Raw genomic sequence first — 61,806 nt, forward strand, 5'->3', positions numbered from 1 at the left:
ACAGGGCAATGCCTCTGAAGAAAACCCACTCACTTCCAGACTGACCTATTTTTCTGTCCCAACTTGAAAAGCTTTAGAGCTGGTTAGTTTCCAAACCCTTCCATTAAGCTGACAAGCTTTAATGGAAACTTCAACCCAGCTCATCTCTCTGCCTAGTCCCACACATTGGTCCAGAGTACTTCCTAAAATGCCTCAAAATAAACCCTGTGAGATTAGCACCCAGTCATGCTGTGCTCAGCCCCACAGAGCAGAGCAAGCTGAGCCACAATCACCACTATCCTCAAGACAAAAATGCTGCCCTTGGACAGGAGTGTTCTTACTACTTACTTCTATAGCTGCTGGGGAAGCAGGTCGGCATTTTCGTCTTACAACTAAATAAACTCTTTCCTGGGACTCGGTTTTGTGCGGAAGCTTTCTAATGTTTGCAAGCTCTTGGGCAGGTTTCTGGGGTTCAAGTGTGAGGGAGGATTTCTGGGGTCCCCTCTTGCATACATAGCAGCCTTCACCACTGTAAGTAGGCAATGGATTCCTAAAATGGCTAAGGTAATAAATGAAAGCTCCAGCCCAGTACAAATAATTGCCAGGGTATAAAATTAACCCTCAAAAATCAATCGCTTTTCTATATGCAACCGATGAGAAAAGTGTGGCTTAAATCAAGAAAGCAACTCCATTCATAATAGCCCCACAAAAAAATGAAATACCTAGGAATAAACTTAACCCATTAAGTGAAGGAACTCTACGATGAAAATGCTAAAAACTTGAAAAGGAAATCAAAACAGAACTTAGATAGTGGCAAAAAACTCCCATGCTCCTGGATTGCAAAGATCAACGTCATGAAAATGGCAATACTTCCCAAGGCTATCTACACATTCAATGCAATACCTATCAATATTCCAACCTCATTCTTCAAGGAAATAGAGGAGTTATCCAAAACTTCATATGTAACAATAAAAGACCCCGGATAGCAAAAAGGATCCTTAACAGAAAGAACAGTGCTGGAGGAATATCAATACCAAATTTGAAACTCTACTACAAAGTCATAGTAATCAAAACACCTTGGTACTGGCACAAGAACAGACCCCAGGCTGAGCAACTCTTTAAGAGAAGCTAAGAACGAGAGATGGAGCTTCTTCTACTTCTACCTCAGCAGAGCACAGATGAAATTAAGTCAAGGAAAAGGATGGCTATTGAAGACAACATAAGAAAAAACAGGATCATCTCTCTTCCTAGTCCCATACCCTTTCACAGGCATTAGTCAAGAGCACTTCCTAAAAAGCCAAAAAATAAGCCCAATAACAATAACACCTCTGATTTCTCCACTTCCAAAGAAGGAAAATAAGCCATTTTATGAGTCAGGATTGGAATCAATGTGCAGTGGGCCATCTGAGGGCAGATCTTGGGCTGAAAGCCCTGGGCATTCAAAGGAAGAATGTGGTTCCTGGCATAAAGATGATATTGTAGGCTATTTATTCAGAGGGGAATGTGGATTTTGAACAAGAAAAAAACTTGGTTTATCATGTTTTAACTTGAGAGACCGACAGCGATGAATCACCAGTTAGGTAACCCTAACTGGAAGTAAGGGTCTCAAGGGAACACATCCCACTGAAGGAGCTGATGCTGTCCTTAGGTGATTCATCCCCACTCTCAGATGCCAGCCATCATGCCTCCATTGGAGTCTAGTCTTCTCCCTTCCTGCCCTGGAGTCAGGGAAGGAATTGGGGATAGTGGAAATGGTTAGTTTGCTGTGTTATTGGTTTGAGTTCCATTTATTTGGCTTCTAAAATAATCTTGAAAAATCAATGTGGGAATCAGGCATGGGAAGAAATCTCTGTCTTCGTTTATCAGGATACCATGGTATTTTGTACCATCTTAGCATTGTTTAGCGGACAGTTGAAGATTGTACAAATAAAAGTCATTAACCCTCCCCCAAAAGATTAGAACCTACCCATGGTGTCCTCAGCCCCACAGAGCAGATCAAGCCAAGCCACAGACACCAGTGGGGCAGCAGTGTTCTTACTCCCCAATCCTTCCCTCCCCTGAGCACCAGAAAGGCAAAGAATCCCTGGCGGTCAAGGCTCTTCTAAGAACCCCTTCATTTACTTCAAGTTTATTTTCTTCCAGGTTCAGCCCAATTCCACAGAGCTAAGACCCACCTTCCTAGGACACATGCTGTCCAAATCGGCCATTTGGTATTTGAGGTTTCATAGTGGTTGCATATGCCTGAAGCTCTGTAAGGGTTAAAATATGATAGTAGAGGGGCTGGGATGGTGGTTCAGTGGTAGAGTGCCTGCCTCTTAGGCATGAGGCCCTGGGTTTGATACCTCAGCACTACATATGCAGAAAAAAATCACAAGTAGAACTTGGCTCAAGTGGTAGAACATTAGTCTTGAACTAAAAAAGGTTAAGGGACGGTGTCCAGGCCCAGAGTTCAGGCCCCAGCAACAACAACACACACACACACACACACACACACACACACACACACACACACACACACACACACACACACACACACACACACACACACACACACACGCACACACAAATATATATGTACTAGAGTCTTTCTGATGAAATACCCAAATTCACCTAGCAATAACAATTAGAGATCCTTGAATCAAGAAGTCCAAACTAAATCCATGCAACAACTTGCATGGCCTTAGACCTAGTGATTAACGCACCTGCTTTTTAGATCCATGTTGTCTCAGTGACTGGAGCTTAACTCCCTTCACTTGGTGCCTCACCTAGTGCTCAGAGAGGCTGATGTAAGGGAAACCTCAGTCCCTGAAGAAATGAAGCCAGGGAAGACAATTCAGAACAGATTCTTCCTCTCCTTTACCTGAGAAGTCTAGAATCTACATCATAAATAAAAATTGAAAACCCATTCAAAGTTCCCTTTGAATGAAGAGGGCCAAGGCACTAAGAGCTAGCATGGTCCCAGAATTCTCAGCATCCCAGGATCAAGATAGAAGCTCTATTGTGAGGAGCTGGGTTCAGTTCCTCTTATTGGATTCTGCCTCAATAAGAGATGCTTAAGTGAATCCACATTCCTGAGAGGTCCTAGGTCAGTTTGGAGAGTTTAGCGTCTTCTTGCTATTGGAGGTATTTAGAGGATATTAATCCTTGTGCATGGAATTTGAAGCTACCAATTCCTTCCCTGCATACTGGTTAAAGGTGAACAACTATCTCTTAGACTTCTACTTAAGTGCTAGACAAAATGGTCACCTCAACATTGAGGAAAGTACAGAATCAGCCAAGAGAAGCTCAATTGCAGAACCTGCTAGAGCCACTAGCTTGAGAAAGAGTAAGCTGGCAATAATCATTAAATCTGAAAAGTAGCTAGAAAGCCAATGGCTGTACATTCTAGCGTTTACTCCTGTGAACACTGAGTATTGGAGGGAGCTTATCTCAGGCAATGTGGAGGAGAATGTCATCTTGAACTATGCTTAGCAGCCTCCCTAACAAGGGTCTGTCTTTGAAGATCTCATTGCTAGATCCCTTGTCCTGCATAAGAACAAATAGCTGGCTTCAACCTACTCTGGCCCTCTTGTCTTCAGTGATGGGACCAGAAAGGCTAAGATATGCTTCAGGCACTAAAAGCCTGAGATCCAATCATAAGGCTTCACAAGCTTTCTCAGAGAAAGTGGGAATAATAGACTGCTAAATAGAAGCTCCAGGATAATGGTACTGAGAGTTCTTAGGGAAACCCAGAGAAAGGCCATCAGAGCATCTGTCCCTTGCAGCTACCACTGCATGTAACACATTCCTAGCCAAAGGAGCATACATCTTTTAACAAAACTCCAACTCCACAATTCAAACAACATCCATTCTTACTCTAACTGGTGATGTCTAGCTTTCTCCAAAAATTGCTAGTGAATGCCAGAAGCAGGATCATTCCAAAGAGAATTACTAAGCATCATAATCAGATGTCAGATCCTCAGAGTCAGACAGAATATAAAAGAGAAGACATGCGTAAATCTCTAGGACTTAGATACCATGAGAACGAATGGTTGATATAAGGGAAAAGGTGGAGTTTTGAAAACAACTCCATGTCTTAATAACAGTGGACCAAAATAATTGAGCTTGAAACTGTGTTAATAGACTAGTCCCATAGGAGGACTGCACAGCTGTTCAGGACATCTGACTACAGGATTCGGCATCATAACACTCAGATATAATCATTCCCAGAGTGAAGAAGAGGTGCCTGGACCACCTTGAGGTAGGTTTTCCCTCCCAGAGGCATCCCCAAATTCTGAATGTGGCTAAAAGGCAGAGATCTAGAGCATTCCCATTTTCTACAAAGCCCTATTTTTGTGCTGCACTTGTGTTTTCCTGCTGAAACTTTGCCATTCAACTTGGGTCAGAGTTGTCTTTTCAACTGGCCTTTGTTTGATGTCTGGTAGGAAAATTAAGAGTTTGGATACCTGGCCAATGCACTGCGCAGAACAATATTTCTTGGCAGTACTGGTGTTTGAACTCAGGGCCTCTTGCTTGCTAGGTGCGTAGTCAGTCAGTTCAGCTATGTTTCTAGCCCCTTCAATAGTAATTTTGGTAGATAAGAAAGTAGTCTCCCAGAATCCTCGAGATACTTTCAGATTTCTAGCATGTCCTGGTACCCCCAAGTTCCTGACATCCTGGAGTATTAGCTCTTAGGCAGACATTAGCTATTAGGACATCAGAGCAATTAATATATATGTACATATAATATATTTAATATATTAGCATATTCCAAGAGAATGGCCCCTATACCATTCCCTAGGGAGGCTTCCTCTCTACAAGGGGAAATCGGAAATGCTCAGCTGCAAGGAAAAACAGGTTCTCAAGTAAACTGGGTATTCTGGGTGGTGGCTTCAGCCCAAGACACCACCTTCATAGTTTGTCAAAGCTCAGTAGGCCTAGGTGGTCAAGAGCCACCAAGAATTCAAGACCCCAGTGTTTGTTCATCCTCCATATGTTGATACACTTCAGTGCCATTAACTACCTCCAAGAAGTAAGCAGCCAGAAAACAGTAGAACATCATCGTCCCTGTGCAAGGAAAGGAAGTGAAGCCAGAGTTCTTCTGGATGATGATCTTTACATGTTAAGGTTGTAAAGCTGTGAGACACTAACAGACTCATAGCTACTGAGCTAGAAATGGCGGGTGGGGAGGAAGTGGGTAGGGGAGAGAGGGAAGAGATCAGGAAGGAAGGAATGAAATGATCAAAGCCAGGATACAATGGAGATGCAGAAAATTTGCTCAGGTCCATAAGCAATCCTAAGAGAAAACCTAGGTCAGACCAATCAAGGACTGCAGAAGGCTGAACAACTCCATCTTCCATGGCCAGTTACCTCAGTGTTACCCCAGTAACCCTGCTGTTCTTCTGCCAGAATGATCTCTAGCCTCACCTGCCCATGCTGGCCCTAGACAAACATTATACTACTTTCACTTCGCATAGTCCACACCTGTTATAGTCACTCAAGAAGCCCAAAAACCCATTGCCCAGAATCCTATCTGGTCGACTGCAAGTGGCTTCTATAACCAAGGAACCGTCATCTGTCCTAGTGAGGAGAGCAGAATCTTAGATTCACCTGACATCTGACTTTGTAAGATTTAGAGATTCTAGGTGGAAGACTCAAACAATTAAAAAAAACCTCTAGCTTTTCTTGTTTTGTAAGTGCTGAACTAAAATTTTTCCCGAAGACTACTCACTACTTTTTCTTCTCCACAAGAATGGAAACCAAAGGAAAGTGTGTGCATGCTGTCTGAGCAGGGCTTCCCCAGCATAACTGGAGTCCCAAAGGAAACTGGAGGAAAGTCATCTGTTATGCTTGGAATGGATTCCAAGACGGGGGCTCTCAGCACTTCCTTTTTCTTAATAATGGTAAGCTGTGGGCTGATCTAAGATGTTCATTTCCAATCTTTGGATGTCTCCTTCCCACAAACCCTTAGGAAATATGCAATCCTGAAGATCTGGTTCCATCTGGACTGGATCCTTTTCTCCTCATTAACATGCTATGTCACCAGACACACATTTCTATGCTGTTCTCCTGATTATGCAAAAAGCATAAGGACAGGCAGACACAGAACCCATGCTGTGTGGTCGCCAAAGCAATGAGAGCCTGGATTTAAACCTTGTGTCCTTTATCTTCAGGACCTCCAAGTATCATATGCGAACTGTCTGTGGCCCCCTTCAGGTGCCTGGCAGCTCCCTGAGCTCAAGGCTGAGCTTCCCTGCTGCCCCTACATCCAGCCATGAACTTTAGCAAGAGGCAAATGGCCTCATCCTCAGAGTGACAGGGGGAAGAGTCAAGGTCAGGAGCAGGCTCCAAAGAGCTTCGTCTAGAATTGAGCAAGGTCTTTTAGGATTACCAACAGCATAGCTCAGCTGAGAGTCCCAGGAAGGAAACAAAACCAAAGTTTAGAAACTTTGATCCTGCCACCAAGGCAAAGGAAACTTTCTTGGGAACACAGCTAGAAGTCAGTACAGAGCAGCTGCAGAGGTTTGTGCACTCCTCAACAGGACTTTTAGTCCACATTACTAAGTATTTGATTTACTTCTATTTACTGGGACTCAACAAAGCAGGGCAAAGTCATTGCTCAGCTAGTCAGTACTTTCCTCACTAAATTCTTCAGTCCAAGATTAGACCTGGTTCCAGCCCTGAAGATTTTTGGCACAGTTGTCAAGCTCCCCCTCCCAGAGTTACAACCAAAGAAACTGGAGGGAAAAAGTTCCTCTAGGTAAGGCACTACTTTGACCTGGTACAAGAGGGTGGCTGTCTCTAGGCCAAGCTGGAGGTAGCTTTGTACAGCAGAGGAGAAAGGACCTAGACGAATTCACCTCCTGTTCCTCCCCAAATAGATTAGGCCCTAGCTTGCTTCATACTGGCAGAAACCACTACCTCCGGTGACTTTTTTTCTGTAAGACAATGAAGTCAGAAAGCTCTGTGCCAAGGAAAAACAGGTGAGAAATTCCCACATCTTTGCCTGACAAGGAAGCTCCTTTACCCCCTTCACCATCTCAGTTAACACCCACTCCTAAGGTCAGTAAGTTGGAGTCTTTCGGACGACAATCTCCTCAGAAAGCCTTGAGCTAAAGTCAAAGACAAGTGAAAAATCCCCACATGAATCCTTAACAAGGAAGCTGCTTTACCCACTTCACCATCCCTGTTCCCACCACTTCCACAACCACTGAATTCTTATCAACGTCATGCTGGCCTCCTGTGGCCCTCTGCCTGCTAACAATGGGAGATTCTGCACAAGAAGTCATTTGACCTGTTCTCAGGATGCTCTGTCCCAAGACTCATCATTCTCTATTTCTGTTCCGTGGGGATGGAGATTGAATGCTTCAAGGGCTGAGGTCTGGCCCTCCTCATAGATGTGGTTGGACCAGACAAAAGCTCTCCATGAGAAATGAACTCAATCCAAAGTGGAACATTCTTCTTCAGGATAGCTACTAGATCACCTGCCGGAGGTTAAGCATTTATAATAGCCAAGGGGCTCAAGGCTATAAGCCAATACTAAATGAGGCCTGAAAAACCATTCAAATATAGTATGTAAAGGCTCTGGAAGCTGAATTGATTCAACTGAAAAACTAGAGAGCTTCATTGAAATCAGGATTGACCAAAAATAAAATCATCTCTCAATAGTTGAAATGAGAAGAGGGGAAGAGATGGAGGTATGTCTGAAGGGAATATTCTAAGGTTGAGAGAGATTGTAGAGAGCACAAGGGTGCACAGCTCAGACCCAGCTAGTTGGCTATGGTATTTGCTTCACTGAAAAGGAAGATCAGAGCTGGGAAAGCAGGTGACTGACATCAGCAGTTGCTTGGAGAGTGAGATACCAGGCTCTTTGGAGACGGCACCTTTGCAGAGAACTACCAGTTCCTTGCTGTCAGCAACATACAGGAAGTTGCCCCAGCCTGGAGATGCTACTTCCTGAGACCATAGAGAAAAGAGTGGACTAGGACAAGTCCCCTATTTTCCTGGAGCAGCGCAGCCTAGCCCACAATCCCCAGGGCAGCCCACCTGGACCCTCCACCCCCCACCAAGAGCAGGCACTTTGCAAACACCCGATTTCATTTACCCAGCTGCCTACACTTAGCTTGCTGCTAGCCTTACTCAGCCCTCTTGGGAACGGGTACTCACACATTCTCCCTGCCCTTGGTTTCTTGAGAGAATCCTCAACTTTGTCACCAAATTCAGTCATCTCCACACCACAGCCTGATTGAAGAGGGAGGCATCAATATCTTCCACCTGAGCTAGGGTTAGGCCCTTCTGGTTCTTCCCCCTCCTTGCTCCAACATCTGAAGCCATTTGTGCCTTCCTTCCCTGAGAACACAGCCATTATTAGGTTTCCCCTCTTCATAAGAGCTAGAAACCTGTCATGCTACAGTAGAGACCTCAAGGCCAAAGTGGGGCCCTGCCCATGCTTGTATCAAGAGACCTGTCATTGGCTCCAGTTAGCCCACTTCTGAGGTCCAGCTTCGGTGCATTTCCCCCCTCTTACTCCCTATCCAGGGAACCCTTCAAGTTCTGGGTTCTGGCCTTCTTCCTGTCATTGCTGGGCAGTGGCTCACACATGGCAGATAAGATAGGAGTCACAGACAGCTCCGGTTGTCCACACTCAAGCCTTGTGCTCAGAGTACCTCCCTGAGCTACCAAGCAAGTCAGACTCCAGCACCAGAGCTGGATGGCCACAAGGCTTTAGAAGCAAACTAGGTTATTTCCTGGCATCTAACAGCCAGCTTCCTGATGAGTCAAGCACCTTGGTTTTGAGCCAGGCCTTTTAGAAAACAAAACAAAAAAAACCCTGTTGGTTCCAGGCCCAAAGTACCCCAGCATGGGCTAGGAGAGGCCTTTCCCGGGGTCCTGCCTATGACATTGCCTCCGTAACTGGGGTTGCATTCAGCCCTTCTGGGAGCTAGACAGGGTTAAAGGACCACTCTTCAGTAACTGAGGCCAACACTGTTTCTCCCATCCAAACTCCAAACCCCCAAAGTTCACCAGGCTGACCAGGAAGCCTCAGAAAGCCCCTTGTCCCATTGCCCGGTGTCAGATCTGAACAGAACCAGTGGTAGCAGCACCTCCCTGGCTCCCTTTCCAGCCAACCCAGTAGCCAACATTACTTTTCCATCAGACCAGAAGCTGCTAGAATTCCAACCTCCTTCTCCCTCCTCTTCTTTCAGCTTTTACCAGTGAGAGCCTACACTCCACCTAACACTCTGGAAATTTCTTGACCCCCACCCACAGTTCTTTCTTCTCAAGCGGCTGCTTAGCTGAGGACTGGCAGGATCAACCCCACCACCACCCGTACCGCCCCACTCTCCCCACCCCCGCTTCAGGCCTATGCCCAGAACTCCATGCTGAAGCCAGGCTAAGCATTCCCAGTGCAAAAGTGCTCATCTAGCCACTTGTCTTCTCCCTGCATAGACAAAGTCCATCTTCTGGAGAAGCAGGCCCAGACCCTGTGGAAGAGAAAGTCCCTATTTATCCTCAGCATGCACTTGTTCCTGGTTTCCCTAAAAGCCAGGAATCCCCTCCAGACTCAGCCAGGTCGGTCTACTTCCCAGTCCAATCACTCCTTCTAGTCCATGGACAGAAGCCCAAGAGACCCTCTGCTCTGCAGACAAAGAGAACTTTAGCTTCCACTAGAGACCTGTTTTGGCCTACAGCATGGCTGGCTAGAGTGACCGGTACAAAGCGGAGCTGAGGGCTTGCTGGGAAGGAGGTTTTTATAGACCCGCTTGGGCTCATTCTTCTAGATCAGCTGTTCTCAACTCTGCAGCCTGCATTAGAATCACTTGGAGAGCTTATTAAAACACACCCTCTGGGCCCCATCCCCAGAGTCCTGGATTCAGTAGGCCTGGGCTAGAATTGGAGAAATTGCCTCCCAACATGCTTGGTTCCCAGGTGGCACTAATATTACTATTCTACTGCCTCCATTTTGAGACCTACTGTTCCCAAGTCTCCAGAGTCGATGGCCAGTGGAGGGCCATCAGCCAGGATTTGGGGAATGGCTAAGAATGGTCCACTTGATTTTCTGGGTGTCCTAATGTTTCCTTAGTTGTAGTGGTGGTGGTTGGTGGTGATAGTGTGTGTGTGTGTGTGTGTGTGTATGTGTGTGTGTGTGTGTGTGTGTGTGTGTGTGTGTGTGTGTGTGTGTGTGTGTGTGTGTGTGTGTGTGTGTGTGTGTGTGTGTGTGTGTGCTGTTCTGGTCTTGTGTTTGAACTCAGGGCTTGGAAATTTCCCTGATTTGGGGTTTGATTGACAACAATGATACCTATTTCTTGGATACAGAAAGCTGATAGATTATACAGATTGCAGACATAGATTTTATTATATATACATTTCATATTCTGATGCTATATATGTATACTAACAAACAAATTTGAGTATTTAGCTTACCTGTTACTTAAGAGAAACCAATGCCTGTTACTTAAGGGAACCAAGGCCTGCACTCAGTTCATGCTGCTTTTCCTTTTTCAAGCTTGATTTGCAAACCAGTGTCTCCCACTCAAATATAATCGCATCAATGTCACCACGCAGTCCCTTCATTTTAACAAATGCTAACCAAGCCCTAGGGAGATGGAGTGGTGATGGGGAAGTCAGTGGTGTTTTCCTCTTTTTCACGCATGTGCTCTTTGAGTGTAGAGGTGCCAGGCATGCTACACAGCCATGAGCAAAGCAGGAGCACCACACTGGGAGTGACTTCCCTAGGGCCACAATGCTGCAGAGCCAGGGACCCCACATCATCAAGGCCCAGCTATGCTTAGGCCCCCAAATCTCCTTTTGCTCTGTTCTAACCTCATGGCTTGGTGGTGAGCTCAGGAGGGAATTCTAAGAATCTCACCAGATTTCTTCTGATTCCATCCCAGCATTACAGATGAGACAGATGTCCCCCATAACATGGGGACAAGTCCCACAGCCTGTAGAGTGCCACATGCCAGGGCTTTCTTCAACCCACTTTGCGGGCACAGCAGTTCACTGAAGCATTTGGGATCTGAGGTGTCACATTCTTAGGTTTGAATCATGATTCCCACATGATCAGCTGTGTGACTTTAGGCAAGTTGTTTAACCTTTCTGAGTCTTTGTGGCTTTTTTCCTTCTGTTTTTGGTGGTGGTGGTGGTTGTTGTTGGTCATGGGGCTTGAACTCGGCCTGAGCACTGCTGTCCGTCAGCTCTTCAGCTCAAGGCTAGCACTCTACCACTTGACCCACAGAGCCAAATCCGGTTTTCTGGTGGTTTATTGGAGATAAGAATTTCCTGATTTTCTTGCCCAGGCTGGCTTTGAACCACAATCCGCAGATCTCAGCCTCCTCAGTAGCTAGGATTACAGGTGTGAGCCACTGGCACCTGGCTTCCTTCTGTTTTTCTCAACTGAAACTACTAACCTGGAGTTGTTGAGAGGCTTCAAGATGATGCTAAAATCACCAACTCCCCATGTTGGAATCCTGTTGCCACGGCCTTTGCTGTGCATGGAATTCAGCTGTGGAAGTCTGGCTTAGGCCTACCCAGAGGGACTGCTCAAGGCCAGGGAGACTCTTGGCTCTAAGGGTCTCACTGTGAGAAGGTTTCATAGAATGACCACAGGGCTGTGGTCTTAGATCTGGTGTGGCCCCATCTTTTAGTTCTTGGGGTGGCCTGACTTAGGCTGCCTATTTCTCTTATGTCTCAAGCTGCTGGCCTGTGACCTAGGCTGAGAGCCCACCCCCCGATTTGGGAGTGTTCCCCCACCCTCAACAGGAGCTGACAGGATGTTCACTGTCCACCTCATCCAGTATTGCGGCTGCCAGGAGGCAGCCTCACTCCCCAGCTGGAGTACATGGGTCAGGACCACACCCTCCAGGGGTGACTCCAGCCCTGTTCTCCAGGCCAAACTACCTGCTGGCTGAAATGTCATCTCTTAGAAAACCACTGAAAAAGCCACCTGATTGTCAGTCAAACTGATAGCTGGGGTCAGGTGACCCCAAGGAGACATACTTGAACTATTTCAATTTCTTTTCTGTTTCTTCTTTCTTTCCTCCCCCTCTCTCTTGCCCTCTCTCTTCCCTTCTCTCTCCCCCTCTCTCTTGCTCCCCTCCTCTCGTCTTCTCTCCCCCTTTCTCCTTCCCCCCCTCTCTTTTAAGCCTGCCCTGGGGCTTGAACCCAGAGGCCTGGCACTGCACCTGAGCTTCTTTCCGTCAAGGATAGAATTCCACCAATGGAGCCACAACACTACTTCTGGCCTTTTCTGTGTATGTGGTATTGAGGAATGAAACCCAGGGCTTCATGCATGCTAGGCTAGCACTCTACCACTAAGACATATTCCCAGTCCCTATTTCATTTTTAACCGATGTTTAAATATCAGCATCTTACTGGGCTCTGTTGGCTCATACTGTAATCCTAGGTACTCAGGAGGCTGAGATCCAAGGATCCCAGTTTGAAGCTAGCCTGAGCAGGAAAGGCCCTGAGACTCTTATCTCCAGTTCACTACCATAAAAAGCACACCTGTAATGCTAGCTACTCTGGAGGCTGAGATCTGAGGATTGTGGTTCAAATCCAGCCATTTTTGTTTGTTTGTTTGTTTGTTTGTTGGACGTGTGGCTTGATCTCTGGGCCTGGGCACTGTCCCTGAGCTCTTCAGTTCAAGGAGAGCCCTCCACCTCTTGATCCACAGTGCCACTTCCAGTCTTTGGGTGTTTAATTGGAGATAGAAGGCGAGGGCTCCTTGACCACCGGGAAGATGCAGGGACAGAGTGGCGCATACCAGGGACTTGCAGGGCTTCTAGAGCACCCCTGAGCTCCCTTGGTTTTGGTAGCTCACCTTCAGATCCTGGGCTAGTGGGTCCAGGGAATGCTTTTGCCAGGAGGCTGCAGCACCTTGGGGAGTGCCAAGAGGGGGCGCATTGGAGCCTGCTTCCTGAGAGATGCAGAGCCGCCCTCAACCAGTTGGCACAGGCAGAGTTAGAGGCTGGGGCCAGGGAGAGAGCTCAGGGGAGAGGCTCCTGAGTCTGTCCACAGGAGCACATGGACCTGGATCTCAGCACTGGACATGCTGCTGCTGGAGCTGGGCGAGCTGCTGTTCTGCTGGGGCCCAGGCTGAACTAAGCAGGTGGGAAGCAGCCAGGGACCAGATTGGGCAGGGGTGGTGGTGGAGGGGACCCTGTTTACCCCCCCCCTTGACCTTCCCTGAGCCCATCCCGAAGTAGAGGTGGTTCTTCCCTGAGTTTGCACCCACTGGCAAAGCAGGGAGGGGCGCCCCACGATACCAGGCACAATCCCTGTACCACCAAAGTGGGAGATGGATTGGGCCTGGGGTGATGACCCACCCAGGGGTGGGCACCCAGGAGGGAGAACCAGGCTTACACCTGCAGGGAGAGCTAGTTGTGTAAGATAAATCTACAGGAAGACACCTATGAGGGTGGAAAGCTGCGTCCTAGAAGAGAAGGTCAGATATTCTAGCTCTCATGACCCTTCCAGACATGACCACAAAACTGGACACTGAATAGTATAGGCAAGCATATTTTATCTCACACCTAGAATGCAAAGGAGATAGATAATAGAGAGTTGAAGGGTATCAAGAGATTTAGGACACACCTGTAGGACTAAAGATCTTAGAAAGATTCAAACCTGACCTCAAGAAAGCCAAATATGCCATTCCTACCACATAGGAGCTATATGTGCTGCCAGTGATGGAGGTAGTAGGCACGAGAGAGATATCAGGTTTTACACCAGCCAAGAACCTTGAAGATCAACTTTCCAGAAGCCCAAGTAATGGGGTATACATACCATAGCAGGTAAAACAGCAACTTGAAAGGCAAGATTATAGTTGAGTTGTCTAGGGAAAGAAAAAAATATTTCATTCCATACTCAATGCACCTTCCCCATGGCCTTTACCCTGGCTAGCAAGGTCTCAGCATGACACATCCCTGCATAGTGGGCTGCTGTGACCACAGAGACCCTGGAATGCGCCCTAGTCTCAAGCTATCAGCTTCAGACTCATCTCCAGTCTCTTCCACACCAAACCACAAAACAAGATCCCTGCCTCAAACTTCACCAAGTTTCAGGACACATGGGAGACCTGCGGACAGCTTCCAGGCACTCCATCTAGTCAAAGACACTATTGGGAACACTAAAGGATGGGCTTTACTTAGAACTGGATTAGAAAACAGGTGATAGGTGATGAAAAGAGGTGTTTCTTTTGTCTCTGAAACAGACCATGAGCACTCTTGTGGAGATCAACCACCCTGGCTAGTCAACAGACAGGATCAGATCCAAGTAGGGATCTGATCTGATAAGCAAGGCATGCATATCTCTGCTTTGAGCCTTGTTTGAAAGGATTCTCAATGTGAAATGGATGCTCTGGAGGAAGGAAGAGGCCATCCTTTATCTCCTATGGTCTTGTCCAAAACAAGGACAGTTACTGCAATCCTGGAAGTCTAAAGTTCAGAAACAGAATCAAGTATGTTTCCATTTTTGGCATATGAAGGTAACACTCACAGGATAATGCTAATTCTTTAGACTTTATTGTGAACTTCTCAACACTGAGGAAACTGGGAAAACAGGCTAATGTTAAATCACAGTTGACACTACCAACACAGGAAGTCTTGCTTTGGGAGATGTCAAGCTACTTTAATGGATATCTGGTGTCTTGTTTCCCAGTTAGGCTAGGTCACAGGAAAGGACTCGGAAGGTTTTTTACCTTTCCAATATGTGGTTTTGTGTTAGACTTGGGCATGTACCTCAGAGAGGAAAAAGAATAACATCAAACACAGGGAAGAAATTAGATCCAGGAAGATCTCTTGCTTGAGGCAAAGCCAGATGGTGGCTGCCATCTGTAGAGGACAGAGGTCAGACATCCAGGAAACTAGCCTGTCTCCCAGCCAGAAGTCTTTGATCCCAAGTCTTACTTAGATGGTAGACACCCATAGGGAGTATGACATCTTTGTTGTAGGTTTTTCTTTGTTTCTGCCTTTCTGAAGAGGTTAAAAGGTTGGAAGTTATTTGTCCCAGAGACATTAGGATCTCAAGCCTAGAGAGTTGGAAGGACCTGCCAGAGTCAGTATCTTGCATATCAATGTCTTATACTTCACTTCCTGGCCAACTGCTAAGAGTCTGGACAGATTCCTGGAGTCCCGTTCTTTCCAGCACATATACTTATGGCCTCAAAAACCAAAGTAGCCACTGTCACTGTAGCATACATGAAGGTAGTTCAGACCTATTGGCTCAACAGGTCTGAGGTCTACAATTGTTGTTGTTCCCATAGACCTTACAAAGACCTTGTGGTCAGGGGACTGTCTGTAGCTGAACGAGGCAAAGTAAAGTAAAGACAAGGTCACAAAGTAGGAAGCACAATCTGGAATGGAAAGCTCAGGCCAAGACATAGAGAAGACAGCAATGACTTACTCATAGCCTTATCCAGAGCTACTTCAATCTAGCTCCAAGAAAGAAGCTATTATTAATGTGGGAAAAGAACAGAAGCGTATACTGCTGAAATGTGGCACAGATGGAGAACTCAGTGAGATGAGCCCAGGATGAGAAGAAGGACGATCGTAACCCATGTGATAGGTTCCCGAGTTGTAACATTAGACTCAATGAGACTCATACAGGATGCGTCATCCTTCTCCAAAAGGCTTGGTCAGAAATGTTTTGGATGTCACATAATGGGGTGTATTGGAAATGACCCAGATCTGAAGAGGGAAAAGTGAAATTCCTAAGTGGTGTGTGTTCCTTACACACACCTGAAGCTCATCTTATACAGTTTGGCATGCCTGTATTTTCCCTAGAACCTGTCATGTATGGTCAAGTCGAATTTTCCATTTCTGGCATGGTGTGAACACTCAAGAATTGGAAGTTTAGAAGCATGTTGGGTTTTTTGGATTAGACTTCAGGTAATTTTCCATATCATTGGCCTGAGCAAGGATTTTTAAAGATAAGATCTCCAAAGCAAAAACAGATGAATAGGGTTATATGGAATGGAAATATTCTGCATGGCAAAAGAAACAGAATAAAAAATGTAGAGAATGGAAGAAAACATTTACAAACTCGCTGATGAGAGATTAACATCTGTAATGTGTGAACTCTATATCAAGAGAATACACAATTGAAAGTGGACCAAAAACTTGAATAGACCTTTCAAGAGACATGCAAATTACTTAACAGGCCTACAAAAATGTTGCTAATTAGGATAATGTAACTTAAAAGCCACAATTAATTGTCACTTTACCACATTTAGAAGAGTGTTTTTAAGTTTACAGGTTTTTAAAATGTTCATAGAGAGGAAAACATTATATACATCCTGATAGAAAACTATATGGATGTTTCCTTAAAATTTAAAGATACAACTACCATGGGATCTACTACTGGGTACATGGGATTGGCTACTGGGTATATAGCCAGAGAACAAATCCTGTCTGTATTCCTGTGTCTACTGCAGGATTACTCACAAAAATGTTCATAATTCACATGCTATGGAGTCTTAGACATCAGTTGACAAGTGGATAAACAAAATGTAGTTTGTATACACAATGGAATAACATTTAGCCATAGGGAAATCCTGTCATTTATTGGAACTTGCATGGACCTGGAAGAATTAAGTGCTGAGGCACAGAATGATAATCTATGGTCTTCATGTTGAAGAAGCTCCCCTTGGAATATTGGTAGTCACAAGCTGGGAAGCATAGAAAGAGAGGATAGCGAAAGATGGGCCAAAACGCACCAAGTACAATAGAACAGATAAATTCTAGTATTTGTTGCCCAGGAGAGAGACGATTATATTATTTCAAAAATCTAGGAGGAGATTTCTAGTATTTGAGATGATACCATGCATATATGACACAAACCATACCCCGTAAGTATTCAGTTAAGTCAATGAAAAGTTTTGAAGAACGTTTTACAATTTAAGATCAGAGTAGTAATTCCAGGAAACATTTTTAACAGAAAATAACATCTAACTAGCCTTCAACATTTTACCTCAGTATGCCCTTAAGCTCATTTCCAGGTGTGCTTTAAATCCATTCTATTTTAAGCCTCTCCTCTGGGAGGCCTCCATGATAGTATCTGACTTCAGGGATTGCCCCATGAATCTTACTTTCCCCCCCAAGTAAGGAGTTATCTCCAAATCTGCCCACCTAATCCTGTATAACCATCAAAGTACAAGGAGAAAGAATAGGAATCTAAGGGATTCTAAATTACTCATAGGGTGGTAAGGGGAACCCACCTATAATATGGGACCAGAGACCCTCAACGAACTTCATATTGGATTTTCAGCTTCCAGAGAACCCCAGTTACAACCAGATGCTGCTCACACTTAATCTCAGGGCATTTCAATTCCTTCACTACCTGCCAATGAGGGAGACAGATTTCAGTATTTCTCCTGTCCCCTTGTCAATTACTCCTTGCAAAAACTGGTACCATGGTGTCAGGCAGCAAAGCCTTTATCAAAATCTCAGGAATCAAACCTAAGATTAGCACTCACAAAACCCAGATATACTTGCCCAGTTTGTAGGTTTGGGAACACAGCTGTTACTAAAAGCTCATTTCCAGAGGTCCAAGGGGCATCAGCTTAAAGGCAGAGGAGATTTGACTGAACAGGTATTGGGCCCTACTTATAGCAAGGAGCTTAAAAACTACATGACTCCACTTCTATTATGGTAGCTGCCACCACAGTTGTTCAGGGAAATAGCTGGCCAAGGTGGAAGATACCAGTAACAGGCCACACAGCAGGAAAGACTCTTGCAGATAAGCTTCACAGGGAACCTACTCGAGGCCCCAGATCAGTGATACTTACCATGATCTGTTATAGCCCCTGTGTATAACAATACTTAAGAAAAAGAGGTAAGTGGGAAAAGAGGCTCCACTAGGCCTCAAGAAGCCCTACTAAGAAAGCCTGGCAAGTCATCAAATCCAGCTTGATTGGGACCACAGTGAGACTCTATCCAATATCCCTAGGTAACCAGAATGGAGGTCTTAGCTTTGAGCACGGGCCCTACAGGCTCATCCTGTGTTTCCCAGATGACCACCAGCCTCAGAGGGGACACTTCCAGAGCCAAGTTCAAACACCACCTAGCATGACTGGGGGCACAGACAGCTAGCTTTCCAGAGCACCTTTCTAATCATGAATAGTAATAAGAGACACCAGAAAATTCTTTCAATTCCATAGCACCAAGACTCTGATGTAACTAGGAGTATAAACTGGAGTTTTTGAGAGATATGGACATAACCCATCTAACAACCAGATCCAGGATTAAGCCTGAATAAAGCAAGATGTGAGCAAGATGTGAGCAGATGTTTACAATCTCTTCTCTAAGTACTCTGGACCCAGACTGTGGAGACCAAATTAACTAATGAAGCCAACAGCTAGATGGAGGGACCCACATTATCTGTAATATCTGAAGGTGACTCATAGAACCCTAAGGGATATAATTGTATTATTCAGTTCCAAGTAGTTACTCCAAATCTAGCAGGGATTTGGCATACAAGCTAGACTGAAAGAATGGGGACAGAAACCAATAAACATAACCCCAAATAAAAGGTAAGAAGAACACCTCCCTTTCAATCAGGGGCCATGAAGGTTTTCACCCCTTGAAACACAGGCTGAGGAGAGTATCTGCTCTTTTGGGTTAGTTGAAGGTGGAGAGTTGCAAGGAAAACCATTTTGAACTGTTAAAAAATTTTCTGAAGAAAATGGCACTCAACAGCTTTCTACCTGCACCTATTCAGCTATCTCAGGACTTTTGAAGCTGAAAAGAAGCAGGATTTAAACGTCAAAGCACACCTCCTTGGTATCTTCCCACAGAGAACCTCCTCCTACGGGGAACAGAAAGGATAGATACCGCAATTGTTAGGGGATTTTGGAGATGAAGTTGCTTTTCCAGAAATCCATGTGGTCCAGTATCTCCTAGATATGGGAATGACATAAAATTTAGGTCAAATATATTGCATAATCAGTTCGATCCTAAAAGAAGAATTCAATATGATGCAATTGCTGGACAAGGACAGCCAAAAGGTAACGTCATTTATAGCAAATATACTGACCAGGTTCTAAATGAGGTTATGAAAGTGGATGGTGCAAACCTGCAGAGACCAGAAGAAGAAGAGGCTAACGACCCTTCCACATTACCAAAGTAGCCTACATTGACCAAGTCACAGAAGGTGGAAAATGACCCAGGCCGCAGCAGCTCCAACGGCAGTCTATGTTACAGCCAGATGGGCAAGTAGACCTAAAACAGACTGGCTTCCACCTCAACATCACAAACCTGATAGTCCCAGTATTGGGCACGGAATTAAGCATCAACCGATAACATTCTAGACACACAGCCCCATGCAAACCTGGCTCCTCCATCCAGAGCCGCCGTTAGCCAGGACACCGGATATGGAAAACTTCTTTTTTACCTTTCCACATTTTCCTTTTTTGTGTGTTTATTTGTGAATTTGCAGAATAAAATTCCTTCCTTGTGGAAGGAACAAAATAAAATACAATATAATAAATTCTTTCCTGCCTGAACCATGTGGCAGTCTCATTTTGGCAAACCCTACACAAGGGAGCCCAACAACCTGGCCCAGAGGGTTTGGCTTTTCTACAGATACCGAGGACACTTTAAGGAGGAGGTCAGGAGACTGGTGATTATCCACCTTCCCACATAAAAGCAGGATCATTTTGTAGAATTTAATCAGCCCTCGCCCCTTCTGGGTTGCCACCACGGGAAACCCTCATGACATCCAGTTACCCATTTATAGTGGAATGGAAGTTCTCAATCCATACTAAACTTTCAACTTTCTTCTTATCCAGCCTCTACCTCCTAAGACTACTTTCCATAGAAGCCGATGTGCATTCTCAGCCAAGGAAGTGTTACTGCTGCCTTGTCCCAGACCCTGATGACATCTCAGGCTTATACCCCGAAAAATAACACCCTGTGTATCCATGGAGAATCAGAAACCCTTCACCACTAGAAACAGAGTAGAATGTAAGGTCTACCTGGGAGAATAGCCCCCTCCCCTCATTCCCTCCTCCTCCCCTACAAGGACAGCACGGTAGCCTTAGCACAAATGGCCTACTGGACACCAGTAATCAGCTCTGAGGGTTCATCCTCTGACTGCCAGCCACTGCCTAATGCTCTGAGGTCCAGGCCTCCTCCACCCAGTCACACCCTCATCCACCAGGTCACACCCAGATCCAACCTGCCAGGCCCTGTTGTGCCTGGCCACGCCTGCTTTCCCCAGTCAGAGGCTCCCTAGGCTCTGAGGTCCTTTCTGAATCCCCTGTGGCCACACCTCCTCCTGGCCCTCCCCTATTTAATCCCTCTCCCCTGCCCTAAACTTTCACTCTCTGCACTGTGGTTTCCAGCTCAGGCGGGCTGGCAGTGTGCTCTCCTTCTTGCTCTTGCTTTTGGGTAAATCAACCCTTGCCAAAGAAGATGGCGCTCACCAGCTTTTTACCCGCACCTACTCAGCTATCCCAGGACCAACATGAAGCTGAAGAGAAGGCAAGATCTCACAGTTCCTGGCAGACCTGCCTGGCCTCCTCACGCAGAGGACCTCCCCCCTATGGGTGCCGAAAAGGTTGGAATCCTCGCTCGCTAGAAGATTTTGGAGATGGAGGTGCTTTTCCAGAGATCCATGTGGCCCAGTATCCACTGGATATGGGACGACAACAAACCAGGTCCAATGCGCTGGCCATTCAGGTCGATCCTGAAGGAAGAATTCGGTACGATGCAGTTGCTCGACAAGGTCAGTCAAAAGACAAGGTCATTTACAGCAAATATACTGACCTGCTGCCACAGGAGGGCATGCATGCCGGTGACCCAGACCCACAGAGACCCGGCGAAGAAGCTATTCAAGAGATCACAGCAAAGACAAGGGTAGCCTTAGAGAAGTGTGTGCAGCAGAAGGTTGCCTCAGCCATGCCAGTTCGGGCAGCTGATCAACCGGCTCCTGCTCAGTATCTGCGATACACACCATCTCAGCAAGGAGTGGCATTGAACTCTGGAGCTACACAGAGGCTCATTCGCATGGTAGAGATGCAGACAGATCCAATGGAGCCTCCGAGGTTCCGGATCAACCAGAAGATTCCCCGGGGACCACCTTCTCCTCCTGCACCTGTCATGCACTCTCCAAGCCAAAAGATGACTGCCAAGGAGCAGCAAGAGTGGAAGATTCCTCCTTGCATCTCCAACTGGAAAAATGCAAAGGGTTATACAATTCCCTTAGACAAGCGACTGGCCGCCGATGCAAGAGGACTTCAGATGGTACACATCAATGAGAACTTTGCCAAACTCGCCGAAGCTCTCTACATTGCCGATCGGAAGGCTCGGGAGGCTGTGGAAACACGGGCCCAAGTGGAGAGAAAAAGGGCTCAGAAAGCAAAAGAGAAGCATGAAGAGAAACTTAGAGTGATGGCCCAAAAAGCCAGGAAGAGGAGAGCTGGCATCAAAACCCGTGTGGACAGAGAAGATGGGGAGGCCCGTGGGAGGGAGGAGATCCGGCACGAGAGGCAAAAAGAGAGACAGCACAACCGGCATCTTTCCAGGGCAGCTGCTGAGAAGAGATGGAAACCGCAGAGGAAGGAACATCGAGACATCACTGAAGTCATTGCTCTGGGTGTCCCCAATGCTGGAACCTCCAAGGAAGTTTGGTATGACCAGAGGCTCTTCAACCAGTCCAAAGGTATGGACAGCGGATTTGCAGGTGGAGAAGATGGCATTTACAGCGTTTATGATCTCACCTGGAGAGGTGATAAAGACATGGCCCAGACCATCTATAGGCCCAGGACAAATCTGGACAAGGACATGGATGGTGATGACCTAAAAACCAAAATCCAGACCAACAGCTTTCTTCCAGTTCAAGAGTTTTCCGGTTCAGAACATAGGCAGACCGCACGAGAAGGGCCAGTGCAGTTTGAGGAGGATCCTTTTGGTTTGGACAAGTTTCTGCAAGAAGCTAAACAGCACAGTGGCTCCAAAAGACTTGCAGATAGCAGCCGACCCGAGGAGCATGAGCATGAAGGCAAGAAGAGGAGGAAGCCGTAGATACTTCTCTCTTCCCACTCAATGAACTTCGTCCAGAACCCTCGTGATGCAAGTCATGGGGATATGCTTTGGAAAGGGTCAGAGTAAAATCCAAATCTGGATCCACTCCAAATGGATCAAAGACCTCGGAGTCAAAGCAGACCCTCAGAAAATTTTACAGGATGGAAGAGGAGAAAGCCTAGGTCTGCGTGACACAGGCCAAAATTGTCTTCCGAGACCCAGAAACACAACAAATCAAAGAAAGCTTGGACAGTTGGGGCTGCATGAAATTGCAGAGCTTCTGCATGGCACAGGACATAGCTTGCAAGATCAATAGAAAGCCCATGGATTGGGAGAAGAGTTTCACTAGCCACGCAACGGACAAAGGTCTCATATCTAAAATAGACCTGGAACTCAAAAAACTAAATCCCCCAGCAACAAATCTTCAAAGAAACACCTACCCAATAAATAAGTGGGCTAAAGACTTAAAGAGAAACTTTTCTGAAGAGCAAAGAATGATGGCCAATAGACACAGGCAGAAATGCTCAACCTCTCTAGCCATAAAAGAAATGCAAATCTAAACAACCTTGAGATACCACCTCACCGCAGTTAGAATGGCTAGCTATAATCATGAACTCTAATAACAACAGATGCTGAAGGGGATGTGGAATGAAGGGAACCTTACTGCATTGTGGGTGGGAGTGTAAACTTGTGCAACCACTTTGGAAAGCACTATGGAGGTTCCTCAAAAGACTCCACATAGAGCTCCCCTAGGACTCAGGAATCCCACTTTGGGGCATTTACCCAAGTGTTTACACACAAGACCACACTAAAGCTACCAGCATGACTATGTTTATTGCAGCATTATTTACCATAGCAAAGATATGGAACCAACCCAGATGCCCCTCAGTAGATGAATGGATCAAGAAAATGTGGTATATATACACAATGGAATTCTATGCCTCCAGCAGAAAGAAGGACATTGGCCCATTTGTTATGAAAAGGGAAGACTTGGAAAAAATTACATTAAGTGACGTAAGCCAGGCCCAAAGAAACATAGGTCCCATGGTTTCCCTTATTTCCAATAACTAGTGTATGTCTGAGACAAATAGAAAAGGTTACATAAATTGATGTTCGGTGAAATGAACGCCAACATGAGTATTCAAATTTTTTTCTTTCTTGCAATTGTTACTAACATAGTTATAAGATGATTTCTTTGTTGCTTTGTGTGTCCCTCCCCCACGGTATAACCCCTGCTTTCACTGTATTTGATGTTGGTATAATTTGTGGAGGGGAAGTGAAGAAACACGTCGATTAAATAGGGATACAGGTGGACCCATCGCAACAAGGAGATATACAAGTTGTTTTGTCAAAAAAACGAACTTTGGGAGGATTGGGTGGGTGGGGAAAGAGGATGGAAAAGGATGGGAAGGGTAAACAAAGGAGGAAGCTATAATAAGGAGGCTTTATAAGAAATGTATTCACTATATTGCCCATGTAATTGTAACTCCTCTGTACAGTATTTTCACAATAAAAAAATTTTTAAAAAAACGAACTCTACAACTTTGGCTGGGGTGGGGAGGTGGCAGATTGGAAGGGATGGGTAGGGGAAGCAAAGCAGGAGGCAACAATGCTTGATAATAAATGTACTCATTACCTTGCCCACGTGATTGTAACCCCTTTGTGTGGTATTTTCACAATAAAAAAAGTAGGAAAAGTTATTTTTAACGTTTCCACGTTTTCCTTTGTTTTATTTTTATTTGTAAACTTGCAGAATAAAATTCCTTCCTTGTGGAAGGAATTAAATAAAATACAATATAATAAACTCTTTCTGCCTGAACCATGTGGCCATCTCCTTTCGGCAAACCCTACAAAAGGGAGTCCAACAACCTGGCCCAGAGGGTTTGGCTTCTCTCTATGTTCTGAGGACATTTTGAGTGGGAGGTCAGCACAGTAATGATTATCAATTTTCTCACAGGAAAGTAAGAATCCTTTGTCAGATCTCATGAGATCTTGCTCCTATCCCTTCTTAGCCCATGTATTGGTCATAAGCCTACTGCCATCATGTGAACCACTAAAGATATCAAGCTACCCATGTTAAATTGGAACAGACGCTCTACTTCTAAAACTTTCGCCTTTCTTATTCAGACTCTGTTTCCTAAGTCTTCTTTCCCTAGAAGAATATCCACGTTCACAATCAAGGAACCATCTCTGCTGCCTTGTCCTGATCCGGATAACATGTCTGCATTCTATTCCTAAGAATGATATACTCCTGTGTCAGCAGGAAGTAGCCCAGAGAATCTTCAAAAGGCTGGAATGTATTGTGTGCCCTGGATAATACCACTCCCTCCCCTCCTGCTCTCCTCCCTTTCCAGGAGAGGGCAGCATGGTAGCCTTTCCAGAATTCTGCTGGAAAGCAGTAATCTCCTCAGTCCATCTCCTGAATGAGAGTCAGCAAAGGGCTCCAGCCTCTGAGGTCACCACCTCAGCCTCTGAGGTCACGCCCTCACCCACCCAGCCCTGTCTCCCTAAGCCCAGCCACGCCCTTATCCACCTTGTCACACCCTGATAAGCCCAGTCACTCCCTCATCTGCCCAGCCCTGCCTGCTTCCACCAGTGAGAGGCTCCCTAAGCTCTGAGGTCATTTCCGCCTCCGCTGTGGCCACGCCTCCTCCCCGCCTGCCACAATATAAGCCCTCTGGCTGGTGCTCAGCTTTGACTCTGGGCCAGCCTCCCTCCAGTGCAGGTCGGCCCGCAGGTTGGTCTTGCTCCCTCCTGTAACTCAGCTCTTCCCGCGGACTCGCTTCGTTGTTGGGAAGCTTGGTAGTGTCAAGAGCTCTCTGTGGGGCAGCTCTCTGCGATCCCAGTGTGTGCGGACATCTCCCAGGATCTCCTGCAGACATGGCGGTCTCCAACGCAGTCGGGAAACTGCGGATCCCTCAGCTGGCCAAGGTCAAAAACAAAGCTCCAGCTCTAGTCCAGATCACCGCTGAACAACTGCTGAGGGAGGCCAAAGAACGAGAGCTTGAGATTCTTCCACCTCCACCTCAACAGAGGATCGCAGATGAAGAAGAATTCAATGACTACAAGCTGAGGAAAAGGAAGGCCTTTGAAGATAACTTAAGGAAGAACCGGACTGTGATTGGCAACTGGATAAAATACGTGCAATGGGAAGAAAGGCTCCAGGAAATTCAGAGGGCTCGATCCATCTACGAGCGTGCTTTAGACGTGGACTATAGAAATATCACACTCTGGCTGAAATATGCAGAAATGGAAATGAGGAATCGCCAGGCCAACCATGCCCGAAATGTGTGGGACCGTGCCATCACAACACTGCCACGAGTCAGCCAGTTCTGGTACAAGTACACATACATGGAAGAGCTGTTGGGGAACATGGCCGGTGCCCGGCAGGTGTTTGAGCGCTGGATGGAATGGCAGCCAGAGGAGCAAGCCTGGCACTCCTACATTAATTTTGAGCTGAGATACAAAGAGGTGGAGCGGGCTCGGACCATTTACGAACGCTTTGTTCTTGTGCACCCGCGAGTGAAGAACTGGATCAAATATGCCCACTCTGAAGAAAAACATGCTTATTTTGCCCACGCACGGAAAGTGTATGAGAGAGCTGTTGAGTTCTTCGGAGAGGAACATATGGATGAACACCTCTATGTTGCCTTTGCCAAATTTGAGGAAAACCAGAAATAATTTGAGAGGGCCCAGGTCATCTACAAGTATGCCTTGGACAGAATCCCAACACATGAGGCTCAAGAGCTCTTCAAAAACTATACCATCTTTGAGAAGAAGTTTTGTGACAGGCGGGGTATTGAAGCTATCATTGTGAGCAAATGCAGATTCCAGTATGAAGAGGAAGTGAGGGCCAGCCCACACAATTATGATGCATGGTTTATTTACTTGCGCTTACTGGAAAGCACTGCAGAGGCTGACACAGTGCGAGAGGTTTATGAGAGAGCCATTGCCAATGTCCCACCCATTCAGGAGAAGAGACACTGGAAGCGTTACATCTACCTCTGGATCAACTATGCACTCTATGAAGAATTGCAGGCAAAGGATCCTGAGAGGACAAGGCAGGTGTATCAAGCCTCTTTGGAATTAATTCCTCATCAAGAGTTCACATTTGCCAAAATGTGGCTCTATTATGCACAATTTGAAATAAGACAGAGAAATTTATCATCTGCTAGAAGAGCTCTGGGGACTTCCATAGGCAAGTGTCCAAAGAGCAAGTTATTTAAAGGCTACATAGAACTGGAAGTGAAGCTTCGAGAATTTGACAGATGCCGGAAGCTTTATGCAAAGCTGTTGGAATTTGCACCTGAAAATTGTACCTCCTGGATTAAGTTTGCAGAATTAGAGACAATCCTTGGTGATGTGGAGAGAGCCAGGGCAATCTATGAGTTAGCCATCAGCCAGCCTCGCTTAGACATGCCAGAGGTGCTTTGGAAATCCTACATTGACTTTGAGATGGAACAGGGAGAAATTGAGAGAACACGAAATCTTTACCGACAGTTGCTCCAACGGACACAGCATGTCAAGGTATGGATCAGTTTGGCTCACTTTGAGTTGTCTGCAGGAGAAAGAAGTGTATCTAAATGCAGACAGATTTATGAAGAGGCTAACAAAATCATGCGGAACTGTGAAGAAAAGGAAGCGAGGCTTATGCTGCTGCAATCTTGGAGAAGCTTTGAGGATGAATTTGGAACAGTATCAGATAAGGAGAGAGTAGACAGACTCATGCCAGAGAAAGTGAAGAAGAGAAGAAAGGTTCAGACTGATGAGGGGTCTGATGCAGGCTGGGAAGAATACTGTGACTACATCTTGCCAGAAGATGAAGCTGCCAGCCAAGCTAACCTCAAACTTCTGACTATGGCTAAACTTTCGAAGAAACAACAGCATCCTGACTCAGATGCTTCCTCTAAATGTTGCCACATTTTGGTGTTTTATATTTTTATTTGTAATGTTGTAAAATTTTGTAATATTGTAACGTTTGTAAAATTTTTCCTTGTTGGAAGGAATAAAATAAAATAAACTTACCTATCTGCAGCATGTTGTGGTCTCCATTTATTGAAACTTACATTAGAGAACCCAACAACCTGGCCCAGAGGTTCAGCTTCTCTAAACTTGCTGAGGATACTTTAAAAAGGAGGTCAGGAGACTAGCCATTATCAACCTTCCCTCGGAAGAGCAGGACAACGTTGTCCTATAAATGTATAAATGGTAGTTCTTTGTTTTCATATGGAAGATATTGAAATGCAGTTGTTTATTTGATAGCATTACTTAGTACATGTATAGTTTTTACCAATTCACTGGGGATGGACCTTTGGCTCAGACACTTGAAGCTGCTGGGAACACCCACATTGCAGACTTTGGATGGACATCCACTTTTAGTATACTTGTTTTGATTCCAAGAAAGAGATTGCCAAGTCCTATGGTAGGTATGTATTTATTTAGAAGCTACTATAAAAATGTCACAATGCAGATCAGAAGGAACAATTCTGCCCAACTAGATGTACGGAATGTGAAGTACTGTTGCCAATGTTGACCATGTTATTTCCATCACTGGTCTTCATTGTAAGCACCTCTCAGGCTTGTTTCTTGAAATGTCACATCTGACCTTTCCCTGTGCCTGGTTGACTGGATTAAGGAGGTCTGACCAACAAGGCTTCTGCTCACCACTGGCAAGCCATGTGGATGTCCAGACCTAGTAACCCTTCGGCTCCTGCAGGCACCTGACTTCCACCCCACTGCAGATCCCAAGGGAGATCAGTCAACTCATGGAAACATGAGGAAGAATGATTTTTGTTTTAAACTCTGATGGTGTTTGCTTGTAAGCCCAGTACTTGTGAGATTGAAGTAGGAGGATTGGGAGTTAAACATGGTTAGACCATGTTTAAAAGAATATATTTTTGGTTATTGTTAAGTCACAAAATTATGGCTATTTGATTGACAACAGAAACAATGGTTATCAGCCAAAACTAGGATATGACTATAAAACCAATAAGCTGTCCAGTCATTTCCTGTTGATTTGGTGAGGTGTGTTAGTTTCTGAATGGATGGCAGGAGAAGGCAGAAGAAAGGATTTAAAACCAGATAGGGGGGCTGGGAAGGTGGCTCCATGGTAAAGCACTTGCCTTGCATTCCTGAGGCCTTGGGTTCAATTCCTCAGCACCACATAAGCAAAAAAGAAAAAAGCTGGAAGTTGCATGGTGGCTCAAGTGGTAGAGTGCTAGCCTTGAGCTAAAGAGCTGACAGACAGCACCCAGCCCCAGAGTTCAGGCCCCAAAAATAAATAAATAAAACCACCTAGGTAGGTAGGCACTGGTGACTCAAGTCTATTATTCTAGATATATAGGAGCCTGATATCTGAGTATTGAGGTTTAAAGCCAGCCTGGGTAGGAAAGTTTGTGAGACTCTTATCTCTAATAAACTACTCAGAAAAATCTTGAAATGGAGCTGTGACCCACTAGTAGAGCATTAACTTTGAGCAAAAAGAAGCTCAGGGACAGTGCCCAGGCCCTGAGTTCAAACCTCAGGACTAGAACAACAACAACAACAACAAAATCAAACCAAAAACACACCCATGTTCTTGCCTCTGGTAGCTGCAAGCGTTTGGCTCTAGTACCACTTTGGCTACCAGAATCTGAGGATACGTAGGTGCTTTGTATAAAATGATGTGGGCAAAGGCTGGTGGCTCACACCTGTAATCCTACCTACTCAGGAGGCAGAAAACTGAGATTCAAACCCATCCTGAGCAGAAACTCTAAGGCACTCTCAGCAAAATGTTACACTAATGTACAGTTTAGAACGAGAGCTTCTGTTCCAATTTAACATGGGTAGCTTGATATCCGTAGTGATTCACATGGTGGCAATAGGCGTTTGACAAATATATGGGCTAAGGAGGGGTGGGAACAGGATCTCATTAGATCTGACAAACTAATCTTACTTTCATGTGGGAAAATTGAAAATCATTACTCTGCTGACCTCCCACTTAAAATGTCCTCAGTTTATAGGGAGAAGCCAAATCATCTCGGCCAGGTTGTTGGGCTCCCTTGTGTAAGGTTTGCCGAAAGGAGACTACCACATGGTTCATTGGTGGGAGACAGGCTAGTTTCCTGGATGTCTGATCTCTATCCCCTACAGATGGCAGCCACCATCTGGCTTTGCCTCAAGCAAGTGGAGTCATGTAGTTTTTAAGCTCCTTGCTATTTCTACGACCCAATACCTTTTCAGTCAAATCTCCTCTTCATGTAAGTTGATGCCCCTTGGGCCACTGGAAATGAGCTTTTGGTAAAAGCTGTGTTCCCAAACCTACAAGCTGAGCAATAAATCCGTGTTTTGTGAGTGCTAGTCTTTTTTTGTTTTCTAGTCCCTCACGCAGACCCTGTGCAAATTTTTACTAGTCATGGTGGTCTTCCTGTCAGAGAGGTGGTGTAACCAAGTCTGGCTATGGAGCATTTCATCCACCACTCCTATCCTTTTGGAAACTCTCCTGACAATACCTGTCTTTTCAAGCATATCTGTTGTGGGAGCAAGCACTTTTCCTACAGAACAGCAGAGTCTGTGGCACTGTGGATCAAGTGGTAAAGCATTAGCCTTGAGCTGAAGAGCTGAGGGACAGGACCCAGGCCCAGAGTTCAAGCCCCATGACTGTCCAAAAAAAAAGAACAGAGGAGGCTATATAGGGATTATTTCTAAGAGCTCACATCTGACTGCTATGTAGCAGGTCCCCACTGACAGGGCTTCAGACTTGGACATGGCAGGGATGGAAAGGTAGGCCTTTTTAGATGAATGAGGCTGAGAGTTTAGCAAACTTAATGGTCAGATGGGACTTAAAGGCCTAGTTCTTGGGAGATAACATCTCAGGATCTTCTTGTAGCTTCACAAACCTATACAACATCAGCCTGGAGAATCTGAGACTATCCTGACACTAGCTTTAAGCTCTGAGGTGGGGAGAGAACCTGTACCTTGGAGGTGTAGAGAGATAGATTTTCCTGCTGGATTAGGCAGGCTCAGCAACCTGAAAGCCTTAACCCTGACATTATTGACAAACCTGTGTCCTGAGGAGGAACTTGCATCTGATCAATATACAACATTGCTGGCCCCAAAGGTAGCATTTGAGGTGAAAGGAAAAGCAACCACCATGATAGATTACCTTTAGAAGTTTGGCATGGCCCATGGGGGCTGTTCCCCAAAGGGTCAGGCCAAATGCTTTTCATGGGTAACATGCAGTGATTGTGAACAGGAGTCCTACCATTCAGTGACACTGTCTGTGCCTTCTCTCTTTGGTCTAGAATTCTAAAAGGAAACCCTTGACTACTCAGCTATTGAGAATTGTCTTCATTAGAAAGCATGCATCATTAAGTATCAGTGATCTGGTAGAGCTGCTTCTAGCCTTGGTTTAGCCAGATAGCCATTGTTATAAGGCTTTTGCATTTATTCAAGAACTGTCCAGAAGATGAGAAAAGTCAACCAGAGTTGATGCCTACTTGAATTAGTGCCTGTGTTTGCCTTACCAGAGACAAAGGTGTTGATCACTCTTCTGACTTGTCATTAGACTCCTGCTTTGCTAGCCTTTGTTCCCATGGCCTACACAGGTGGCTCAGGATCCTACCTGCTCCATGGACAATGTCTGGGATTCTATTGTTGGAGAGTGAGGCTAGATGCAGGGGCCTGAAAATCGGTGGTTGTTGTTCATCCTGTGGCCCAAGGGACAGCAGCTTCTAGGAGAGCAGGAAGATGGGGTACATGTGTCAGCATCACTAAAGGGCCTGGTTGATTCTGGACAAAGACAACTTTGAGATTTGGATGCCAGTGTTGGGACAGTGTCAGGAAGCAGACAAGAACCCAAGTCCAGCTCCAGCAGTGTGTGCCCGTGTCCTGCCGGAACTCTTCCTTAAAATCTGTCTTATACCTCAAGTGGAGACAGAAACAGGACATAGCATGCAGTGTCTAGTCTTCCTTTTACCTAAGTGCCCAGCCATGCTGTTTATCTGTATATGGAGACTTAATCTTGGTCCCCTGATCTGCTTTGTGCTTTTTCTCCATGGAATTTTTTTTATATTCCCTATTTCCAGGATATTGTACTCATTTGCCTGAGTTTTTAATGTGTTTCTATAGGCTGTTTTTCTGTGACTTCTTTCCCTACATCTGACATGATCTTCTACTTCAGGATACGTCAGTAACCAATTCATTGAACTGGCTGAACTGGCTTTAGCCATCTTAGGACAGAAATGGCCTGGGACTACTGAGATACTAGGACCACTTCTTATCCAGCCACAATTGAGTGTGTTATCTGGTGATGTTTTCAGGGAGAACTTGGATCACTACCATCATTGCCATCATCTTCTTGGCTACTCAGATACTCTTTCTATTCCTCCTCGTGGGCATTTTCCTTTTTTTTAATACACTAGAAAGCAACATTGTACAAATGCTGTGACTAGTAGGAAACAGATCCACAATTTTCAGTGAATTTTTTTTTCGATCCTGGGGTTGAACTCTGGGTTTGGGCTCTATTTGTGCACTCTTCAGCTCAAGGCGAGGGCTCTACTGCTTGAGACACAGCACCACTTTCAGTTTTCTAGTGACTTATTGGAGATAAGAATCTCACAGAGTTTCCTGCCAGGGCTGGCTTTGAACCATGATCCTCAGATCTCAGCCTCCTGAGTAGCTAGGATTACAGTCGTGAGTCACCTGTGCCCAGCTTCAGTGAATTTTTATAAACAATTGTGCAGTGAAACAAATGTTTTCGAACAAGATTTAAAACTTAAAATCAGAAATGTTCATTTTCCAATAACAGCACACACACCCAAGAGCAACCTGTACAAGCTGTATAATAAATTGTGTCCCTACCCTCTGGCTTTGAGCACATTGAAAATTTAAAATTTCTCAAGTCTGAGAGGAAACACATAAAAGCTTCTATGAATCTTTTTTCCCAAAAGGAGTTTTTTAGGAAAATACTATTGACTATGCATTGATATTTTTTCTCTATGGTCCCTTTGGAGGAATTTGTCAGAGACACAGACTGGTATAGAATCTCAGGGACCCTCTAGATTATGTGACCCTCCAGGACTAATTCCAGCCAAGCTCTTCTGCCACTTTGTGCTTCCCTGTGGAGATTCCTCTTGAGATTGTTCTGTTCCCTTCATTGCTGACCAAATGCTGGAGTCACACTGGGAAGGAGAGGCAAACAGCCCTCACCCACTGCCAATATTTGTAGCTCTTCTCATAACCATGGGTGTTGTCCAGAGACTTGCCATGCTCGATGGGGCCTCCACATCGTTCTTCAGATTCTCTCCATCAAGAAGGTCCATGAAGCCATCATCCTCATCAGACAAACTGGCTGTCACAGGTGACTGGAGTGTGAAAAGAGGAACAAAATTCCCTTGCTCACATCTCTTTCATGTGAAGAAAGCATCCGAGCTGGGGCTCAGTTCTGCCTCTGTGAGAAGTCATCTTTACCCTCGTCTAGTCCATGGGCATACAGGCAACCATGAGATGCAGGTGTTATGAGATTCTTAAACTCAAATGCTTCTTTTCCCTTTTTTTCATCCTGGCCAATGAGCTGAAAGATATCATGTTCCAGAGAATCGGAATGGCTCCTATTCCAAGCTGGGCTATACCCCAAAATCTTCTAAGGCAAGGAATCTATCCTCATAATTTATCCTCCTCATCTGATTTTAAAAGTGTTTTTTTCTGTCCAAGGTCCAGGAAAATCCAGCCAGAAATCTGCATCAGTGGATTCAGAAGAGCCGGTTCCCTGAAGACTGCTGTTGTTTTACACCTCCAGTGGCTGCTCACACTCAATTCTCAGCTCATGCAACTGGTACATCCTGATCACCAGGTTGGTGACAGGGAACATTTCCCCAGCAGCAGATATGCCCACCAAGGCCTGGGCCAAGGAGTATAACACGGGTTGAGGAGGATTGCTGGCAAAACTCTGCCGTCCTACAATCCTCTGGATTACAGAGCTGAACCCTTGCCCCTCAGCCCCAGGCAATTTTTTGCTATTCCCTATTTCCAGGCTATTGCACTCATGACCTGTGTGTGTGTGTTAGTTCTTTGGAAAAACAGGATTGATATATTATTTTCTTGTCAAAATCTTTGCAGGTGCAGACAAAGAAGTGTTAAAGTATTCACCAACAGTTAAGGAAATAAACCACTTAAACAGAACAATGTCTGTACTTATATCTGTATAAAAATAAGATAAATTTTTACAGAATTCACACTCCAGTTTTTATAGCAATAAACAATACACAACTATAGTAAAGTACAATCATTCCTGACTATGGTTTCGCATTAGATACTTCCCTTTCTAAAAATTCAATTAGACTTTTTCCTGGTGTACAGCCAAAGCATCTTATGCATATTTCTTGAACTTCCTATTCTGTAGTGCCAAAAAAGATGAAACCTGTGAGAATGAGTAGGCAGTAAAAACTGGAGCACCCTAGTTGCCAGGTAAATGCACTTGCACGATATGTTCTCTGGTTGGAAGTGAACAAAAATATTGCTCACAAACTATCGTTCATGTAATTCCATCAGGGACTACCTAGGCAGTCTGAATGAGGATTTGATCACGTTCACATTTTAAGACTTGTAAATACATAGCAATGATCATCTGGGGTGCTTGACATGCGCACAGAACCCCAGCTACTTCAGCACCCTCTGCTTCGCCTTGATAACTTGCATTTGCTGTTAATGTTGTTCTGGGCAAAGACCAGAGGGCTTGGAGTCTTTCTTCTTCTTTACTGGTGGAATACACTTATCACATCTCTTATCCTCCTGGGAGCTTCTGAGATTTTGGTGCAAGCGAGACTTGAAGGACCATAGTAAGGAGGTGTCTTCCTAAAGGGCAGGACTCTGGGTTGTCACTGGGTTGTCTTTGCCTAGTAGGACAAATGGTCTAAAAAGAAGTCATTCTAAGTCATGGAATTAGAAGTAGCAACACTATGATTTATCATGAGACTGAGCTGGGCTGGGGAATATACAGGTGGAGCACTTGGAGTGAAAACACGGTACCCTTGAATACTCAAAGTCCTGGCCATGAGAGACTCAGGTAGTTGAACAAGATGGCTGCCCTCAGATGGACCTGCCTCTTTCCCTAGCTACTCTACTGCTGACTGAAAGGACTCACAGATGAAGTGCTCTAGAGGAAATGATCCCTAGGTGGGATCCATGACTTGAATGTCTTTAAAAAGCTGAACTGATACTGCTGCAACAGTGACCCTGATAAACTTCTTGAACCTGGGAGGCAGCCAGACATCCAAAGGCCAATTGCTGGCATTGGACTGCTGTGATAGGATGAAGCCACTTGCCTTTAAAAGATTCTTGCTTGGATTTTTACCCTTCTTTGTCTGACAGACACAGTCATTTTTTATAACACTCAGAACTTTCAATGTAACACTTGGTGTCACTGATTCCACATCAGTTCTGCTTGTGATGGAGAAAGTGCCTTCTTTGTACCAGTGAATCTGGTGCCCATGGAACCTTCTGGCATGCAGAGCATCCCAGAAGCAGCTGGCTTTGTAGAACACTGGAAAGGCTTCCAAAGCCTCCATCATGGCACCAAGGGACATTCTGCTGTGCGAGACTGTGGTACTGTCCCTGGGTGAAGCCTGTGTCCTGAGCATTCATATCAGGCAATTGCATTTCCCTCTACCAGGCTGTTCAAGCTCACACACTGCAGGAGGACAATGAACATGGTATCTCCCATGGCAACACCAGAGAACCCACCAAACAAATGACTCCCATCTTTGTGATTGCAGCTTTGCTGGTTCAGAGCTATAGCAGGAAGAATGCTTCTCTCTTCTTGATGTAGAGGCTGTCTGTGGTCTTCTGTAGCTGCAACTTTATATAGGCAGAGGGAGCTGAGGAATCGAACCTGGGCCTCAGGCATGCAAGGCAAGCACTCTACCACTGAGCCACCTTCCCAGCTCAAACTTGACTTTTCTGAGTGAGCTTTGTTCTCTAGCTCTGAAGCCTTCTGAAGGGCTGTAGGCTATTAAACTCTTTTCTCTTAAACAACATGCAGCCTGTTTCTAATAGGGCCAGGGGTGAAACATTTAATCAGCTCTGAAAGCATGTTCTCTGGCCTTGATTAACCCACCCTCTCATTCTCTACATGTACTGGACACCACCTGTCTCCTTAAACCTGTGTGTCCCTGAACTCTCTCTGTAAAACCTGGCTTACCTAGTCAACCTTCATACCTACATATGGGCATGTGTATGCACTTATGTGCTTGTGTGTTCATGGCCATACCTTCCCTTACTTGGTCTGTCACACCTGACTATGCTCAGGAGTTGTCACTGGGATCAGCTCCCAGGCTCTCTCATTTTTTTCATTTTATTTGTGAACATGCTGTACAGAGGGGTTACAATTACATGGGCAGGATAATGCATACATTTCTTACCAAGCATTGCAGCCTCCTCCTTTGTTTACCCTTCCCCTCCCTTCCCAGCCTCCCCCCTCCCCCCAGCCCAATCCTTCCCTCTTCTCCCCCCCCACCGACATTGTAAAGCTCGTTTTTGACATGACAATTTGTACTTCTCATTGTTGCAACAGGTCCACCTGAATGATCTCTCACTTTTGACCTACAGATGGGCCACCAGGAGTTAGTGCTGTTGTCCTCTGTCCCTTATCCTGTTCCATCACTGGACCACCTTTGCCCCTCTCACTTCGATGTGGAAATGACTGGTCTTTAGCTCCTCACACCTGGAGGTGAAAAGTGGTCCAGTCAGGTCCTCACCCCTCCCCCTTAACCCTCCCCAGACCAAATCTTTGGTCAAACCCCTGTTGGTACCATGGGAACCACTAAGGGCATCAAGTCACCCATTTTAAAGTGGAACAGAACTTTTCATTCTATGCTATACTTTCAACTTCTTGTTTAGCCCCTGCCTCCTAAGACTTCTTTCCATAGACAAATATAAACATTCACAACCAAGGAACTGTTACTGCTGCTTTATATCAGTCGGGATGTCATCTCAGCCTTCTACCCCTAAAAATGACCCCCCCCCCCGTGTCAGCAGGAAGTAGCCAGAGAGAATCAGTGGCTCTTTTCAGTTGTCCAAAGGCTAGAATGTTAGGTATGCCCATGACATTGGCCCACTCTCCTCCTCTTCTCTGCTAGAAAGGAAATCTCAGTAGCCATTCCAGAAATCACCTGTGGGAAACAAGTAATCAATCACATCAAAGTGTCAATCCCCTGATTGAGTTTGCAAGGCCCCGGGCTCTGAGGTCACTTCCTCATCCTCTGAGGTCTTGTACTTATCTGCCCCAGTCAGGCCTCTTCCTGCCAGAGAGAAGATCCATCACCTCTGATGTCATTTCCACATCCGCTGTGAACACATCTCCTCCTTGCCCTTCCTATATAATTCCTCTCTCCTGCCTGTGTTCTCACTGTGCATGCATCCAACTCAGGCAGGACATCCGTTTGCTCCTGCTCTTGACTAAATCAACTCTTGCTGAAGAAGATGGCACTCGCCAGCTTTTTACCTGTACCTACTCAGCTATCTCAGAACCAACCTGAAGCAGAAGAGAAGGCAGAATCACACAGTCCATGGCAAATTTCCCTGGCCTCTTCCCGTAGAGAAACTTCCCTCATACAGATACCAAAAAGGCTGTTTGTCTCGCTTGCTAGAGGACTTTGATGATGCTTTTCCAGAGATCTATGTGGCCCATTATCCACTGGATAGAGATGACAAAAAAAAAACAGGTCAAATGCACTGGCCATTCAGGTCGACCCTGAAGGAAGAATTCAGTACGATGCAATTGCTCAATGAAGACATTCAAAAGACAAGGTCATTTACAGTAAATATACTGACTGGAGCCGAAGGAGGGTATGAATACCAATGATCCATACCCACAGAGACCCGGCGAAGAAGTTCTCAAGAGCTCATAGCAAAGACATGGGAGCCTTAGACAAGTATGTCCAGGAAAAGGTTGCCACAGCCATGCCAGTTCAAGCAGCTGATAAACTGGCTCCTACTCAATATATGAGATACACACCATCTCAGCAAGGAGTGGCATTTAACTCTGGAGCTTCACAGAGACTAATACAGAGGGTAGAGATGCAGACAGATCCAATGGAACCTTCGAGGTTCCGGATCAACAAGAAGATTCCCCGGGGACCACCTACTCCTCCTGCACCTGTCATGCACTCTCCAAGTCAAAAAATGACTGCCAAGAAGCAACAAGAGTGGCAGATTCCTCCTTGCATTTCCAACTGGAAAAATGAAAAGTGTTATCCAATTCCATTAGACAAGCAACTGGCCGCTAGTGGAAGAGGACTTCAGATGGTACACATCAATGAGAACTTTGCCAAACTGGCTGAAATTCTCTATATTGATGACGGGAAGGCTCTGGACACTGTTGAAAGATGGGCCCAAGTGGAGAGAAAAAGGATTCAGAATGAAAGGGAAACTTAGAGTGATGGCGCAAAAGCCGGGGGAGGAGAGCTGGGATCAAAACCCATGTGGAAAGACTATAGGGAGTCACGCACGTAGGAGGGATGAGATCCAGCAGGAGAGGCAAAAAGAGAGACGGCATGACCATTATCTTTCCTGGGCAGCTGCTGGGAAGGGATCAGAACTGCAGAAAAATGAACAGCAGATATAACTGAAATCACTGACCTCATTGGGGTGTCCCTAATTCTTGCACCTCAAATGAAGTTCAGTATGACCAACAGCTCTTCAACCAATCCAAGGGTATGGACAGTGCATTTGCAGGCAGAGAAGATGAAATTTACAATATGTCACAAGCTAAAAAGAAAATAATACTGACACAGATAATAGCAAAAATTTTAAATCCTTTCTTCTGCCTTCCCCTACCATCCATTTAGAAACTAACACACCTCACCAAATCAACAGGAAATGACTTGACAGCTTACTTGGTTTTATGGTCACATCCTACTTTGGGGTGATAACCTTTGTCCCTGTTGTCTATCAAATATCCATAATTTTTCGAAAACAATAACCAAAAATATATTCTTTTAAACATGCTCTATCCATGTTGTCCAGGCTGCTTCAAACTCCCAATCCTCCTACCTGAGTCTCACAAATGCTGGGATTACAAGCAATCACTATCAGAACTTAAATCAAAAATCATTCTTCCTCATGTTTCCATGAGTTGACTGATCTCCCTTGGGATCTGTAATAGGGTGGAAGTCAGGCGCCTGCAGGGGCTGAAGGGTTACTAGGTGTGAACATCCACATGGCTTGCCAGTGGTGAGCAGAAGCTTTGTTGGTCAGACCTCCTTAATCCAGTCAACCAGGCACAGGAAAAGGTCAGATGTGACATTTCAAGAAACAAGCCTGAGAAGTGCTTACAATGAAGACCTGTGATGGAATTAACATGGTCAACATTGGCAACAGTACTTCACATTCCGTACATCTAGTTGGGCAGAATTGTTCCTTCTGATCTGCACTGTGACATTTTTATAATAGCTTCTAAATAAATACATACCTACCATAGGACTTGGCAATCTTTCTTGGAATCAAAACAAGTATACTAAAAGTGGATGTCCATCCAAAGTCTGCAATGTGGGTGTTCCTAACAGCTTCAAGTGTCTGAGCCAAATGTCCATCCCCAGTGAGTTGATTAAAAACTATACATGTACTAAGTAATACTATCAAATAAACAACTGTACTTCAATATCTTCCATATGAAAACAAAGAACTACCATTTATACATATATAGGACAACGTTGTCCTGCTCTTCCGAGGGAAGGTTGATAATCGCTAGTCTCCTGACCTCCTTTTTAAGTATCCTCAGTAAGTTTAGAGAAGCTGAACCTCTGGGCCAGGTTGTTGGGTTCTCTAATGTAAGTTTCAATAAATGCAGACCACAACATGCTGCAGATAAGTAAGAGTTTATTTTATTTTATTCCTTCCAACAAGGAAAAATTTTACAAACGTTACAATATTACAAAATTTTACAACATTACAAATAAAAATATAAAACACCAAAATGTGGCAACATTTAGAGAAAGCATCCTGAGTCAGGATGCTGTTGTTTCTTCCAAAGTTTAGCCGTAGCCAGAAGTTTGAGGTTAGCTTGCCTGGCAGCTTCATCTTCTGGAAAGATGTAGTCACAGTATTCTTCCCAGCCTGCATCAGACCCGTCATCAGTCTGAACCTTTCTTCTCTTCTTCACTTTCTCTGGCATGAGTCTGTCTACTCTCTCCTTATCTGATACTGTTCCAAATTCATCCTCAAAGCTTCTCCAAGATTGCAGCAGCATAAGCCTCGCTTCCTTTTCTTCACAGTTCCGCATGATTTTGTTAGCCTCTTCATAAATCTGTCTGCATTTAGACACACTTCCTTCTCCTGCAGACAACTCAAAGTGAGCCAAACTGATCCATACCTTGACATGCTGTGTCCGTTGGAGCAACTGTCGGTAAAGATTTCGTGTTCTCTCAATTTCTCCCTGTTCCATCTCAAAGTCAATGTAGGATTTCCAAAGCACCTCTGGCATGTCTAAGCGAGGCTGGCTGATGGCTAACTCATAGATTGCCCTGGCTCTCTCCACATCACCAAGGATTGTCTCTAATTCTGCAAACTTAATCCAGGAGGTACAATGTTCAGGTGCAAATTCCAACAGCTTTGCATAAAGCTTCTGGCATCTGTCAAATTCTCGAAGCTTCACTTCCAGTTCTATGTAGCCTTTAAATAACTTGCTCTTTGGACACTTGCCTATGGAAGTCCCCAGAGCTCTTCTGGCAGATGATAAATTTCTCTGTCTTATTTCAAATTGTGCATAATAGAGCCACATTTTAGCAAATGTGAAGTCTTGATGAGGAATTAATTCCAAAGAGGCTTGATACACCTGCCTTGTCCTCTCAGGATCCTTTGCCTGCAATTCTTCATAGAGTGCATAGTTGATCCAGAGGTAGATGTAACGCTTCCAGTGTCTCTTCTCCTGAATGGGTGGGACATTGGCAATGGCTCTCTCATAAACCTCTCGCACTGTGTCAGCTTCTGCACTGCTTTCCAGTAAGTGCAAGTAATCAAACCACGCATCATAATTGTGTGGACTGGCCCTCACTTCCTCTTCATACTGGAATCTGCATTTGCTCACAATGATAGCTTCAATACCCCGCCTGTCACCAAACTTCTCAAAGATGGTATAGTTCTTGAAGAGCTCTTGAGCCTCATGTGTTGGGACTCTGTCCAAGGCATACTTGTAGATGACCTGGGCCCTCTCAAATTCTTTCTGGTTTTCCTCAAATTTGGCAAAGGCAACATAGAGGTGTTCATCCATATGTTCCTCTCCGAAGAACTCAACAGCTCTCTCATACACTTTCCGTGCGTGGGCAAAATAACCATGTTTTTCTTCAGAGTGGGCATATTTGATCCAGTTCTTCACCCGCGGGTGCACAAGAACAAAGCGTTCGTAAATGGTCCGAGCCCGCTCCACCTCTTTGTATCTCAGCTCAAAGTTAATGTAGGAGTGCCAGGCTTGCTCCTCGGGCTGCCATTCCATCCAGCGCTCAAACACCTGCCGGGCACCGGCCATGTTCCCCAACAGCTCTTCCATGTATGTGTACTTGTACCAGAACTGGCTGACTCGTGGCAGTGTTGTGATGGCACGGTCCCACACATTTCGGGCATGGTTGGCCTGGCGGTTCCTCATTTCCATTTCTGCATATTTCAGCCAGAGTGTGATATTTCTATAGTCCACGTCTAAAGCACGCTCGTAGATGGATCGAGCCCTCTGAATTTCCTGGAGCCTTTCTTCCCATTGCACGTATTTTATCCAGTTGCCAATCACAGTCCGGTTCTTCCTTAAGTTATCTTCAAAGGCCTTCCTTTTCCTCAGCTTGTAGTCATTGAATTCTTCTTCATCTGCGATCCTCTGTTGAGGTGGAGGTGGAAGAAGCTCAAGCTCTCGTTCTTTGGCCTCCCTCAGCAGTTGTTCAGCGGTGATCTGGACTAGAGCTGGAGCTTTGTTTTTGACCTTGGCCAGCTGAGGGATCCGCTGTTTCCCAACTGCGTTGGAGACCGCCATGTCTGCAGGAGATCCTGGGAGATGTCCGCACACACTGGGATCGCAGAGAGCTGCCCCACAGAGAGCTCTTGACACTACCAAGCTTCCCAACAACGAAGCGAGTCCGCGGGATGAGCTGAGTTACAGGAGGGAGCAAGACCAACCTGCGCTCCGACCTGACTGGAGGGAGGCTGGCCCAGAGACAAAGCTTAGCACCAGCCAGAGGGCTTATATAGTGCCAGGCGGGGAGGAGGCGTGGCCACAGCGGAGGCGGAAATGACCTCAGAGCTAAGAGAGCCTCTCACTGGTGGAAGCAGGCAGGGCTGGGCGGATGAGGGAGTGACTGGGCTTATCAGGGTGTGACAGGGTGGATAAGGGCGTGGCTGGGCTTAGGGAGACAGGGCTGGGTGGGTGAGGGGGTGACCTCAGAGGGTGAGGTGGTGACCTCAGAGGCTGGAGCCCTTTGCTGACTCTCATTCAGGAGATGGAATGAGATTACTGCTTTCCAGCAGGAGAATTCTGGAAAGGCTACCATGCTGCCCTCTCCTGGAAAGGAGGAGGAGAGCAGGAGGGGTGTTGGGGGCAGTGTTGTTTCCCAGGGCACTCCTACCATTCCAGCATTTTGGCACTTTTGAAGGAGAGCCTTTTCTCTCTGGCTACTTCCTGCTGACACAGGGGTATATCATTCTTTGGAATAGAATGCAGAGATGTCATCCTGATCAGGACAAGGCAGCTGAGATGGTTCCTTGATTGTGAACCTGGATATTCTTCTAGGGAAAGAAGACTTAGGAAACAGTCTGAATAAGAAAGTTGAACGTATAGTTTAGAAGGAGAGCTCTGTTTCAATTTAACATGGGTAGCTTGATATCCATAGTGGTTTACATGGTGGCAATAGGCGATTGACCAATATATGGGCTAAGGAGGGGTGGGAGCAGGATCTCATTAGAGCTGACAAACTAATCTTATTTTCAGGTGGGAAAATTGATAATCATTACTCTGCTGACCTCCTACTTAAAATGTACTCAGTATATAGAGAGAAGCCAAACCCTCTGGGCCAGGTTGTTGGGCTCCCTTGTGTAAGGTTTGCCGAAAGGAGACCGGTGCCACATGGTTCAGATAGGAAAAACTTTATTATATTGTATTTTGTTCCTTCTACAATGAAGGAATATTATCCTGCAAGTTGACAAATGAAAATAGAAAAAAGGAAAACGTGGAAACGTTAAAAATAACTTTTCCTATTTTTTTTATTGTGAAAATACATACAAAGGGGTTACAATCATGTGGGCAAAGTAATGAGTACATTTTTTTGTTTTTTTTTTTCTTTTTTTTTGGGGGGAGGGGGGGGTGTTCCGAGCATGGGTCCTGAACTCTGGGCCTGGGCCCTGTCCCTCAGCCCTTCAGCTCAAGGCTAACACTCAGGTGAGCCACAACACCACTTCCATTTTTTTCTTTTTGCTTTTGTGGTGCTGAGGAATCAAACCCAGGGCCTCAGGCATGCAAGGCAAGCACTCTACCACTGAGCCACCTTCCCAGCTCCACGAGTACATTTCTTATCAAGCATTGTTGCCTCCTCCTTTGTTTCCCCTTCCCATCCCTTCCCATCTCCCACCTCCCCACCCCAGCCAAAGTTGTAAAGTTCATTTTTCGACATAATAACGTGTATATCTCATTCTTGCAATGGTTCCACCTGTATCCCTATTTAAACGATGTGTTTCTTCCCTTCCACAAAATATACCAACATCAAATACAGTGAAAGCAGGGGTTATACCGTGGGGGAGGGACACACAAAGCAACAAAGAAACCATCTTATAACTATGTAAGAAACAACAGCAAGAAAGAAAAAAAAAACATTTGAATACTCATCTTGGCATTCATTTCACCGAACATCAATTTATGTGACCATTTCTACTTGTCTCAGACATATACTAGTTATTGTAAATAAGGGAAACCATGGGACCTATGTTTCTTTGGGCCTGGCTTACTTCACTTAATATAATATTTTCCAAGTCTTTCCATTTCCTAACAAATGGGGCAATGTCCTTCATTCTGATGGAGGCATAGAATTCCATTGTGTATATGTACCACATTTTCTTCCTTTCTTCTTTTATTGTAAAAATACCATAGAGAGGGGTTACAATTACATGGGCAAGATAAGGAGTACATTTCTTTTTATTTTATTTTATTTTATTTGTGAACATACTGTACAGAGGGGTTACAATTACATGGGCAGGATAATGCATACATTTCTTACAAGCATTGCAGCCTCCTCCTTTGTTTACCCTTCACATCCCTTCCCAGTATCCCCCCTCACACCCCCACCCAATCCTTCCCCCCCCCACTCCCCGCACCGACGTTGTAAAGCTCGTTTTTGACATGGCAACTTGTATTTCTCATTGTTGCAACAGGTCCACCTATATCCTTAAACGACTTGTTTTTCCCCATCTCCTCCAGAAGTTATACTGACATCAAATATAGTTAAAGCAGGAGTTATACTCTGGGGGAGGGACATACAAAGCAACAAAGAAATAATCTTATAAATGCGTTAGAAACACATGCATGAAAGAAAAAAAACATTAAAATATATATCTAAGGGTTCATTTTCCTATCATATTATCTGACCTTTTCCGCTTGACTCATACATATACTAGATATTGCAAATAAGGGAAACCATGGGACCTATGTTTCTTTAGACCTGGCCTACTTCACTTAATATAATGTTTTCCAAGTTTTTCCATTTCCTAACAAATGGAGCAATGTCATTCTTTCTGATGGAGGCATAGAATTCCATTGTGTATATATACCACATTTTCTTGATCCATTCATCTACTGAGGGGCATCTGGGTTGGTTCCATATCTTCACTATGGTATATAATGCTGCAATAAACATAGTTGTGCTGGGAGCTTTAGTATGGTCTTGATGGGGAAACACTTGCATAAATGCTCCAGAGGGGGATTGCTGAGTCCTAGGGGAGCTCTATGTGGAGTCTTTTGGGGAACCTCCATTCTGCTTTCCAAAGTGGTTGAACAAGTCTACACTCCCACCAACAATGCAGTAAGGGTCCCTTCTGTCCACATCCTCCAGCATCTGTTGTTATTAGAGTTCTTCATAATAGCCATTCTAGCTGGGGTGAGGTGGTATCAGAAGGTTGTTTTGATTTGCATTTCTTTTATGGCTAGAGAGGTTGAGCATTTCTGCCTGTGTCTATTCGCCATCCTTCTTTCCTCTTCAGAGAAGTTTCTCTTTAAGTCTTTAGTCCACTTATTTATCGGGCAGTTGTTTCTTTGGAGATTTGTTTCTGGGGGATTTAATTTTTTGAGTTCCAGGACTATTTTAGATATGAGACCCTTGTCTGTTGCGTGGCTAGTGAAGCTCTTCTCCCAATCCGTGGGCTTTCTATTGATCTTGCTACCTAAGTCCATTGTCATGCAGAAGCTCTGCAATATCATGCAGTCCCATTTGTCCAAGCTTTCTTTGATTTGTTGTGTTTCTGGGTCTCTTTGAAGAAAATTTTGGCCTGTGCCAAGTAGACCTAGGCTTTCTCCTCTTCGATCCTGTAATATTTTCTGAGGGTCTGCTTTGACTCTGAGGTCTTTGAACCATTTGTGGTGTATCCAGATTTGGATTTTACTCTGACCCTTTCCAAAGCATATCCCCATGACTTGCATCACGAGGGTTCTGGACAAAGTTCATTGAGTGGGAAGAGAGAAGTATGTACGGCTTCCTCCTCTTCTTGCCTTCATGCTCATGCTCCTCGGGTCAGCTGCTATCTGCAAGTCTTTTGGAGCCACTGTGCTGTTTAGCTTCTTGCAGAAACTTGTCCTCCTCAAACTGCACTGGCCCTTCTCCTGCAGTCTGCCTATGTTCTGAACCAGAAAACTCTTGAACTAGAAGAAAGCTGTTGGTCTGGATTTTGGTTTTCAGGTCATCACCATCCATGTCCTTGTCCAGATTTGTCCTGGGCCTATAGATGGTCTGGGCCATGTCTTTATCACCTCTCCAGGTGAGATCATAAACGCTGTAATTGTCATCTTCTCCACCTAGAAGTCCGCTGTCCATACCTTTGGACTGGTTGAAGAGCCTCTGGTCATACCAAACTTCCTTGGAGGTTCCAGGATTGGGGACACCCAGAGCAATGACTTCAGTGATATCTCGATGTTCCTTCCTTTGCGGTTTCCATCTCTTCTCAGCAGCTGCCCTGGAAAGATGCCGGTTGTGCTGTCTCTCTTTTTGCCTCTCGTGCTGGATCTCCTCCCTCCCACGGGCCTCCCCATCTTCTCTGTCCACACGGGTTTTGATGCCAGCTCTCCTCTTCCTGGCTTTTTGGGCCATCACTCTAAGTTTCTCTTCATGCTTCTCTTTTGCTTTCTGAGCCCTTTTTCTCTCCACTTGGGCCCGTGTTTCCACAGCCTCCCGAGCCTTCCGATCGGCAATGTAGAGAGCTTCGGCGAGTTTGGCAAAGTTCTCATTGATGTGTACCATCTGAAGTCCTCTTGCATCGGCGGCCAGTCGCTTGTCTAAGGGAATTGTATAACCCTTTGCATTTTTCCAGTTGGAGATGCAAGGAGGAATCTTCCACTCTTGCTGCTCCTTGGCAGTCATCTTTTGGCTTGGAGAGTGCATGACAGGTGCAGGAGGAGAAGGTGGTCCCCGGGGAATCTTCTGGTTGATCCGGAACCTCGGAGGCTCCATTGGATCTGTCTGCATCTCTACCATGCGAATGAGCCTCTGTGTAGCTCCAGAGTTCAATGCCACTCCTTGCTGAGATGGTGTGTATCGCAGATACTAAGCAGGAGCCAGTTGATCAGCTGCCCGAACTGGCATGGCTGAGCCAACCTTCTGCTGCACACACTTCTCTAAGGCTACCCTTGTCTTTGCTGTGATCTCTTGAATAGCTTTATCGCCGGGTCTCTGTGGGTCTGGGTCACCGACATTCATGCCCTCCTGTGGCAGCAGGTCAGTATATTTGCTGTAAATGACCTTGTCTTTTGACTGACCTTGTCGAGCAACTGCATCGTACCGAATTCTTCCTTCAGGATCGACCTGAATGGCCAGCACATTGTACCTGGTTTGTTGTCGTCCCATATCCCTGAGTACTTTCCTGTGACCTAATCCCACTGGGAAACAAGACACCAGATATCCATTAAGGCAGCTTGACATCTCCCAAAGCAAGACTTCCTGTGTTGGTAGTGTCAAGTGTGATTTAACATTAGCCTGTTTTCCCAGTTTCCTCAGTGTTGAGAAGTTGACAATAAAGTCTGAAGAATTAGCATTATCCTGTGAGTGTTACCTTCATATGCCAAAAATGGAAACATACTTGATTCTGTTTCTGAACTTTAGACTTCCAGGATTGCAGTAACTGTCCTTGTTTTGGACAAGACCATAGGAGATAAAGGATGGCCTCTTCCTTCCTCCAGAGCATCCATTTCACATTGAGAATCCTTTCAAACAAGGCTCAAAGCAGAGATATGCATGCCTTGCATATCAGATCAGATCCCTACTTGGATCTGATCCTTTCTGTTGACTAGCCAGGGTGGTTGATCTCCACAAGAGTGCTCATGGTCTGTTTCAGAGACAAAAGAAACACCTCTTTTCATCACCTGTCATCACCTGTTTTCTAATCCAGTTCTAAGTAAAGCCCATCCTTTAGTGTTCTCAATACTGTCTTTGACTAGATGGAGTGCCTGGAAGCTGTCCGCAGGTCTCCCATGTGTCCTGAAACTTGGTGAAGTTTGAGGCAGGGATCTTGTTTTGTGGTTTGGTGTGGAAGAGCCTGGAGATGATTCTGAAGCTGAGGGCTTGAGACTAGGGCCCATTCCAGGGTCTCTGTGGTCACAGCAGCCCACTATGCAGGGATGTGTCATGCTGAGACCTTGCTAGCCAGGGTAAAGGCCATGGGGAAGGTGCATTGAGTATGGAATGAAATATTTTTTTCTTTCCCTAGACAACTCAACTATAATCTTGCCTTTCAAGTTGCTGTTTTACCTGCTATGGTATGTATACCCCATTACTTGGGCTTTTGGAAAGTTGCTCTTCAAGGTTCTTGGCTGGTGTAAAACCTGATATCTCTCTCGTGCCTACTACCTCCATCACTGGCAGCACATATAGCTCCTATGTGGTAGGAATGGCATATTTGGCTTGCTTGAGGTCAGGTTTGAATCTTTCTAAGATCTTTAGTCCTACAGGTGTGTCCTAAATCTCTTGGTACCCTTCAACTCTCTATTATCTATCTCCTTTGCATTCTAGGTGTGAGATAAAATATGCTTGCCTATACTATTCAGTGTCCAGTTTTGTGGTCATGTCTGGAAGGGTCATGAGAGCTAGAATATCTGACCTTCTCTTCTAAGACGCAGCTTTCCACCCTCATAGGTGTCTTCCTGTAGATTTATCTTACACAACTAGCTCTCCCTGCAGGTGTAAGCCTGGTTCTCCCTCCTGGGTGCCCACCCCTGGGTGGGTCATCACCCCAGGCCCAATCCATCTCCCACTTTGGTGGTACAGGGATTGTGCCTGGTATCGTGGGACGCCCCTCCCTGCTTTGCCAGTGGGTGCAAACTCAGGGAAGAACCACCTCTACTTCGGGATGGGCTCAGGGAAGGTCAAGGTGGGGTAAACATGGTCCCCTCCACCCACCACCCCTGCCCAATCTGGTCCCTGGCTGCTTCCCAAATGCTTGGTTCAGCCTGGGCCCCAGCAGAACAACAGCTCCCCCAGCTCCAGCAGCAGCATGTCCAGTGCTCAGCTCCAGGTCCATGTGCTCCTGTGGACAGACTCAGGAGCCTCTCCCCTGGGCTCTCTCCCTGGCCCCAGCCTCTAACTCTGGCTGTGCCAACTGGTTGAGGGCGGCCCTGCATCTCTCAGGAAGCAGGCTCCAATGCGCCCCCTCTTGGTGCTCCCCAAGGTGCTGCAGCCTCCTGGCAAAAGCATTCCCTGGACCCACTAGCCCAGGATCTGAAGGTGAGCTACCAAAACCAAGGGAGCTCAGGGGTGCTCTAGAAGCCCTGCAAGTCCCTGGTATGCGCCACTCTGTCCCTGCATCTTCCCGGTGGTCAAGGAGCCCTCGCCTTCTATCTCCAATTAAACACCCAAAGACTGGAAGTGGCACTGTGGATCAAGAGGTGGAGGGCTCTCCTTGAACTGAAGAGCTCAGGGACAGTGCCCAGGCCCAGAGATCAAGCCACACGTCCAACAAACAAACAAAAAAACAAAAATGGCTGGATTTGAACCACAATCCTCAGATCTCAGCCTCCAGAGTAGCTAGCATTACAGGTGTGCTTTTTATGGTAGTGAACTGGAGATAAGAGTCTCAGGGCCTTTCCTGCTCAGGCTAGCTTCAAACTGGGATCTTTGGATCTCAGCCTCCTGAGTAGCTAGGATTACAGTATGAGCCAACAGAGCCCAGTAAGATGCTGATATTTAAACATCGGTTAAAAATGAAATAGGGACTGGGAATATGTCTTAGTGGTAGAGTGCTAGCCTAGCATGCATGAAGCCCTGGGTTTCATTCCTCAATACCACATACACAAAAAAGGCCAGAAGTTGTGTTGTGGCTCCATTGGTGGAATTCTCGCCATGACGGAAAGAAGCTCAGGGGCATTGCCAGGCCTCTGGGTTCAAGCCCCAGGACAGGCTTTAAAGAGAGGGGGGGAAGGAGAAAGGGGGAGAGAAGACGAGAGGAGGGGAGCAAGAGAGAGGGGGAGAGAGAAGGGAAGAGCGAGGGCAAGAGAGAGGGGGAGGAAAGAAAGAAGAAACAGAAAAGAAATTGAAATAGTTCAAGTATGTCTCCTTGGGTTCACCTGACCCCAGCTATCAGTTTGACTGACAATCAAGTGGCTTTTTCAGTGGTTTTCTAAGAAAGGACATTTTCAGCCAGCAGGTAGTTTGGCCTGGAGTCAGGCCTGGAGTCAACCCTGGAGGGTGTGGTCCTGGCCCATGTACTCCAGCTGTGGAGTGAGGCTGCCTCCTGGCAGCTGCAATGCTGGATGAGGTGGACAGTGAACATCCTGTCAGCTCCTTTTGAGGGTGGGGGAACACTCCAAAATCTGGGGATTGGCTCTCAGCCTAGGTCACAGGCCAGCAGCTTGAGACATAAGAGAAATAGGCAGCCTAAGGCAGGCCACCCCAAGAACTAAAAGATGGGGCCCCACCAGATCTAAGACCACAGCCCTGTGGTCATTCTATGAAACCTTCTCACAGGGAGACCCTTAGAGCCAAGGGTCTCCCTGGCCTTAAGCAGGCCCTCTGGGTAGGCCTAAGCCAGACTTCCACAGCTGAATTCCATGCACAGCAAAGGCCGTGGCAACAGGATTCCAACATGGGGAGTTGGTGATTTTAGCATCATCTTGAAGCCTCTCAACAACTCCAGGTTAGTAGTTTCAGTTGAAAAAAACAGAAGGAAGCCAGGTGCCAGTGTTTCACACCTGTAATCCTAGATACTGAGGAGGCTGAGACCTGAGGATTGTGGTTCAAAGCCAGCCTGGGCAAAAAAATCAGGAAATTCTTATCTCCAATAAACCACCAGAAAACCGGATTTGGCTCTGTGGGTCAAGTGGTAGAGTGCTAGCCTTGAGCTGAAGAGCTGACGGACAGCAGTGCTCAGGCCCAGAGTTCAAGCCCCATGACCAACAACAACAACCACCACCACCAAAAACAGAAGGAAAAAAGCCACAAAGACTCAGAAAGGTCAAACAACTTGCCTAAAGTCACACAGCTGATCATGTGGGAATCATGATTCAAACCTAAGAATGTGACACCTCAGATCCCAAATGCTTCAGTGAACTGCTCTGCCCTCAAAGTGGGTTTTAGAAAGCCCTGGCATGTGGCGCTCTACAGGCTGTGGGACTTGTCCCCATGTTATGGGGGACATCTGTCTCATCTGGAATGCTGGGATGGAATCAGAAGAAATCTGGTGAGATTCTCAGAATTCCCTCCTGAGCTCACCACCAAGCCATGAGGGTAGAACAGAGCAAAAGCCCACCCACTGTTCAGGAGATTTGGGGGCCTAAGCATAGCTGGGCCTTGATGATGTGGGGTCCCTGGCTCTGCAGCATTGTGGCCCTAGGGAAGTCACTCCCAGTGTGGTGCTCCTGCTTTGCTCATGGCTTGTGTAGCAGGCCTGGCACCTGTACACTCAAAGAGCACATGCGTGAAAAAGAGGAAAACACCACTGACTTCCCCATCACCACTCCATCTCCCTAGGGCTTGTTTAGCAATTGTTAAAATGAAGGGACTGCCTGGTGGCATTGATGCGATTATATTTGAGTGGGAGTCACTGGTTTGCAAATCAAGCTTGAAAAAGGAAAAGCAGCACGAACTGAGTGCAGGCCTTGGTTCCCTTAAGTAACAGGCATTGGTTTCTCTTAAGTAACAGGTAAGTTACATACTCAAATTTGTTTGTTAGTATACATATATAGCATCAGAATATGAAATGTATATATAATAAAATCTATGTCTGCAATCTGTATAATCTATCAGCTTTCTGTATCCAAGAAATAGGTATCATTGTTGTCAATCAAACCCCAAATCAGGGAAATTTCCAAGCCCTGAGTTCAAACACAAGACCAGAACAGCACAGACACACACACACACACACACACACACACACACACACACACACACACTATCACCACCAACCACCACCACTACAACTAAGGAAACATTAGGACACCCAGAAAATCAAGTGGACCATTCTTACCCATTCCCCAAATCCTGGCTGATGTCCCTCCACTGGCCATCGACTCTGGAGACTTGGGAACAATAGGTCTCAAAATGGAGGCAGTAGAATAGTAATATTAGTGTCACCTGGGAACCAAGCATGTTGGGAGGCAAATTGTCCAATTCTAGCCCAGGCCTACTGAATCCAGGACATTGGGAATGGGGCCCAGAGGGTGTGTTTTAATAAGCTCTCCAAGTGATTCTAATGCAGGCTGCAGAGTTGAGAACAGCTGATCTAGAAGAATGAGCCCAAGCGGGTCTATAAAAACCTCCTTCCCAGGAAGCCCTCAGCTCCGCTTTGTACCGGTCACTCTAGCCAGCCATGCTGTAGGCCAAAACAGGTCTCTAGTGGAAGCTAAAGTTCTCTTTGTCTGACAGAGCAGAGGGTCTCTTGGGCTTCTGTCCATGGACTAGAAGGAGTGATTGGACTGGGAAGTAGACCGACCTGGCTGAGTCTGGAGGGGATTCCTGGCTTTTAGGGAAGCCAGGAACAAATGCATGCTGAGGATAAATAGGGACTTTCTCTTCCACAGGGTCTGGGCCTGCTTCTCCAGAAGATGGACTTTGTCTAGGCAGGGAGAAGACAAGTGGCTAGATGAGCACTTTTGCACTGGGAATGCTCAGCCTGGCTTCAGCATGGAGTTCTGGGCACAGGCCTTAAGCGTGGGTGGGGAGAGTGGGGCGGTACGGGTGGTGGTGGGGTTGATCCTGCCAGTCCTCAGCTAAGCAGCCGCTTGAGAAGAAAGAACTGTGGGTGGGGGTCAAGAAATTTCCAGAGTGTTAGGTGGAGTGTAGGCTCTCACTGGTAAAAGGTGAAAGAAGAGGAGCGAGAAGGAGGTTGGAATTCTAGCAGCTTCTGGTCTGAAGGAAAAGTAATGTTGGCTACTGGGTTGGCTGGAAAGGGAGCCAGGGAGGTGCTGCTACCACTGGTTCTGTTCAGATCTGACACCGGGCAATGGGACAAGGGGCTTTCTGAGGCTTCCTGGTCAGCCTGGTGAACTTTAGGGGTTTGGAGTTTGGATGGGAGAAACAGTGTTGGCCTCAGTTACTGAAGAGAGGTCCTTTAACCCTGTCTAGCTCCCAGAAGGGCTGAATGCAACCCCAGTTACGGAGGCAACGTCATAGGCAGGACCCCGGGAAAGGCCTCTCCTAGCCCATGCTGGGGTACTTTGGGCCTGGAACCAACAGGTTGTTTTTTTTTTTTTTGTTTTCTAACAGGCCTGGCTCAAAACCCAGGTGCTTGACTCATCAGGAAGCTGGCTGTTAGATGCCAGGAAATAACCTAGTTTGCTTCTAAAGCCTTGTGGCCATCCAGCTCTGGTGCTGGAGTCTGACTTGCTTGGTAGCTCAGGGAGGTACTCTGAGCACAAGGCTTGAGTGTGGACAACCGGAGCTGTCTGTGACTCCTATCTTATCTGCCATGTGTGAGCCACTGCCCAGCAATGACAAGAAGGCCAGAACCCAGAACTTGAAGGGTTCCCTGGATAGGGAGCAAGAGGGGGGAAATGCACCGAAGCTGGACCTCAGAAGTGGGCTAACTGGAGCCAATGACAGGTCTCTTGATACAAGCATGGGCAGGGCCCCACTTTGGCCTTGAGGTCTCTACTGTAGCATGACAGCGTTCTAGCTCTTATGAAGAGGGGAAACCTAATAATGGCTGTGTTCTCAGGGAAGGAAGGCACAAATGGCTTCAGATGTTGGAGCAAGGAGGGGGAAGAACCAGAAGGGCCTAACCCTAGCTCAGGTGGAAGATATTGATGCCTCCCTCTTCAGTCAGGCTGTGGTGTGGAGATGACTGAAAATGGTGACAAAGTTGAGGATTCTCTCAAGAAACCAAGGGCAGGGAGAATGTGTGAGGCCCCGTTCCCAAGAGGGCTGAGTAAGGCTAGCAGCAAGCTAAGTGTAGGCAGCTGGGTAAATGAAATCGGGTGTTTGCAAAGTGCCTGCTCTCGGTGGGGGATGGAGGGTCCAGGTGGGCTGCCCTGGGGCTTGTGGGCTAGGCTGCGCTGCTCCAGGAAGCAAGGGGACTTGTGCTAGTCCACTCTTTTCTCTATGGTCTCAGGAAGTAGCATCTCCAGGCTGGGGCAACTTCCTGTATGTTGCTGACAGCAAGGAACTGGTTGTTCTCTGGAAAGGTGCCGTCTCCAAAGAGCCTGGTATCTCACTCTCCAAGCAACTGCTGATGTCAGTCACCTGCTTTCCCAGCTCTGATCTTCCTTTTCAGTGAAGCACATACCAGAGCCAACTAGCTGAGCCTGAGCTGTGCACCTTTGTGCTCTCTACAATCTCTCTCAACCTTAGAATATTCCCTTCAGACATACCTCCATCTCTTCCCCTCTTCTCATTTCAACTATTGAGAGATGATTTTATTTTTGGTCAATCCTGATTTCAATGAAGCTCTCTAGTTTTTCAGTTGAATCAATTCAGCTTGCAGAGCCTTTACATACTATATTTGAATGGATTTTCAGGCCTCATTTAGTATTGGCTTATAGCCTTGAGCCCCTTGGCCTATTTTAAATGCTTAACCTCCGGCAGGTGATCTAGTAGCTATCCTGAAGGAGAATGTTCCACTTTGGATTGAGTTCATTTCTCATGGAGAGCTTTTGTCTGGTCTAACCACATCTATGAGGAGGGCCAGACCTCAGCCCTTGAAGCATTCAATCTCCATCCCCAGGGAACAGAAATAGAGAATGATGAGTCTTGGGACAGAGCATCCTGAGAACAGGTCAAATGATTTCTTGTACAGAATCTCCCATTGTTAGCAGGCAGAGGGCCACAGGAGGCCAGCATGACATGTATAAGAATTCACTGGTTGTGGAAGTGGTGGGAACAGGGATGGTGAAGTGGGTAAAGCAGCTTCCTTGTTAAGGATTCATGTGGGGATTTCTCACTTGTCTTTGACTTTAGCTCAAGGCTTTCTGAGGAGATTGTCTTCTGAAAGACTCCAACTTACTGACCTTAGGAGTGGGTGTTAACTGAGATGGTGAAGGGGGTAAAGGAGCTTCCTTGTCAGGCAAAGATGTGGGAATTTCTCACCTGTTTTTCCTTGGCACAGAGCTTTCTGACTTCATTGTCTTACAGAAAAAAAGTCACCGGAGGTAGTGGTTTCTGCCAGTATGAAGCAAGCTAGGGCCTAATCTATTTGGGGAGGAGCAGGAGGTCAATTCGTCTTGGTCCTTTCTCCTCTGCTGTACCAAGCTACCTTCAGCTTGGCCTAGAGACAGCCACCCTCTTGTACCAGGTCAAAGTAGTGCCTTACCTGGCGGCTTTTTCTTTTCCCTTCAGTTTCTTTAGTTGTTTCTCTGGGAGGGGGAACTTGGCAACTGTGCCAAAAATCTTCAGGGCTGGAACCAGGTCTAATCTTGGACTGAAGAATTTAGTGAGGAAAGTACTGACTAGCTGAGCAATGACTTTGCCCTGCTTTGTTGAGTCCCAGTAAATAGAAGTAAATCAAATACTTAGTAATGTGGACTAAAAGTCCTGTTGAGGAGTGCACAAACCTCTGCAGCTGCTCTGTACTGACTTCTAGCTGTGTTCCCAAGAAAGTTTCCTTTGCCTTGGTGGCAGGATCAAAGTTTCTAAACTTTGGTTTTGTTTCCTTCCTGGGACTCTCAGCTGAGCTATGCTGTTGGTAATCCTAAAAGACCTTGCTCAATTCTAGACGAAGCTCTTTGGAGCCTGCTCCTGACCTTGACTCTTCCCCCTGTCACTCTGAGGATGAGGTGATTTGCCTCTTGCTAAAGTGGATGGCTGGATGTAGGGGCATCAGGAAAGCTCAGCCTTGAGCTCAGGGAGCTGCCAGGCACCTGAAGGGGGCCACAGACAGTTCGCATATGATACTTGGAGGTCCTGAAAATAAAGGACACAAGGTTTAAATCCAGGCTCTCATTGCTTTGGCTACCATACAGCATGGGTTCTGTGTCTGCCTGTCTGCTTTTTGAATAATCAGGAGAAGAGCATAGAAATGTGTCTGGTGACATAGCATGTTAATGAGGAGAAAAGGATCCAGTCCAGATGGAACCAGATCTTCAGGATTGCATATTTCCTAAGGGTTTGTGGGAAGGAGACATCCAAAGATTGGAAAAGGACATCTTAGATCAGCCCACAGCTTACCATTATTAAGAAAAAGGAAGTGCCGAGAGCCCCTGTCTTGGAATCCATTCCAAGCATAACAGATGACTTTCCTCCAGTTTCCTTTGGGACTCCAGTTATGCTGGGGAAGCCCTGCTCAGACAGCATGCACACACTTTCCTTTGGTTTCCATTCTTGTGGAGAAGAAAAAGTAGTGAGTAGTCTTCGGGAAAAATTTCAGTTCAGCACTTACAAAACAAGAAAAGCTAGAGGTTTTTTTTAATTGTTTGAGTCTTCCACCTAGAATCTCTAAATCTTACAAAGTCAGATGTCAGGTGAATCTAAGATTCTGCTCTCCTCACTAGGACAGATGACGGTTCCTTGGTTATAGAAGCCACTTGCAGTCGACCAGATAGGATTCTGGGCAATGGGTTTTTGGGCTCCTTGAGTGACTAGACCAGCTGTGGACTATGCAAAGTGGAAAGTAGTATAATGTTTGTCTAGGGCCAGCATGGGCAGGTGAGGCTAGAGATCATTCTGGCAGAAGAATAGCAGGGTTACTGGGGTAACACTGAGGTAACTGGCCATGGAAGATGGAGTTGTTCAGCCTTCTGTAGTCCTTGATTGGTCTGACCTAGGTTTTCTCTTCGGATTACTTATGGACCTGAGCAAATTTTCTGCTCAGGAACCCAACAGAAGGAATGGGAGTCCAAAGAAACCATAACCATTCAACTAAGTGATTTGAGAACAAACACTGAACACCAAATTAAGGAAGTAAAGAAATTCATACAAGACCTAAAACAGAGCTTCAACAAAGAACTTGAAGCCATCAAAGCTGACCAAGTAGAAGGAAAAGAGATAAAAAACAAAGTAGAGAGTCTTGACAGCAGGTTAGACCATGCAGAAGATCGAATCTCAGGGATTGAAGACAGCCTAGATATTATAGAGAAAGAACATACAACCATCCAAGACAAGTCCAAGAAATATGATAGGTCTATCCAACACCTGGAGGACACCATCAGAAGGCCCAATTTAAGGATAATGGGTGTAGAGGAGCACCTAGAAACAGAAGTTAATGGTCTAGGAAATTTGTTTAACAGGATCCTAGCAGAGAACTTCCCAAACATACAAAAAGATAGGCCTATTCAGATACAAGAAGCTTTTAGAACCCCAAATAGACCAGACCAGAATAGGACATCCCACCGTCACATTATAATCCACACAGGATCAACCCAGACCAAGGAAAAGATCCTTAAAGCTGTCAAGGAGAAAAGATTAATCACCTATAAAGGGAAACCAATTAGAATTACCTCAGATTTCTCAGCAGAGACAATCAAAGCAAGAAGAGCCTGGAATGACGTATGCCATGCCCTAAAAACAAACAACTATCAACCAAGAATACTGTACCCAGCTAAACTCTCCTTCATAACTGAAGGCCAAATAAAAACCTTCCATAGCAAAGAAAAATTGAAACAATACATCTCCACCAAACCAGCCCTGCAAAAGATTCTTAAAGATGTCCTACACATAGAAAACCAACAAGAACGCAACAAAGGCCAAGAAACTGCACACAAACGGAGAATCCAAGAACCTTAGGAAGAACCCAGTTTTCACAGCCCCCAAGAAGGTGGATAACATGGCAGGAACTCCCAAATACCTCTCAGTCCTATCTCTTAACGTTAACGGACTGAACTCTCCAATTAAGCGACATAGACTGTCTAGTTGGATTAAAAAACAAGACCCTTCTATCTGCTGCCTGCAGGAGTCACATCTTGCCCGTAAAAACAAACATATTTTCAAGGTTAAAGGCTGGAACAAAATCTACCAAGCAAACGGCCCTCATAAACAGGCGGGAGTTGCAATCCTAATATCAGATAAAATAGACTTCAAATTAAAATTCGTGAGAAGAGATAAAGAAGGTCGCTACATACTAATTAAAGGATCTCTCCTTCAGGAGGATACTACAATTCTAAATATCTATTCGCCAAACAATGGAGCACCCAAATTTATCAAAGAAACACTACTTTCCCTCAAATCCCAGATAGATCCAAAGACATTAATCGTTGGGGATTTTAACACACCACTCTCCCCACTAGATAGATCAACTCGGCAAAAACTCAACAGAGAAACCGCAGATCTAAACAGCTGCATAGATCAACTAGACTTAACAGACATTTACCGAACATTTCACCCAGCAGCATCAGAATACACGTTCTTCTCAGCAGCACATGGAACGTTTTCTAAAATAGACCACATTTTAGGCCACAAAGCAAACTTGTCTAAATTCAGAAACATTGAAGTTATACCTTGCATTCTCTCTGACCACAAGGGAATAAAATTAGAACTCAACACCAAAAGCCACCAAAGAAAGTCCGGTATCACATGGAGGCTGAACAACACACTACTGAAACATGAGTGGGTCATGGAAGAGATTAGAAAGGAAATTCAAATGTTCATGCTATTCAACAAAAATGAACACACAAATTACCAGCTCCTCTGGGACACAGCAAAGGCAGTACTCAGAGGAAAGTTTATAGCTCTGAGCTCCTACATCAACAAATTGGAGAGATCGGAAACTAACAATTTAATGACACATCTAAACCTCCTTGAAAAAGAGCAGCAAGATAAACCCCAATCCAGTAGATGGAAAGAAATAATCAAAATTAAATCAGAATTAAATGAATTAGAATCCAAAAAAACTATAGAAAGAATCAACAAAACAAAGAGTTGGTTCTTCGAAAAACTTAACAAAATCGACAGACCCTTAGCAAACCTTATCAGAAAAAGGAGAGAGCACACCCAAATTAATAAACTCAGAGATGAGAATGGAAACATCACCACGGAAACAACCAAGATTCAGAACATTATAAGGGAATACTTCTCAAAACTTTATGCTAATAAGTTTGAGAACTTGACAGAAATGGACCTTTTCCTAGCAAATATTGACATGCCAAAACTAAACCAAGATGAGTTAAACCAGCTTAACAGGCCCATATCAAGCATTGAAATAGAAACAGCAATAAGAGACCTCCCAGCTAAGAAAAGTCCAGGACCAGATGGTTTTACAGCGGAATTTTACAAGGCCTTCAAAGCAGAGCTCACACCAATACTCCTCCAACTCTTCAATGAAATTGAAAGAGAAAGCTCACTACCAAACACATTCTATGAAGCCATCATAACCCTCATCCCAAAACCAGGCAGGGACTCATCAAAGAAAGAAAACTATAGACCCATTTCTTTGATGAACATTGATGCAAAACTTCTCAACAAAATTTTGGCCAATCGACTTCAACAATTCATCCAAAAAATCATACACCATGATCAAACAGGATTCATTTCAGGGATGCAAAGCTGGTTCAATATACGCAAATCAATTAATATTATTCATCACATCAACAGGAGCAAGAATAAGAACCACATGGTTATCTCAATAGATGCAGAAAAAGCATTTGACAAGATCCAACACCCCTTTATGATGAAGGTTCTGGAAAAATTAGGAATCCATGGAACATTCCTCAATACAATAAAGGCTGTATATGACAAACCTACAGCCAGCATTATACTCAATGGTGAAAAACTAAAGCCATTTCCTCTTAACTCAGGAACAAGACAAGGATGCCCACTCTCTCCACTTCTCTTCAATCTAGTATTAGAATGCCTAGCTACAGCAATAAGGCAAGATGCAGACATAAAGGGGATCCAAATAGGGAAAGAAGAAATAAAACTCTCCCTCTTTGCAGATGACATGATCTTGTATTTAAAGAATCCCATAGACTCCACTCCCAAATTACTCAAGCTGATTCAAAACTTTGGCAAAGTAGCAGGTTATAAAATTAACCCCCAAAAATCAATGGCTTTTCTATATGCCAACAATGAGAAAAGTGTGGCTGAAATTAGGAAAGCAACTCCATTTGTAATAGCCCCACAAAAAATAAAATACCTAGGAATTAACTTAACCAAAGAAGTGAAGGACCTCTATGATGAAAACTTTAAAATCTTGAAAAAGGAAATCAACACAGAACTTAAAAAATGGCAAAACCTCCCATGCTCCTGGATTGGCAAGATTAACATCGTGAAAATGGCAATACTTCCCAAGGCTATCTACAAATTCAACGCGATACCTATCAAAATTCCACCCTCATTCTTCAAGGAAATAGAGGAGGCAATCCAAAAATTCATATGGAACAATAAAAGACCCCGAATAGCAAAAACGCTCCTCAACGGAAAGAACACTGCTGGAGGAATATCAATACCAAATTTCAAACTCTACTATAAAGCCATAGTAATCAAAACAGCTTGGTATTGGCATAAGAACAGACCTCAGAACCAATGGAATAGAATTGAAAACCCAGAAATGAACCTACAGACCTATAGCCATCTAATCTTCGATAAGGAAGCTAAAACAATAGAATGGAAGAAAGACAGCCTCTTCAGTAAATGGTGCTGGCAAAATTGGTTAACTACATGTAGAAAACTAAAGCTAGATCCTTATATATCACCCTGCACCAGAATCAACTCCAAATGGATCAAAGACCTTGAACTCAAAGCAGACACTCTGAAAACATTACAGGATGGAATAGGAGAAACCCTAGGTCTCCTTGGCTCAGGTCGAAATTTTCTGAATAGAGACCCGGAAGCACAACAAATCAAAGAAAGGTTGGACAAATGGGATTGCATAAGATTGCAGAGCTTCTGCAGGGCAAATGACATAGCTGGCAAGATCAATAGAAAGCCCACCGATTGGGAGAAGATCTTTACTAGCCATACAACGGACAAAGGTCTCATATCAAAAATATACTTGGAACTCAAAAAATTAAACCACCCAACAACAAATCCTCAAAGAAACAACTGCCCAATAAATAAGTGGGCGAAAGACTTAAAGAGAAGCTTCTCTGAAGAAGAAAGAAGGATGGCCAATAGACACATGAAGAAATGTTCAACATCCTTAGCCATAAAAGAAATGCAAATCAAAACAACATTGAGATATCACCTCACTCCAGTTAGAACAGCAAAAATCAAGAACTCTAATAACAACAGATGCTGGAGGGGATGTGGACAGAAAGGAACCTTACTTCATTGTTGGTGGGAATGTAAACTTGTTCAACCACTTTGGAAAGCAGTATGGAGGTTCCTCAAAAGACTTCACATAGATCTCCCCTATGATCCAGCAATCCCACTTTTGGGCATTTACCCAAATGTTTACAAACAAGACCACACTAAAGCTACCAGCACAACTATGTTTATTGCAGCACTATTTACCATAGCTAAGATATGGAACCAACCCAGATGCCCCTCAGTAGATGAATGGATCAAGAAAATGTGGTATATATACACAATGGAATTCTATGCCTCCATCAGAAAGAATGACATTTCCCCATTTGTTAGGAAATGGAAAGGTTTGGAAAAAATTATATTAAGTGAAGTAAGCCAGGCCCAAAGAAGCATAGGTCCCATGGTTTCCCTTATTTGCAATATCTAGTATAGGTATGAGTCAAGCAGAAAAGGCCAGATAATGTGATGTTAGGAAAATGAACCCTTAAATATGTATTTTAATGTTTTCGTTTCTTTCATGCATGTATTTCTAATGCATTTATAAGATTATTCCTTTATTGCTTTGTATGTCCCTCCCCCACAGTGTAACCCCCGCTTTCACTATATTTGATATCAGTATATCATGTGGAGGAGATGGGGACAAACAAATCGTTTAAGGATTCAGGTGGACCTGTTGCAACAATGAGAAGTACAAAATGTCATGTCAAAACCAGCTTTACAATTTCGGTGTGGGGGGGGGGAGGGGGGTATAATTGGGTGGGGGGAGGGGGGTAAAATTGGGTGGGGGGAGGGGGGAGGCAGGGAAGGGAAGTGAAGGGTAAACAAAGGAGGAGGCTGCAATGCTTGGTAAGAAATGTATGCATTATTCTGCCCATGTAATTGTAGCCCCTCTGTACAGTATGTTCTCAAATAAAATAAAATACAATTTAAAAAAAAAAAAAAAAAAAAAAGAAATCTGAAAGTATCTCGAGGATTCTGGGAGACTACTTTCTTATCTACCAAAATTACTATTGAAGGGACTAGAAACATAGCTGAACTGACTGACTACGCACCTAGCAAGCAAGAGGCCCTGAGTTCAAACACCAGTACTGCCAAGAAATATTGTTATGCGCAATGCATTGGCCAGGTATCCAAACTCTTAATTTTCCTACCAGACATCAAACAAAGGCCAGTTGAAAAGACAACTCTGACCCAAGTTGAATGGCAAAGTTTCAGCAGGAAAACACAAGTGCAGCACAAAAATAGGGCTGTGTAGAAAATGGGAATGCTCTAGATCTCTGCCTTTTGGCCACATTCAGAATTTGGGGATGCCTCTGGGAGGGAAAACCTACCTCAAGGTGGTCCAGGTACCTCTTCTTCACTCTGGGAATGATTATATCTGAGTGTTATGATGCTGAATCCTTGTAGAGAGCTGCGAGAGGCCGCACCTGGAAGATGGTGCAGGCTTCTGCAATTGGCCTTCCAGATGGCGAGTGCTCTCCTGGTAAACAACTCCTTATATGGCTAAGGCAAAGAATCTGGCTTGCTTCCGCACACCTGAACCTATTGGTGGTTCCCACATGGCGTATCACGGTTGGCTACCCAGCGGGTACTTAAGGCTGTGGGGAATTCTCCCCGGGGTTGGGGTCAGAAGATTACTCAAAGGTCCTGAATAGACTGCAGAGAGAAGAGTCCAGTGTCCTGTCTTCCTTGCTGGTCGAGGCCGGTAGCGACAAATCCTGTAGTCAGATGTCCAGAACAGCTGTGCAGTCCTCCTGTGGGACTAGTCTATTAACATAATCTCAAGCTCAATTATTTTGGTCCACTGTTATTAAGACATGGAGTTGTTTTCAAAACTCCACCTTTTCCCTTATATCAACCATTCGTTCTCATGGTATCTAAGTCCTAGAGATTTACACATATGTCTTCTCTTTTATATTCTGTCTGACTCTGAGGATCTGACATCTGATTATGATGCTTAGTAATTCTCTTTGGAATGATCCTGCTTCTGGCATTCACTAGCAATTTTTGGAGAAAGC

The 61,806-nt window shown here is 45.3% G+C and overlaps 2 protein-coding genes and 4 pseudogenes across 2 annotated transcripts; 3 read left to right on the forward strand and 3 right to left on the reverse strand.

The window, feature by feature from the left end:
* The first annotated feature begins 20,372 nt into the window (after positions 1-20,372).
* On the forward strand, positions 20,373-22,008 carry LOC138825748 (SNW domain-containing protein 1 pseudogene; annotated as a pseudogene).
* A 2,855-nt stretch (positions 22,009-24,863) lies between these two features.
* Positions 24,864-27,760, forward strand: LOC138825848 (crooked neck-like protein 1). Its single transcript, XM_070020496.1, is given in 2 exon segments — positions 24,864-26,909; positions 27,725-27,760. Coding segments are annotated over 2 exon segments (2,082 nt in total).
* Positions 27,761-30,665: 2,905 nt separating this feature from the next.
* Positions 30,666-34,531, reverse strand: LOC138825849 (M-phase inducer phosphatase 1 pseudogene; annotated as a pseudogene).
* A 1,087-nt stretch (positions 34,532-35,618) lies between these two features.
* Positions 35,619-40,974, reverse strand: LOC138825850 (crooked neck-like protein 1). The gene is made up of 3 exons (XM_070020497.1): positions 38,975-40,974; positions 36,384-36,416; positions 35,619-35,682 (listed from the first exon to the last, which is right to left on the reverse strand). Exons 1-3 carry the CDS (start codon positions 40,972-40,974, stop codon positions 35,619-35,621), a joined length of 2,097 nt encoding a protein of 698 aa, XP_069876598.1.
* On the forward strand, positions 36,441-37,394 carry LOC138825815 (SNW domain-containing protein 1 pseudogene; annotated as a pseudogene).
* A 3,604-nt stretch (positions 40,975-44,578) lies between the features above and the next one.
* LOC138825851 (SNW domain-containing protein 1 pseudogene) lies at positions 44,579-46,036 on the reverse strand (annotated as a pseudogene).
* Positions 46,037-61,806: the final 15,770 nt, after the last annotated feature.

This window comes from Dipodomys merriami, unplaced genomic scaffold, assembly GCF_024711535.1.
Source record: "Dipodomys merriami isolate MVZ:Mamm:240054 unplaced genomic scaffold, mDipMer1.0.p SCAF_14, whole genome shotgun sequence".
NCBI classification, from domain to species: domain Eukaryota; kingdom Metazoa; phylum Chordata; class Mammalia; order Rodentia; family Heteromyidae; genus Dipodomys; species Dipodomys merriami.

Bases quoted from the DNA above. Each gene is read 5' to 3' on its own strand.
- LOC138825850 (XM_070020497.1), bottom strand. From the start codon at position 40,974: ATGGCGGTCTCCAACGCAGTTGGGAAACAGCGGATCCCTCAGCTGGCC. The intron at 36,417-38,974 runs GCATCCTGACTC...GAGTTGATTTAG, and splicing joins AAACTTTGGAAGAAACAACA to TCAAGAGCAGGAGCAAACGG. The intron at 35,683-36,383 runs GTTGGATGCATG...TTTCACCTCCAG, and splicing joins CAAACGGATGTCCTGCCTGA to GTGTGAGGAGCTAAAGACCA.